The sequence below is a fragment of the Amblyraja radiata genome, chromosome 8, assembly GCF_010909765.2.
Source record: "Amblyraja radiata isolate CabotCenter1 chromosome 8, sAmbRad1.1.pri, whole genome shotgun sequence".
Taxonomy (NCBI): Eukaryota; Metazoa; Chordata; class Chondrichthyes; order Rajiformes; family Rajidae; genus Amblyraja; species Amblyraja radiata.
In genome coordinates this window covers 59,948,573-60,020,661 of record NC_045963.1, presented here as the reverse complement: position 1 = coordinate 60,020,661, position 72,089 = coordinate 59,948,573, and the positions used below count along the sequence as shown (strand labels likewise).

Genomic DNA, 72,089 nt, shown 5'->3' with positions numbered 1-72,089 from the left:
CCATCCCTCAACTGAGAGATGGGCAGTAGCACATTGCCGTTTGTGGGAGCTTGTTGTGCAGAAATCACCTTCTGAGTTTTCTGCATTCCAGCATTGACTACCCTTGCAAAGTTATTTCTCAGAAGGCTCAGAGAATTTGGCATATTTCCTCTGACTCTTATCAATCTGTTCAGATCCACCATAGAAAACATTCAATCTGGATGCATTACAGCTTGGTATGGCAACTGTTCTGCTCAAGAGCGAAGGAAATTGCGGAAAATTGTGAACAGACTCGTCTATCACATAATTCAGCTTTCACGTCACGCTGGCACAGGAAAGCAACCAAAATAATCCAGGACCACTTACACTCTGGTCATTCTTTCTTCTTCTCATTTGAAAGCACCTGCCACCAAATTCGAGAACAGCATCTGCCCCATGGGTTATCAGAATCTTGAATTCTCCACTGATATGCTAAGGATGAATTTCACTATCTTCCCATCTGCTCAGGACTGGACAAGCTATATGCAGGAAAAATGTTCCCAATGATGGGCGAGTCCAGAACCAGGGGCCACAGTCTTAGAATAAAGGGGAGGTCATTTAAGACTGAGGTGAGAACAAACTTTTTCACCCAGAGAGTTGTGAATTTATGGAATTCCCTGCCACAGAGGGCAGTGGAGGCCAAGTCACTGGATGGATTTCAGAGAGAGTTAGATAGAGTTCTACGGGCTAGTGGAGTCAAGGGATATGGGGAGAAGGCAGGCACAGGTTATTGATAGGGGACGATCAGCCATGATCACAATGAATGGCGGTGCTGGCTCGAAAGGCCGAATGGCCTCCTCCTGCACCTATTTTCTATGTTTCTATTTTTCTATCTACCCCATTGCAATCTTTGCACTTTTTTATATACACATTCCCTGCAGCTGGAACATTATATTCTGCACTCTGTTTGTTCCCGCTTAATGTACTCATGTATAACATAATTTGCCTGGATGATATGCAAAACGACATTTTTCACTGTATCTCAGCACACGTACGCAAACCGATACCAATACTTCACCGGCTGTGAATCTGTTTTGGATGTCTAGAGGTCATGAAAGGCGCTACAGAAGCACAAATCATACCTCCCTGCTCTTAGTCTGTCAAGTGAGGACTAATGGTATGCCTGGCTTGGGAATCCTGGCATAGGAATCTAGAGTATAAACTCTTAAACCACTTATTTTGATTTCAGTAAATGTGTTAACGACTATTCTGACAACAGTTCTTGATAACATAATCTTCTCTTAATTACCCCACAGTGTGGGAAACTGTGTTGACAAAGGTAACCACTGGACTTCCAAAATGAAAAGAATAACATTTTAAAACCACAGACAGTTTATGCAGAGCAAGCTTGCGGACTGCAACTGTCATTTTATGCACTGGTCCAATATTGCAAATGTTGCATGGCCTCACCCCCAATTGAATGGTATTCCTCCTGTGAGTTTTTGGCTTGTTACCAGTTTACCTGCAAGTATCATGCATCCCTTGGCCAGATTGAGACCTCAAAGAGAGCTAAATGATCAGAAGATGTGGAAGACCTCATTACCCACCTGAAAAGATCCATCCAACATTAAACTGAAATCCCATAATCCATCATCCAATTATTCCTTGGCCAAGATAAAATTCAGGCAGATTCTGAGGTAGTCTCTCAGGATTGATATTAGTTTGCTTAGTTCCAGCCTCTGTGTGTCCTGAGGAGAATGTGGGACCCACAGGCTCAATGTCACATGCAGCAGAAGATTAGCGGAACTAGTTTATGAAGGGTTTTTTAACATTAACAGTGGGCTGCCAATGCAAGGACTTGAGGTTTTCTGTGTCACTTCAAATTCTCCCTATTTTAGGTACTCCAGTTTGGTGCTGAAGGAACACTGCACTGTTAGAGAAGCCTTAAATATTAAATTAAGGCCCCACTTAACTTGCTCAGTTCCAGATAAGAACCCCCCCAATATTGTTCTTACATCTACAATTTGAGAGGGGGAAGGGTAAATCTGAGGTGTCAGTATTATAGTTCCACAAAGGGGACTAAGGAGGAGCTGGTCAAAGTTGACTGGAAAGTCATCCCGAGCAGGGATGACAGTGGGGCAACAATGGCAGGTATTTCTGGGAATAATGCAGAAGGTGCAGGATCAGTTCATTCCAAAGAGGAAAAAAGATTCCAAGGGGAGTAAGGGGCGACCGTGGCTGACAAGGGAAGTCAGGGACAGTATAAAAATAAAAGAGAAGAAGTACAACATAGCAAAGATGAATGGGAAGCCAGAGGAATGGGTAACGTTTATGGAGTAACAGAAGGTAACTAAAAAGGCAATATGGGAAGAAAAGATTTGGTACGAAGGTAAGCTAGCCAAGAATATAAAGGAGGATAGTAAAAGCTTCTTTCGGTAAGTGAAGAGGAAAAAATTAGTTAAGACCAAAGTTGGACCCTTGAAGACTGAAAAGGGTGAATTTATTATGGGGAACAAGGAAACGGAAGATGAGTTGAACAGGTACTTTGGATCCGTCTTCACTAAGGAGGAAACAAACAATCTTCCTGATGTACTAGTGGCCATAAGATCTGGGTTGACTGAGGAACTGAAGGAAATCCAAATTAGGCAGGAAATGGTGTGGGGTAGACTGATGGGATTGAAGGCTGATAAATCCTCAGGGCCTGATGGTCTGCATCCTAGGGTACTTAAGGAAGTGGCTCTAGATATTGTGGACGCATTGGTGATCATTTTACAATGTTCTATAAATTCAGGATCAGTTCCTGTGGATTGGAGGGTAGCTAATGTTATCCCACTTTTTAAGAAAGGCGGGAGAGAGAAAACAGGGAATTATACACCAGTTAGCCTGACATCAGTGGTGGGGAAGCTGCTGGAGTCAATCATAAAATATAAAATAGCGGCACATTTGGATAGCAATAACAGGATCGGTCCGAGTCAGCATGGATTTATTAATGGGAAATCATGCTTGATTAATCTTCTGGAATTTTTTGAGGATGTAACTAGGAAAATGGACAAGGGAGAGCCAGTGGATGTAGTGTACGTGGACTTTCAGAAAGCATTTGATGAGGTCCCACATAAGAGATTAGTGGGCAAAATTAGGGCACATGGTCTTGGTGGTAGAGTACTGCCATGGATAGAAAATTGGTTGGCAGACAGGAAACAAAGAGTAGGGGTAAACGGGTCCCTTTCAGAATGGCAGGCAGTGACTAGTGGGGTATCGCAAGGCTCGGTGCTGGGGCCGCCATTCTTCTTTGCCACAAGAAATATGTAATATGGGAAGTATTTGAAACCTACTGACTCTGAGGTAAGGCAAGAGTATTTCACCACATTCTTGACATGTTTTAGATATGGTGGAAAAGGGATTTGGAGAATCATGAGATGTGTCGCATACCACATGATACCAGCCCTCAGACCTGCTCTTGTGGGTTTGCTGCATGTTGGTTTTGGGAACTCCGGGATGGACAGACAAATGTGTGCGGTGCGGAGGCAGTAGGTGGTATGGTGGTGCGGTGGTAGAGCTGCCGCATTACAGCACCAGAAAACCAGGTTCAATTCTAATTATGGTTGTTTGTCTGTATGGAGTTTGCACGTTCTCCCCGTGATGTGTGTGGGTTTTCTCTTGGATCTCCGGTTTCCTCCCACACTCCAAAGATGTACAGGTTTATAGGTTAATAGGCTTGCTATAATTGTAAATTGTCCCTAGTGTGTGTAAGATAGTGTCAGTGTGCGGGGATCGCTGGTGTGTGTGGACTCGGGCCGAAGGGGATGTTTCTGCGCTGTATCTCTGAACTAAACTAAACTAAACTAAACTAAATGAAATTAAGAAATATAGAAATACTTGGCATTCAAACCGTGGCAGTGTTACTTGGCAGAGATACAAATTAATGTCACCAGATGAAAATTGGGTTGCCAAGAAGAAGAGGTAAAAAGAGAATGCTGGAATCACTTGGTGGGTCTGATATTTATCTGTACAGAAACAGAGCTAATGGTTTGTGACAATGTCCATCCTCACATAATAGAGATAAATGCAGAAGAATAGATTTAATGCATATCGGCGTTGTGGGAAATTTAGAATGTCACTTTAGACTGAAGTCATCAACAGAAGAATTGATAGGCTGAATGGGTGAGCACATGTTTGGAGGAGGTGGGCTGATTCATAGAAGGAATGCAGTAGTAGAGGATCTTGAATGGAAAAATATGCTGTTCTTAACTTCAACACATGGTGTGGATTATCAAAATAATTAGAGTGCGTCTGGAATTTGTCCATGGTGTTCATTTTAGTATAGGTTGTAATGTTAGATTAAGGTCCTGCAGTTTTACGAGATTAAAGTGGGTCTGACAGAAATTTGTTGATTATCTTCTTGGACCTCTATTGATGCTTTAAAAGAAACTGGGCAGAATATATTTGTATAATTTAAATGACCTTATCTCATTTAATGATCTTATCGGGTTCTCATTTTATAAATGGCTGATCAAGATAATGTATGGGATGCACACTTCCTGTAAACAGCGTGGGGGTGTTTTGTCATGTTTCAGAAGGTGTCATGGTGTATCCCCCAAGCTACCACGGTATTTTAGTGACTTGTTTACATTGGCAATTCTCTTTGGAAATATGGACAGAGGAATTTCTAGTGGTAAAAATGTTGCCATAAAAGGCATTAGAAAACCTGGAAGGAGGAAGTAAGGTTTGTCAGCAAGTAATAGGTGACAGATTTAATATATGGTAGGTAATTAAACTATTCATAATTAAGTTTGTAACTTGTAATGTTTTGCCAAGATCTGAGAAACAGTAAAACTTTTTTTATTAACAGTTGCAAAATTAAGACTATTCTTCAGCATATAAGTCTGTACTGATTTTTGAAATGCAGCGAAGTGACTTAAAATATAATAAGTACCTTTGGAAAGCTATATGTTCAAGCTATAAACATGTATCTCTGGATTATTAATCCAGCCCAAAGATCACTGTTTTGGCAATATACCAGCTACTATGCGACGGTATCTGTCAAGTAGAGGGCCATTATTACTATCACTATTTGGCAGATTCACTGGGTGAGGAACTTGGGTTTTGACCACATTAGAATGAGGTTCACGGTCTGAAAATATGAGAGGGAAGACACTAGAAGCATTGTCTCAGAATTTGATTCACTGCATAGTTTAGTTTAGTTTAGTTTAGTTTAAAGATTTAGTTTAAAGATACAGCATGGAAACAGGCCATTCGGCACATCGAGTCTACGCCAACCAGCGAACCCCGCACACCAGCACTATCCTACAAACACTAGGGAAAATCATTATTTTACCAAGCCAATTAACCTACAAACCTGTACGTCTTTGGAGCATGGGGGAAACCGGAGTACCCGGAGAAAACCCACACAGGTCATGGGGAGAACGTAAAACTCTATACAGGCAGTACCTGTAGTCAGGATCGAACCCAGATCTCTGGCGCTGTAAGGCAGCAACTCTCCCGCTGCACCACCATGGGAAATCTTAAGGAACAGCTACCAGGTTCAGAGATCAGCATGCAAAGGGGGCCTTGGAGGGTGGCAGGTTGTGTGATTGGTTTAAGGTTCTGATGCTGTTCTTTGATGGCAAAGCAATCGAAACGCAGTCAACGTATTAGTGAGCAGATCCTGTGATTTGAATATGAGGGGAAACAGAGGCTTGAGGTGTGATACAAGAGGCTTTTTCAATACTGTGGGACAGACAACCTGATGCTGCAATGCTTTGGCCGTGTAATAGGGAGCGGTTTGGGGGAGATGCTGAGAGTGAGTCACAAGATCGGATAATCAAATGCCAAAAGCATGAAAACCACCTCCGGTCCAACTAATCCATGGTGACCCAGATGCCCATCTATGGCTCATTCTATTTGCCTACATTTAACCCATATCCAACTAAATCTTCCTATTCATGTACTCATCCAAATGTCTTTTAAATATTGTTATTGTACCTACTTCAACCATTTTGTCTGGCAGCTTGTTCCATATACATATAACCCTCTGTGTAAAAGGTTTGTTCCTTAGGTTCTTATTAAATTTTCCCCTCTCCCTCCTAAACCTATGTCCTCCAATTTATTCCTGACCCTGGGGAAAAAACCTTAGTATATTCAATCTCATGGCGCCCCTCATGATTATATATACTTCCATAAAATCACCCATCAGTCCCCTATGCACCAAGGAATTAAATGTAAACTTACCAAATTTCTCCCTGTATCTCAGTACCTCAAGCCTTGAACACATCCTTGTACATCTATTTTGCCCTCACTTCTAGATTGGATAGCAAGCAGGATCTATTATTATGGCATCTTCAACATTCCCTCTTTCTTTCACTGGAACGTTACCATGAATTATATGGTTGAACTCCTGCCGTGGGGGTCAAAGCTACAATCCTTTCTACTTAGAGAGTTCCAACTGCACTCGTCAGAAGGAAGGGGAAGAAATATAACTCAAATTGGGGCTGTAAAGGAAGGAACTGCATTGCTGGTTAGACCAAAGATAGACACAAAATGCTGGAGTAACTCAGTGGGACAGGCAGCATCTCTGGCGAGAAGGAATGGGTGATGTTCTTCAGACCACAGTCTACAGAAGGGTCTCGACCCGATATGTCACCCATCCCTTCTCTCCAGAGGACTGCTTGTCCAGCTGAGTTACTCTAGCATGTTGTGTTAAATTGCAGCGGACTCTCTTTGAATGATTAAAACCCCACCCTTATATAGTTACAATTCTCTCCTTATATAAATTAAAGCCCTCAGCACTGCCTTTTCCCTTCCTCATCCCACTACATTCACTACCCCAGATCCATTGCATCTTTAAAATCTTGATATTTGTGAGTCTTGAACAGTGTCAAGAGCAGTAGCATGCACACCATCCAAATTATGCTTCTGGCATCAAATAAGTAGCAGAGAATTGGAAAATGTACCCGTTATTGCAGTTTCAGTTGGTTTGCCAATTTATATAGTCTTTGATAAACACAAGTTTCCATAAACAAAATCCCTCATAAAATCTCAAAAATGTTTTATTGGTGCAATTTCCAAGTTTTAATATATTTAAAAAAAACCTCATGCCACAAAAATATCCCAATGGGGTTGGGAATAAATGACAACAAAATAATATGCTCTCAATATACATTGAGAGCTTTTCTTGTAGCCAAGGGATCCCAGCTGTACGAGTCCCAGGTGTTAGCTATCAGGACGGTAATCTTTGGCAGAAAATGTATATATGTGACAAAATTGGCCTAAAGGCAAATATTTGACCTTACCTTGAAGTGATAGAAATTTATGGAAAAATGATAGAAGTAGGCCAAATATAGACACAAAACGCTGGAGTAACTCAGCGGGCCAGGCAGCATCACCGGAGAGAAGGAATGGGTGAAATTTCAGGTCAAGTCCCTTCTTCAGACTAGATTCAGGGGAAAAGGAAATGAGCGATATAGAGGGTGAAGTAGAGAGATATAGAACATATGAATGAAAGATATGCAAAAAAATAACGGTGATAAAGGAAACGGGCCATTGGTGGCTGTTTGCTAGGTGAGAACGAGAACCTGGTGCAACATGGGTGTGGGAAGGATGGAGAGAGAGGGAATGCAGAGGTCACTGGAAGTTAGAGAAATCAATTTTCATACTACTGCCGGTGTATAGGAGTCCACATTTTGAACAACAGATGTAGAAGATGAGGTTGGAAGAGGTGCAAGTGAACCTATGCCTAACCTGAAAGAACTGTCGGCGTCCCTGGACAGAAAGACATCAATGTTCAGGAAGGCAAATACAAATTCTTAAAGCTTTGGCTTGAAGCTGGGTTTGTTAGAAAAACAGTCTATTTATTGAAAATAGATGTCTTTATAATTATTTATTCTTTGCTGATCACGCTATTTTAGCAGTAAGAGGATTTTTTTTAATACATTCAAACTTGGAAACTGCACCAACTAAACATTTATGAGTATTTTACGAAGAATTCTATATTTAGATTTATTTTTAACAACTTTATATAAAATAGCAATCAAGATAATAAAGATATATATTCCAGAAGAGTGACTTTGAGGTCTTTATGCTTTGTCCAAAGTTAAATGGATCCAGAATAAGTTATGATCTAGAATATCAGAAGAGAGGAGAAATAAATAAAGTGTATGAAATTGCACCAATGGCAGGGAGAATAATGCATAGGTAAAATAATTGACATAGGATTAGAGAGGAGTTGAGGAAATGTTGTTTCACTCAAAGATTCACTCAAGGCATCTGGAACTCAATGTCAGAAAGGCAGATGGAGGCAGAAACCCTCCAGAAATCAATTCACACAGCTATCACCCACAGAGACACAGACCAAGAGCTGGGAAGGACCTTTATATCTATGTATAATGGGCTAAATGTTCTCCTTCGGTGCCTATGTTTCCATGATCTTATGATTCTAAGCTTGTGAATATGTTAGTATGGCTCAGGATTGTTGGTTCAGTCTCTGGACTGCTTGTCGATTAATTTAACCACTGTGCCACCAATGTAATTTGAATTAGCTTTAATATACCACTGAACCGCCAATGTAATTGAATAGCCTTTTAACCTTTCTCCTTGCCCCAGGACACATTTCTGGCTTGAATTCAATGTGAGTTTATCCTGTGCTTCCAACTTCACTTGGAAGCATATACAGCATTTCTCATTTCTTAGTGTTACCTCCATTTCATGATATTGTTGAATCTCATGACATCACATAATTTTCTATTCTAACCAGTTAAAGAGTCAATATAATTGGCTGGAGCATTTATGGAGACCTAATGGAAGTATAAAATTATGAGAGGCATAAACAGTCAAACTTTATTTCCCAGGGTGGAAATGTCAAAGACAAGAAGGCATCGTTTTGAGGTCAGAGGGGGAATGTTTGAAGGAGATATACAGCGCAAGTTTTTTTTAGACATAGAACAGTACAGCACAAGAATAATCCCTTTAGCCTGTGCTGAACATGGTGCCATGTTAAACTAACCTCTTCCGCCTGTATGTGATTCATATCCCTCCATTGCCTGCTTATCCGTGTACCTATCTAAATGCCTCTTAAACACCACTATTGTATCTCCTTCCACCAGCATTGCTGTCAATGCACTGCAGGCACCCACCATTCTATATGTAATAGAGCCACAACTTTAAATCACAGAGAGACAGCAATGGAATTTGGATTTAGTTAATAAAGTGTATTTTTTTAAATGCTTGTCTTGAATATAAAACCATTTAATTGTTTTGAATAGGAAAGGTTTAGGACTTGAGTCAAAAGTGGGCAAATGGAAATGCCATAGATGGACATCTTGGTCAACATAGACATGATGTACCAAAGGGTATGTTCTCATGCTGTGTGACTCTATGTTGTAAAAGTTGACCCACCTCACTATTGTCTTTCAGGACAACAAATCTGCCATCCTTAAACTTTCTGGCCTGATTCCAGACCTGGATACTTGTTCAGAACAATTAGGGATACACAACAAATCTCAATGATGCCCACAGCCTCCAGAAAATGAAGAGAAAGATAAAGTGTATGAGAACAGGGCAAGCGCAGAAATGAAGAGTGGGCTCCACAGATAGTCAATAATTGAGAGGGGAGATAAATAATGGCCTTGCAAAATTAAAAATAATTGAATGGCCATGTAAGATTGATTGTTTCATGGGATGCATGTGTTGGTGGCTAGACTGACATTTATTGGTCATCTGGTTCTTATTGAGCCAGAGGGCTTGCAGGGTCGTTCCAGGGCCAATTAAAAGTCAACCACATTGCTGTGGGCCTGAAATCACACAGAAACTGCATTGAGGTAGTAGATTTCCTTCCTTGAAGGACTTTAGTGAATCAGACAGGTTTTGTTGGGAATATAGTACTTTCATGGTCACTATAATTTACAGATTTTGTTTTATTCTAGATTTATTAAATTTAATTTATTAACTAATTTTAACTTCCATTTCTCGTGATCATTAGACTAGCCTATTGTCTAGTAATAAAATCTCTGAAACACTTCATTGAGTCAGATAGAAGAAAGGAAGAAGCACATCAGGACAAGGGACTGAGAACAGGTAGTGCATAAAAAGGCAAGATAGGTAGTTAACACTCACTGAATGTGCAACCTTTTAAAGCCAGAAGCTAAGGTGTTGAAACCATGCTCATGTTACATGGACTAGTTTGGTTTAGTTCAGAGATACAGCATGAAAACAGGATTTTTTTATTTTCACTGTCTTGCAGAATTTATGGTGTTGTGTTTTGTCTGAATCTATGTACCTGTGATGTAACTGCAGGCAAGCATTTCATTGCACCTGTTCCTCACGGTATTTATGCATGTGAAAATAAACATGCCTTGACTTGATTTAAAAAGGACTAAGTATGGCCTCTGAATTGAATGCCTTATACTATCTGTAATATATCTCTGTTGTAGGAGACAGTCAAAGCAGCAAAGGTGATGGCTATGAACTCAGGCTTTTGGCTTTTCAGCATAGCTCCACCATTTTATATTGTTACAATGCATTGGATTACTAGATTTTTCAAGGACCAGGGTTATTTGCAGTTGTAATTTGAGGTACAGAGAATCACAACCAGATTATTATGGTTGTATCGGGTGAACGGGTGCTATCTCAGTGTATGCAAGCTAGCGATCCATGTAACCTCAGAGGAATGTCTCCACATCATGGATTGTTTTCAAATCCTGAGAGCCCCCACAAAACGCTCCAACATGCTGTAAGAATGCCACTGAGGTGACAACTTGATCTAAAATAGAAGCTGGAGGAATTGCTGGCAGGATAAGGCAGCATCCATAGAGCAAGAGCAACTGTGGTTAAAGATGATGCCTTTGATGGTATTTGTCAAACTGAAGGATGGGAATTGAGTACAGAAGTTGGGATGTTGTGGTACTGTTGTACAAGATGTTAATGAGGCCACATTTGATGTACTGTGTTTAGTTTTTGACACCCTGCTATAAGAATGATGCCATTAAGGTGGAAAGAGTGCAGTAAAGATTTATGGGGATGCGGGCCTGAGCTATAGGGACAGATTGGCAGGTTTGGACTTTATTCCTTAGAGTGCAGGAGACTGAGGGATGACCTAATAATTATGAGGGGAATAGCACATAGTCTTTTTCCCAAGGTAGGCTAATCAAGAATTAGTACATAAGTACGCATAATGGTACAATATTGGCCACCGTTCAATCTTCTGGAACTTTACCTTTGGCAAAAGATGATGCAAATATCTCTGCAAGGGCCTGTACAATTTCCTACCTTCCTTTTCCACAAGGTATGAGATGCACTTGGTCAGGTCTTATGGATATATCCACCTTAGTACACTAGCTTAAATGAGTACTTGGTCAACATGGATGGGTTGAGCTGAAAGGCTGTTTCCGTGCTCCATGACTCCACGAGGAGTAAAATACCAACATATCTGCTGCTGGAAACTTGCTGTATTCAAATATTCACAGATCACACTGCTTTCCCATGTCACTGTCAAATACCTTCAAATCCACCCTTTATTTACTGTACCATGGAGAGACATAGTGCTGGTCAGGCAGCATCTCTGGAGAACATGGATGGGTAATGTTTTGGGTCGAGACCTTGCTTTTCACCATGCTCTGCCTTATTTATTCACCAATAGTTCTCCACATGAAGCATCTTGGCGGGATGTCCTGTAGTAAGCAAATTCAGGTGGTTTTGTTCAATGAGGGAGAATTCTCCTCAAAATGCCTCAAGATGGCTGTGCATTAAGGTGGATGTTTGGTGGACTGTGTGGGGTGGGAGGACCAGTTGCTCCTCCTGTGCAGCAGGTGGCACGGCACAGGACAAAGGTAGATGTTTTGTATATAGTTTATCCTGTTCGTAGACAGTGTGTGTGTGCAACCATTTTGACTTGTCTTGCTGCCAGCATTGAGTAAAGCATTAAAGACTTCTGTTATAAATTGAAGACTCTCAAGTTTTGTGCAGACCTAGGTAAAGAACACAAAAGAAGTATTGTGGGGAATCAGAAGAACTCTCCCTCACAATACTCTCAGTACTGCCAAGAGCCATACCTGCAGCCATGAATTAAACGTTGCAGAATTGAACTGCTTCTGTGACCTGCCTTTGGCCCATCTGATCATGTTTAGCATAAACTCCAAGATACCAAGTCTGTGGTTCTGGTCATTGACCAGGTCTGGTCTGGGCAGGGTCAGTCCATGGTTCACTGAGCTCCCCAAAGAATGCAGAAGTAAAAACAAGGAAGAATATTGGTCTGAGAGATGATGGATACTCCAGCAGAACGTGGGATAAATCAGCAACGCAGATCATTGATTCAGCAAGCCATGTTCCAATGAATGATGTGACCTGTCAGAGTCTGATAAATCAGTTCAGATGAGTTTTCTATATTTAGCTCAATTGCATTAACATCTGCTTCTTTCAGGGACTCACACTCTCTCTTTGCTCATTCCATTTCCAAATCCCTCTCTACATGTTGCAGTCATAAGAACATTCCCAGCATGGGTGCACCCACAGCCATCAAATGCAATGTGTGAGAATGATGCGGTGCATCAATGTAAGAGAGAAAGGAAGTGCACACATCTCTGAAGCTCCAACTGATCACAGACATATGTTAACATGATCCATAAAAGATGCAAGGATAGGCTCAGTTTAAGGGGTGTATATTGAAAAGAAGCAAAGCTGTGTCGAGCACAGTGAACCTTCATGAGAGTAGTATTGGGTTATTTCTCAGTAGAATCATGTTGAATAATATAAATTCTTGGCACAGGCCATTTAACACATTGATTCTGCAATAGCTGACAAAGAGCTATCCAGCCCAATCGCTCATCCCAGCTCCCAGTCCCTAGCTCTGTATGTATGTTCAGAGTACTTTTTAAAGAAGATGTCTATTTCGAGCTCCACACTATTTTCAGACCACTTTTCCCAGCCCAACAACAAACTGTAAAAGTGCTTTTACAATTGAGATCCTCAACTGGTCAGAAAATGTCGGTGGAGAGAGAAAAACAAAGCTAATGGTTCAGATTGATGGCTTTTCATCAGAACTTGAAGATGGGAAAACAAATGGTACAATGAGAGAGAATTAGAGGAGCAAAAGAGGGGGGAAGCTGGTTTGCATGATGGACATGGTTGTGTTTACAAAGCTCTTCAATTTCTTATAGTCTTGGGCAGAGCAGTTGCCGTACCAGTCTGTGATCGGTAAGATTCATTGGGGCCGTGTGCTTCCTCAGCCTTCTGAAGAAGCAGAGGCATTGGTGTGCTGGCTTGGCTAGTGTGTCAATGTAATTGCACCAGGACAAATAGTTGATGGTAATTACACTAAGGAACTTGGTGTATTCTACCCTGCTTCCTGAAGTCAATGACCAGTATTTTTGTTGTGCTGACACTGAGGTATGTTATAGGTTGCAACCGAATCTATACTACTGCCTTTTCAGATATTTCATCAATATATATTTTTTGTTTATACTAAGCAAAATAAAAATGCATGTATGCTTCAAAACTGTGCTCTGATCAAAAGGATGATGAGCAGAAATGTTGTAATGTGATAGTGTAGAAATGGGTTAAGAGCTGAAACATTGTAGTGTGGAAATCTATTGATTATAGGTGAAGAAATCCCAGAAAATCCATTATCATCATTTCCTGTGTGGAAATGTTCTGGCTTGACCATTTTTGATAGTTCCAGTCATTATACATACAATGAAAAAATATTGGGTGATAATGAATCATTGCTGGATAAGTGTTTTTTTCATGTCTCAGACATGGTTGACTGTGTGCTTAGAATATCCTGCTTTTAATTCCAAAGGCTGAATTCCAGACTGTTTTCTCCAATGCTGCAAATGCCGCCTTTCAGATGGGTCATTAAAATGTGCACCATCTGTACTCTCGACAGGATGGAAAAGAGTTCAATGGAATTAAGGGATACTGCAGCCAAATTGTTAAGTTACCAGATGAGCAGCCAGGCTCTGGACCATTGATCCAAAGTCCGTTCAAATCCCACCATTCAAATCATTAAATTAAGCTGGAATTTGTAACAAAGCTGGCATCAATAGCTGTGCCCATGAAACTAACTCGGGAAAAATTAGAAGTGGGTAGAGCTGGAGGCAATGACTGGTGCATCAGTCGGCAACACTATGCCAGTAGTAGCATTTGCTTACTGACATCTCCTTCCACCGGGTGGCGATCAGGTTTAGGGCAAATCAAAGGGCATCTTTCATGGAGTTGATGATCTTCCAGCAGCAGTTGATATTTGTTTCAGTGTAAGAATGGCCCATAGATAGCAGAGAACTCTGTTATGCTGCTGCCCGGGATAAACCTTGATAAAGACCTTTCTCAGACCTTCTTTACAAAAGCAAGTTAACAAAAAGTTGAACGATCATCTCTTGTGCATGGTAGTCATCTTGAGGGTAGTTGTGCAATGGGGGTTAGTATCCTGTTAGGATCTGATGGGGAGGGCCTCCTTCTCACTGCCAACCAGGTATGGTCTTGGTGGTTCCTTGTGAGTTCCGGAGGCGTTCAGTTTTGAACAGCTGATAGATAGGAAAGGTTTGTGGGGATATGGGTCAAATGCAGGCAAATAGGACTAGTATACATGGGCATCCTAGTGGGCATGGATGAGTTGGGCCACAATGCCTGTTTCCATGCAATATGACTTTATGAATCTACAAATCTATCAATGTGTCAAAATCAGGCCAAGTATTATATTGTATTGTATTCAAATTTATTGTCATTGTCTCAGTTAGAGACAACGAAATGAATTTCCCTTACAGACAGTATCATAAAAATAAATAAATAAATAATAATAAATAATAAAATATATTAAAAATAAAATAGAATTGAAAAAAAAGCACAAACACTGAAAGTCCACGACACAACATAACACAGTGGCACCAAGGTGAGGAAGGCACCATAGTCCAGCCAGCCTCCCCTCCGTTCTTCCCAGATGTTCACTCGTGGTCGAGGCCTTCCTAGCACCCGCAGTCGCCGCCCCGGGCGGCCCGATGTTCAGGCCCTCAGGCTGGTGGAACGCCGACGCCGATCCCCGACGGTGAACATCCTCCTCCTCAGCGGCCCGGACCTCCCGATCAGCCACCTCCCGCAGCCGGAGTCCGCAGCTCCCGATTCCGCAGGCCGAGCCGGGCGGAGTCGCAGGACCCCGCGTTGTCTATCAGCACCGCCCGCTTTGGGAGCCCGCAAACCGCAGCTCCATGATGTTGGTGCAGCAGGTCCAGCACTCCGGGCTCCAGATGGCGATCCCCGGTAAGGCATCGCCAGCCCCGCGATGTTACAGCGCTGTCCCGCCGCTGCTGGAGCTCTGGTCGATCCCGGCAGGAAAGGCCGCGCCAATCCAGTAGGTAGGCCGCTGGGGGGGGGGGGGGGGGGGAGGAAGAGGACGCGACTCGAATAATAGTCGCGTCCTCACCAGGAAGCGGCTGAAGGACGGTATTCCCCCTTACCGTGCCCTCTTCCCCCACATAAAGACACCAAAAAAACACACTTTTACATAACTAAATAAACAAAAAAAACAAAAAGATACCGGGCTGTAGGTGGAGGCTGCTGACACCAGCGCCACCGGAAGTACAACAAAGCAATGGAAATACATTCCACACGTACCAGTTAGCCATCTTAAAACTGAAATCAAACCCCTTCCGCTTGTTAATCAAAAGCATGGGGGGCCCTTGTTGATTCCTGTGGACACCCACGTTTGAGGCCATGGTGGAGGTGGCAGTGGGTTGAGTGGGAACCGAGTAGCATAGCTGAGGGAGAGATCAGTGGATAAGCAATGACCTCCTTCTGACCTTCACATAACAGCCAAGTGTTACCCGACCCATGATCTGCACACTCCATTCCCCATCCATCCCCAAATGATCCCTCACTATTACTGTGAAAAGCCCTGATGCGGGTCACATCAAAATGAGGCAAGAAATTTAATTTTAGATGAGTCTTGCACCTGTTCCTCACTGTACTTGTGCATATGACAATACACTTGATTGACCTGATATAGACTAAGTTAGGGTCTAAAACAATTCCTTCTTGTTTAACCTTCTTGTAGCTGTACACTGTGGATGGCTCGGTTGTAATCATGTATTGTCTCTCCGATGACTGTTTAGCATGCAACAAAAGCTTTTCAATGTACCTCGGTACACGTGATAATAAACTAAACTCAAACTCAGACCTTTTGTTAATTGCAGCAGATCAGGGAAGTGGAAAGATATGACACATGTAAGTACTGGGAGATGAGGGAGCAATGCCTATATGTGCCTGACTGCACAGCGACTTCCATTTACATGGTGCTTCGAGCATTGTAAAGAACAGAAAACTCTTCAAAAGAACAATTCATGTTTAGCACAAAAGGAAAAAGACATTCTTTACTGAATGAAGAATGAAGGATGAAGAAAGATTATTCACCAAAGGTTTTGTCAAAATGAAAGTATGTCTTTAAGCAGGAGAGATGTGATGGAGGCAAAGCAAAATAGAGAGAGAATGAAGGATCTGAAGGCACATCGCCCATTGCTGGAGAGGAAGAAATGCCAGATGTCCAAGAACACAGACCTGGATTGAAGACGTCATGAAAGAGCAGGTCAGACAGCTGAGATGTGATGGGTGAACAAGCAGCAGAGTTTTTGATGAACTGGGTAAATCAGAAAGGGATGCAGTAATAATCGAGTCCACCGGACAGATGCCTAACTCCCATCATCTTTTGTATAAACTGGCAACAAGTTAATGTCAACCCGTTATTTTCAGTATTGTACTTGCAGCTCCATTCACATCTCTCAGATCTTTGCTCCGCTTGTGAAGCAGCATCTTAAATTGCTTCTGTTTTAAAAGCTTTTCACGGCATAAATCATTCATTAGCAGAGTCTGTTCCTCATCTCAACTATCCTGTGGAAAAAACAAAAAATTCCTTTTAAATTTTACAAGCCTGGCAATTTTCCTCTTACACTTATCTTATCCATGCCTCTCGCCAGTACATCCTGCAATGATTTATTGAATCTCAGAACATAAATAAATTGTGAGTATTGGTTCATCGGGATTCTCCCTTCCAAGGAATTCAATGATTCAGATAAGCATCAACTGTAGAAAGGACTGCAAACAGAGAACGATGGAATTGGTCAGCTGTTCTGGCAGCATCTTTGGAGCGAGAACTTCATCAGATAGGATAGAGAGAAGCTGCTGTTCATAGTTAGCAGTTCAAGACCCAGACACAACTTCAGAAGACCATAAAACATAAGGGGACTAGATTTTTATTAAGCGGAAGATGATTATATTCTGGCATTTACTGTTCAGGACTTGGGGGGGGGGGGGGGGGGGGGGGGGGGGGAATATAATGATTTGGTGCTTTCAGGAAGAATTCGAATGGCACCTCAGAGCTTAAGAAATATTAGCAGAGGTAAGTGTGAGCCCCCTTCTAAACAGTGAGATCATTGTTGATCTGAAATAATCCTTTGAATAATATTCTGAGAAGTTGCACGGCCATGGGAAAGAACAGAAAGATATAGGGATGGAATAGATTGCTATAAAGTGAATCAATATGCATTCAAATGGCCAAGTCGCCTCTTGATATTCTGTGATTTTGGCCTGTCTTAAATGTGACATGGAGTGTTCCATTCATGCACTTTGGCCAAATGTTGATGGAACTGGAAAGACGCTTTAAAGCTGGATGCCTGAAGATCAAAAGCTCAAAACGTTGAATATCAAGTGTGAGCTACCTAATCTTGATCCAGGCAGACATATTCAGACTTTACATCCATTCTTGATACATAAAAGTGTTGTCGTAGTATCATGAAATCATATGTCATGGGGACATGCAGCATGGGACAAGCCTTTCACCCCACAGATTCCATGCAAACCATCAACCACCAATTTACACTAACCTAAGGAATCCCTGCTGATTATTCTCCCCACATCAACTACCCTGGATGCTACCACACACTTACATACATGAGAAATCTATAGTGGCCAATCCTACATGTCTTTGGGATGTAGGAAGAATCTGGAGCCACCAGGGCAAACTCCTGTGGAAAAGATGGAAATTCCACAAAAAAGCAGGATTGAGCCTAGATTGCTGGCTCTGTGAGGCAGTGGCTCTATTAGCTGTGTTACCCAATGAGCTCCTGGATTCAAGGGGAGTTCAGGGGTGTATGATATGGTGTGGCAGATCTTACTGTTTGCAGATGGGAATTAGAGAGTGGTTTTGTTACCAGGAACTATTATACTGGATATTTAATGGAAACCAGCCAAGGAGATGTGGACATTCAGAATTTGAATACCACTATCATCTAATTTTGTAGTTTGCAGTTTGCTCATGGTTTGTGAAGGAGATAGGATTCAGAGCCATTTCCCTGTCACATTGTTTCAGACTATTGCACTGAAAATATTAGCAGGGGAGGGTATTTTGAAGCAAGATGTTAGTCTCTGGCGAAGAAAGAGACCCAAAGAGCTCAAACCGGCATCTAGAATTGGGGTGCATGTGCCCAAATTTTTGTCAGCCAAATATAGGAATTGAGGTCAAGCAACATTAGGTCAAGAGACAGAACTCAGACACAGATATCCCACTACTCAGATTTCCAATTGGTTAAATTAATTGGTGGTCAACAACAAGAGGAAAGACAACGCATGAGAAACTACCAAGACATTCTCAGCGGCTTGATAAGAAGTCAGGAAAATAATACTGACTGTGTGTTACCTCCCATTGATGATGCGTTAATCTGTCCCGTATCTCATCAGGGATTCAAATGTTTGAACGGTTTGCTTATCCTGGTGCAGTAATTGTTGCTGAGATCTGCACCGTATCCTCTGGAAAGTGCCTTGGGTGATGTCAGCATATCCCAAAACACCTTCAGGCCAATGAAGTCCTTTTGGAATTTCGTCACTGTTGTAATGCAGGAAACACATGGCATTATTGAGTGAAAACAGAGGAAACATGGGAATATAATGAATTTGCCAATTAACAATGCGGCAGTGTGGGCTGCATGATGCCTTGATGACATCTCATGAGAAGAGTAAGAAGGCAGCGCCAAATTCTGCACACTGCGCTGCAGCAATCGAGAGCCCTCTTTACTAAAAGTCACAACTGTGGATAAAGTGGTTCATCTCCACTACCTTGTGCCTCTGGTTGTATTTGCACTATCACGGGACTGAAGAAGTAATTTATTTCTAATGGGTCTCTACCCGAAACATCACCCATTCCTTCCCTCCAGAGATGCTGCCTGTCCTGCTGAGTTACTCCAGCATTTTGTGTCTACCGTTAATTTATTTCTAACCTCAAAGGTAAGAAGTTTACTCATTCAAGTTGAAATGCGACGGAGTTACTTTCACAGATATGTTGGAGTACAGCGCGTGAGTTATTTCATTCTTGTTGTGTGGGGCATGTCATGGCTTGAGGGTAATGAGAACTGTCGACCTCTGGTTCCCAATACTTCCCCCACTGGGGTTTCATTACTGGGGCTTAGATCTAGCTGTAGACTCAGTGAAATTGATTGATTTTTGGGATTGGCCGCAACTCAATTATCATTGTGATCTTGAGGATCTTTGAATGCAAATTAGATGAACCTTGATATAGTTTTGTCAAGTGATTCCTACCTTCCGACATAAGAACTAACATAATGGTAGCTAATGTTATTTTCATCATTATTTGTGTCTTTACATGTTTGTGGAATATCTCTCCTTACTGAAATGAGGGTTCTGATTAATTTAATCCAAATTCCAATTTAATGAATTTCTAATGGATATCATAAGGCAGTGGTCTGAATCAAGAAGATACGTTGGTGGAAATACTTCTTAACTCTGAGGGAATCGTAAGTTGAACTCACTGGCTACAGGGGAAATGGAACACAAATCAGTCTGTGGCTTCAAAAGGAAATTAGATAGGCAATTGAGAGGGAATAATTAACAGCGCACTGAGGAAAAGCAGGGTGGAATGGGCTAGAGGGATCATTGCACAGACTTGATGAGCCGAATGATCCCTTCTTAGGCTATAACAATTCTATAATTCTGTGGCTCTATAACTGGGATTCCATTCTTCCATTAACTTTATCTTCAGTCGGCTTAGTGTCAAGCTATTTTTTGATATATATCGGCTTTTAATCATCAAGGCACAAACTTGAAAAGCATTTATTCTCTGAATATTTTCCAGGAAAGCAGCCATCAGGCCTGCTTTTTTGATTAAAGGATTAGAAAAACTTGAGTTCCCATGAAGGAAACTGTGAAATGTGCCATGGGGGAAATACAGACAATTAAACAATGCAAAATAAATGAGGAATTCAATTCAAACTGTGGTGCTAAGGCAGGAAGCAAATGCAACTTTAGAGAAAGCCAATTTCGGAAGCTTTCCTTCACACAGTGGGTAGCTCTCTGTGTGATAGAGGGAATCTCTTACTCATCCTGCACAACCTCACAAACAGGAATTTCTTCAAAGACTTATCAATACTTGCAATGGACGACACAGGTGAAATATCGAGCTGAGTATTAAAGAGCTGATGAATTTGTTATTTCCCTATGGACCATGTCCCTCTGGTGGGCAAGCTAATAATCAGGAAAGCATCATCTGAAAATTAAAACTGATCCATTCAACTTTTTTTCCACATGAAGGGCAGTAGAAATCTGGAGCAAAGAGCACCAAGGAGGAGGGAATAATCTATTGGAAATTTCAAAATTAGGTTTAATATGGGTTTGTAATTAAAGGGGGCAATTTACAGAGCAGAGAGAACAGATGGAATTGAAACAACAACCAGAGATGAATGGAGGAACAAGATGGAACAGCTAAATGGCACCATGTCCTCATATCTGGACTATGGTTTGGTGTTCTACCGAATCCTGCTCGATTCTGATATAAAATCTGGATATTTTATTTTTCTCAGTGCCTGAGCTGAGGAGAACATACATTCTTTCACATACATGGCAATTATGGAGCCTTAGGATAGTATGAAATCTGATCATGATATGTGGCTACTGGACCTGTGGTTTAATGGCCAGAACTATTGATCAAAGGAACAATTGCTCAAATCGCATTAGAAACTCATGAAACTTGACTGATTAGCTGGCATTGGACCAGAGAGTAAATTTGGGCACAGCAAAGTTGTTCTCAACACGTTGATCCTGCAAAATCCTGTTCCCAGACAGCTGGTAACTAAATTGGTAGGGCTGTTGCACCAACGATTTGTGCAATAGCATGACATTATGGTTCTCTCAGAATCCTACCTTAGAGTGTCCAGGACTCCTCAATCCAATCCCTTTTTAGGTTCTTTCCCATCGACAGGACAGACCGCGAGAAGACCAACACTGAGGTAGAGCCAGGATAGTGCCCCTTTGAGTCGACATTGACTCTGGATCCAATGAAATCTCATGGCCTCAGACCAAAAGTAGGCAAGGAAATCTCCTAATTATGACCTACTGTTCCCCTTTGAGCTGATGAATCCATGCTCCTCCATGTTGAACACATTTTTTAAAGAAGCATTGGAAGTAGCAAAGACTCAGATGGTGTGAGAGACCAAGAGTAGCACCTCCAGTCCCGTCCCGACCCCCTGGGAAACTGAAGGGAGCGACAATCAACTGCCACGGATACAAATAATGTCATACACAATAAAGGGCAGATGCTGGTTGACAAAAAGTGAACACACAGTGCTGGAGTAACACAAAGACGCAGCAGAATTTTGGAAACGTCATCCCGTCACCCATTCCTTCTCTCCAGAGATGCTGCCTGTCCCGCTGAGTTAAAGAGTGCCCATGGTAGACTCACAAGCTGCTACAGTAAACTCACGGGCTACTACGTTCTTACAATGAGTTTCAAAGTTTAAAATTTTTACTTCAAGAGTAAATTTGACTCGTGGAAATCTTTCATCATGTTGAAGGATTTTCATGAGTTAACAAGTTTCCCGTGCACCTGCCGTTAGCGTTACGAGTTCCGACGCTCCCGCTACGTTAATTCTACGTGATTACCACGAGTTTGATTTGTTTTAAACTCGGGATCACTCGTGGGTGAACTCGCACCGTAAGACAGGGGTTTGAGCTGGCCAACTCCTGAAGGAGACAGAGGTCAGATGGGAAGTAAACCAGATTTTGTGAACTAATATAAGGAATAGTAGTTCACATAATATGACGTTATCATTACTAGTCTGTCCATGGCCGATTCATTTGTCTATCACTGCCTTAATAGAAGCAACCACTACACATTCCTTGTGCAGACAGCCCTATTATAACACAAGGACACCTTCCATTGTATTGTGTGGAACATGGCACATAATGGTATAAATTAGGTTTCTAATATGCTAATAGGATGGAATCAAAAGAGATTTGGCTACTCAAAAATCAATGTCCATGAGGTGTTCTAAACCATTAGCAGTAGTACAAATGTACTTCACCTGTAAATTGACAGCCTGCCATATCCCTTACCATAGTATTGTTATCGGGTCTGGTTCAATGTGGAGGGTAGAAGAGTATGTTGGAGTCATGACCATGCGCGTCCACAATAATATGCCAACCTAGAGAAGCCACAATACAGGTTTACATATGGGCTAAATCGCTGAAGTGTCCAACACATGGAATCTCACAACCAATGGATCTAATCCTGCAGTCTTGCCACAATTAAACTGCCAGCAGGAAGAAGTAAACATATTGCCATCCTTAATGATGACTGGTGTGAGAGCTAACAACAAGGCTGAAAGAGTTGCAATCATGTTCAGTCAGAAATGCAGATAAAATTATCCACGGTACACAAAATTGCTGGGGAAACTCAGCGGGTGCAGCAGCATCTATGGAGCGAAGGAAATAGGCGACGTTTCAGGCCGAAACCCTTCTTCAGACTGATGGGGGGTGTGGGGGGAAGAAAAAAGCATCACTCACTTGACAAAAATTATCCACTTCAGCTTCCCAGGTAACAGCTTCAGGCGATCTGATTCACTCCACTTTCAGAAATAGCAGCTGTCAGGATACAGCAACCAACATCGCAGCAGTAATTCTGTAGACCTGTACTTCAGAAATGACTGTGCCTCTAGCCAGGTTGTTTGAGTACACGTACAATGACGGCATCTACCTGACAATGTGGAACATTGCCCAAGAATATCCTATTTGCAAAGAGCAGAACAAATCCAATGCAACTAATTACTGGCTTTCTAATCTACTCTCAATTAGCATTAAACTCATTGAACCTGCTGGCAACAATGTTATCAAGTGGCACAGAAGATAGCCACAAAATGCTGGAGTGACTCAGCGGGACAGGCAGCATCTCGGGAGAGAAGGAATTAGTGAAGTTTTGGGGTAAAACTCTTCTTCAGACTGGCACTTACTTTTCAATAACTTGTATAATTAAGTCCAGTTTGAGATTCAGCAGGACCTCTCAGCTCCAGGCCTTAACCCAGCCTTGGTCCAAACATGGACTAAACAGCAAAATTCCAGGGGTAAGATGTGAACATTTGTCTTTTATATCAAAGCAGTATTTGACTAAGAGTGGCATCAGAGAACTGTGGTAAAACTGGTCAATAGACTTCAAAAGGAAAATACTTCAAAGCTGAGTTGTATACTGAATAAAGGAAGAAGGTTGTGAATTTCAAATGTCACTTGCTAAGCCCAAGACACCATTGTTGGAATTCTTTAGAAAAATGTCCTAAACCTTCATCAACAGTGTTCTTTCCATCATAAGATTAGATGTGGGAGAATCAATATTCAATTACACTCAAAGCTCTTCAGCAACTGAGATAGCCCATGCTCATAAGCAGCAGGACCTACGCCACTTACAGGATGGGCTCATAAATGGCAAGTAGCATTCACCCCATAAAGGTACCAATCAATGACTGTCTTCCACAGGTGTCTTACATTTCAAGAGTAGGTGTCATAAACACCTAGTTATTAGGAATTTGTTTATTGTCATGTGTACGAGTTACAGTGAAATGCTTTTGTTGTGTGCTAACCAGTCAGCAGAAAGACAATACATGATTACAATCGAGTCATACACAGTGTACAGACACATGATATAGAGAATAATGTGAATAACCTTTAGTGCAAGATAAAGCCAGTAAAGTACACTCAAAGATAGCCCGAGGGTCTCTAATGAGGGATAGTTCAGGACTGCTCTCTAGCTGATGAGAGGACGGTTCAGTTGCCTGATAACAGCTGGGAAGAAACTGTCACTGAATCTGGACCTGTGCGTTTTCATACTTGTATACCTTTTGCTCGATGGGAGAGGGGAGAAAAGGTACTGGCTGGGCTGCGACTCTTCCTTGATTATGCTGGTGGCCTTGCCGAGGCAGCATGAGTTATGAATGGACACACTTGTATACCTTTTGCTCGATGGGAGAGGGGAGAAAAGGTACTGGCTGGGCTGCGACTCTTCCTTGATTATGCTGGTGGCCTTGCCGAGGCACCATGAGTTATGAATGGACTCAATGGAAGGGAGGTTGGTTTGTGTGATGGCCTGGGCTGTGTCCACAATTCTCTTTGATATTTCTACTATCCTACAATTCTACTCTTGACATTCAATGGCATTCCTTTATTGAAACCCCCACCCATCAACATCCTGGATGTGAACTGACCAGAAACTCAATTCAATCAGCTACATAAATATCATGGCTTCAATTTCAAATCAGAGACTGGAAATCATGCAGCAAGTGACTTACCTCCCAACACACCAAATCCTTTTCATCACTAAAATACATCAGGAGTGTGGTACAACACTCTCCAGTTGCCTGGATGAAGCCAAGCTCTCAAGAACCTCAATACCATAGTTTGCTTGATTGCTTCTATATCCATCATCACAACCATTCATTCCCTGTACCACTGGTGCATCATAGTCGAGCGTGTGCAATCTACAAAATGCAAATGGCTAACAGCATTTCACAAACTCACAAACACTACCGCCTGCAAGGACAGGGACAGTGAATGTATGGGATCACCATCACTTGTAGACTCGTTTCCAATCTTTCTGCCTTGGAAATATAATCATTCATTTTATATATATAGTGAAATATAATCATCAATGGAACTAAATCCTTGACCTCCAATCCAACTGTGCTGTGGGAGTACCTTCCCCCAAAAAGACTGCAGTGCTTAAGGCTGTTCACCACCCACTCCTCAAGGGCAATTAAGGGTGGGCTATAAATACTAGCTTTGCATCCAAAGTTCATGTCATGAAATGAAAAGTTACAAATAAAATATTTATAAATTATTTTAAAAATAAAAACTGATAATGCTGGTCAGATAGCAGATAGCTAGTCAGATAGAGAAAGAGAAAGAGACAAAGTGAACATTTCAGAACAACCCTTCTTCGTGATTAAATAAATCTAGCATTCAAATTATACTTTCATTAATGGTAACCATGAAACTAAAAGTCTTAATCTGGTCGATCTAGCCCCATAGAACATTCCTATTAATTGAGGAGTGTTAAATGAGGCTACAGCCCCATAGAACATTCCTGTTTGTGAGCATTTAGAGTGGTTGTTGATGCTGGATCTTCCAACAATGTCAATATCCAAGGAATATGTAACACAAACGTTAATTGTGGGTTAAGGTCTCTGCAAAAGACTCTGTGGCATGACATGTTCAGACTAGTATAAATCTCCTTTCTCTTCATATTGTCTTGTTTTATTCAGGGAGCTCTTGACACATGTGCGTTTAGTTGGGCCTATTTTGGCCCAAAGGGCTGAGGCCCCATACCTGAGAAAACAGGTGTCAAGATTTACTCTGCTGACAGCAACAAAACAAAAAAACCTTGAAAATAACAGAAATACTTTCTAATTGCCTCCCTGGACAAACTGTGCTGAGGAAATAGTACTTATTTTTGTTTCCCTTGCCAGAAATCAAAAATTGCCAGATACACCATCCTGCTGTTAGAAACATAGAAACATAGAAATTAGGTGCAGGAGTAGGCCATTCGGCCCTTCGAGCCTGCACCGCCATTCAATATGATCATGGCTGATCATCCAACTCAGTATCCCGTACCTGCCTTCTCTCCATACCCTCTGATCCCCTTAGCCACAAGGGCCACATCTAACTCACTCTTAAATATAGCGACAAGCCCGCTGCCAAGGTTAGCAGCAGGATCAGAACAGCAACAGCTTATTGCAATATAGCACCTTCCATTGTGCTAGAACATCCAGGGATCGTCACAAAGAAATCCTGATTATCTACAAAAAATGTTCATGTTCCCTCTGGATCCCCTGAAGTGCATTATTACATAATTATCGCTACAAAGAATGCAACCCAAAATTGTTTATAAGAAACTCCTGGAAAGAGAAATGCCTCAATGCCTGGGAAATCCTGCTTTTTTTTTGCCAATTATGTTGTTCAAGGATAAATATTGACCAAGACACTGAGAATAAATCCCTTGCTCTTCTTTCAAATCATGTTATTGGCTCTTTTACATCCACGAGAGAGTGGAGCATCGTATGAGTTCAAGAGATGTATTCAAGAGGGAGTTAGATATAGCTCTTAAGGCTAATGGAATCAAGGAATATGGGGGGAAAGCAAGAATGGGTACTGATTTTGGATGATTAGCCATGATCATATTGAATGGCGGTGTTGCTCGAAGGGCCAGATGGCTTACTCCTGCACCTATTTTCTATGTTTCTATGAAGTCCCATCTGAGGGTGAACACACACAACAATATAAAATCTCTTCACCGCTCTACTGGATTGCGAGGTCTCTGGAGTTGGACTTGGACCTACAATACTCAATCAAAGAAAGAAGGCTGCTATTCATTGGGCCACAACTGAAATACACAGAGATATTGACAAAAAACACCCAAAGACTTGGTCAATGAGACTGATTTTAAGATGCGATATTAAGAGGAATGGAGAGATGAAACAGATTTAGGTTAAAAATCCTCGAACTGCCAAGCTAACAACATTGTGGGTATACCCACACGTCAAGGACTGCAGTGATTCAAGAAGGCAGCTGACTATCACCTTCTCAAGGGCATTTTCGATATGGGCAATTAAATGATGGCTCAGCCTGTGAAGTCCACATCCCTTGAATGAGTAATGGAAAGAAAAACTTAGAAAACAGGCATTTGGAGACATAGCAAGGTTATTCGACTGGAAAATATTGTAGAGATATGAAGGAGTAAGACTGCAGGGGATTTTAAAATTGAAGCATTCCTTAACTGGAAGTAATTTTAGGCCAGTGCAAGGTTGCGATACAGAGACGGATGACCGCAGTGATGACTTGGAAGTTTGACAGCACGAGGTAACTGAGACAACTGGAATTACAAGCAGTTGAAGCTTTCACCTCGCAAATCATTTCATCTTGCATAACTGACACAGTGCTCCACGGAGTAAGTTCACCAAGATGTCTTTGGCCGATAGGGTTGCCGCTCAGTAAAGGTAAAAAATCTCCTCAGTAATTGTTTTAGATCTACTTATGCAATTAGTGCCAGATCTGATGATACTTTGAAGAGAAAGGAGGTGATTATTTTAGGAATGGCAGACACAGGCCACCCAAGGCCTTCTTAATCCCACCCAAAATTCACCTGATTGAAAGATAATCCCTTATCAGCAGTCTGTGGTTATGCTTAATAGGTGTGCATATTCATTTGTGTTATAAACCAACAACAGATCTCTGGTTTCAGGCTGAGTGGTTAAACATAAAAAGGATGATGGTAAAATGCTTCATCCAAATGACAGGACTTTCAGCAAGCAGTACACCCTCAGAGCTGTAACCTGGATTCAACAACTGCATGCACTCAGTTCTAGTTGTGTAAGTACACGTGTGTGCATGTGCATGTGTGTACCATTATATGTCTCCGTTTCATTTGCAGCTCTGGGTGTGAGTGCATTTCTACATCTGTGTGTCTACATGTACAGATCTGCGTGTGCATGCTTGCGTATCTGCACTTGTCTGTATGTGTTTGCAGCTCTTGGTGTGAGTGTGAGGGGGGGGGGGGGTGAGAGGGGGGAGAGAGGAAGAAAATTGTGAGGGAGAGGGGGGGAGAGAGGAAGAAAATTATGAGTTGAGTGTTCAACTGTCATATGTACTGGGACTGAGACAGTTCAATGAACGATAAAATGAATCCCTATAACCAGGCTTACACCTCATATGTCTATAGTTCTGAAGTATTACTGTGGTAGTTAGAGAATGGTCTGTATCATCTATCAAGCCCCATGAAAGATGCTAATGTTTGACAAGCTGATTAATGGGCAAGTGGGTTTTGGAGTTTTATGGTATCAAGCTAATGTGTTATTGAGATAAAAGCAGTTCAACTTTCACAAGAGATTATACATGGTGCATTGTGATCTGAAATCCAAGCTACAGCGAGTGTTCAATTGAAGGAGGTGGTTGATCGGTGAAGTAACAGGAAAATACTGAACAAAAAAAGTCAGTAATTGCACTGCCACCAAACTGTCTGTGCTGGAATGTTTGTCTCTGAAACAAAGGTCAATAAAAATGAAATCAGCTGAAAAACAGTGGAAAACAAAATCCCAAACAATATTTTCAACAGCTATGACACGACTGTTTGATGTGCCAGATTCTTAACTACTTGCACTTGGCAGGGAAGCTGTGCATAATTAAATCCCTGTCCCACTGTACGAGTTCATTCAAGAGTTCTCCCTAGTTTGCCCTGATTCGAACTCGGAGTTTAATGGTAATGGCCGCTCGTAGGTACTCGGGGCTCTCGTGGACATTTTTCAACATGTTGAAAAATCTTCACGAGTCTTCCCGAGCTTACCATGTGTCCCGAATACCTGCCGTTAGTGTTACGAGCCGCAAAGAGACGTCCCCGAGCTCCGACGTACCCGCTACGTGCATTCTACGTCCTTCCACGAGTTTGATTTTTTTTTTAAACTCGGGAGAGCTCTTGATTGAACTCGTACAGTGGGACAGGGCTTTTAGGCACCAAAGGGAAAAAGAAGAGAGACCATGTAAGAGTTTTGTTTACTTTTTCTTTCCACACCTTATTCCAGTTTGCTTTGCAGGATGCAAATACCTACACAGCTTAATTATGGAAGCCATGTAGTCAGGAAGTATTCATTTTCCTATTATATTACATCTTCAGTTTGATCCCTTACTCCAAACTAAAACTCAAGGGCTAATTAATTTAATATGGTCACCAAATCCACAAACATTACCATTAGGAAGGTACATGGGAGCACCACTTGTAGGTTTCCCCCTATGTCACACATTGTCTGACCTAAAAGTACATCTCTGTTCCTTCATCATCATTGTATCTGAATCCTGGAACTCCCTCAGCATCAGCACTGTAGGTGCACCTTCTACTGAAGGACTTCAAGCTGGTAGATCACGATCGTCTTCACATGGTTAGTCGTGGACAGGCAATAAATGCTGGTCTCTGCCAGTAATTTCCAAATGTGAACAAAACAGTGTAAGATTCAGGATTATGGGAAGAGTGTGGAAATGTGAGGCTACTTTGGATTATGAGATTTGATTCAGAAATGCACTGATAGAATGCTGGAGGAACTCAACTGGCCAGGCAGCACTTGTTGAGGGGAATGGACAGACGCCACTTTGGGTAGAGACCCTTCTGCTGACAACCATCAAGCCTCTTTACCTGTATCCTACCATCAATTGCCATCTCTTGCTCTATCCCTTCCCCTCACTCTGTCTACCAGCTATCTCACCTCTACTCCAACACTCAGAAGAAGGATGGTAATCTAAATCATCATCAGTTCCTTTTCCCACCACTAAGTACTGACCCGTTGAGAGTCTTCAGCGGTTTAGATTTTTCTCTAGATTCTAGTATCTGCAGTCTCTTGTGTCTTAAATGGCAGAATGGCTTCTTTCCATACTTTTAACATTGAAGTCTTAGATATATCTCTGCTTGTTGATAAATCTTTTTTTTTAATTGTACGCCGTCTCCCTCACAACTATTCATTAGAATGCCCTGAGTTCAAGCTTCACTTCCAAGGCAAACATCAAATGCAAGGTGACAGCACTGGGGGATTGGAGAGTTTTATTGATGAATGAGATGATAACTCCAGAGGCTTTCAATGTATCTGGTGAATATAGCCTTAAAGTTATTGTCAAGTTAAGTCAAATCAAAAGTATTGCCATATGAATAAGTGCGATGAGGTACAGGCACAATGAAATTACCTGGATGGTGGGGCCCCTTGATGATAGATGCCACCTTCTTGAGGTAGCATCTCATCTAGATACTTTCAATAGTGGGGAGTGCTATGCCTGAGATGCACTGCTCTGAGTCCACCATGCTCTGCAGCCTTTTGCATTAGCCCCTCAATTATAATCTTGCTTTCACAGCATTCACAAGTTCCAGCAAGCGTACTTGCTTGCTTATTTTTAGTTCAAGTTCACATTTATTGTCACATGCACCAATTGGTACAGTGAAATTTGAGTTACCATACAGCCTTACGAATAAAAAGAACACAATACACAATTGAATTTAACATGAACATCCACCACAGCAGAATCAACGTTTCTCGCTGTGATGGAAGGCAATAAAGTTCCGTCATCTTCCTCTTTGTTCATCCGTGGTCGGGCACATGAGCCCTCCACAGTCGCCACTACGGACGGGCCGATGTACAGGCCCGCTCGCCGGGATGATTTAAACTCCGGTATCGAAACGGATTGGAATACACTCTGCGGCTTGGAGTTTCCGAATCGGCCGCTTCTTACCGGAGACCGCGGCTTCCGAAGTCCACAGGCCCCGCTGGACGGAGCTCCAACACTGGCGATCCTCGACAGGATCCCAGGCTCCGCGATGGTAATTCAGCGCTGCGCCTGCTGCTGAAGCTCTGGGCTGATCTCCGGTAGGAAAGGCCGCGCCAATCCAGTTGGTAGGCCACGAGGGTGGCGAACATGCAACAAGGAGAAAGGGCTCATCTCCGTCCAGGTATGTGACAGAAAAACGGTTTCACTCTATTCCCGCCCCCCCCCCCCACATAAGACATACTGAGAAACATTAAAACATACATTTAGATGCACTAAAAATAACAAAAAAGGGGAAAGGAGAGACGAGCTGCTGGCGAGGCAGCCACTGCGGTGGTGCCACCCGACGGATATCATTGTTGGCATTGTTTACATTGTTGGCAGTGGTTTATTATTATTATCATACTATGTACCGAGACATGGCTGCACTTCAAAATACTTCAATTAGTATAAATTACTTTGGTACTTTGAGGTTGTGAAAGATGAAATATGATTCAAGTCTTTCTTGAATCCTGATTTGGATTTTTGAATTCTCTCTTCCTTAACTTATATCATGTATTTCCAAGCCAAGCAAATGTTTTGCCAGGTGCAGCACCCATGATCTTGGCAGGCTAACTCAGAGTTGGCTTCTGGATCATTTGGAGTTCTAGGCATTCAATCACACTTCAATTATATGTGTCCTTTCCACAACTGTGCCAGTATTAGCAAATAAGGTCCACTCGGCACAAAGAGTCAAAGGATGGTCTTCTCATTTAATGCTCGCTTCATTTCAAATTGGTTTAAGGGAAATAAATGCTAGAGACCGCAGGTCAAAAGTTTCCTTTCAAAAATATTATATACGCTCAACGTTTGCTCTGTTTTAGAGTTGGCAAACATTGTAATCAGGTCATAGTAATCTAAAATTCCTGAGGTCTGAAGTCTAAATCTAACTTCCTTTAGATTGGAATGTAATTCTATGTTTTTATATAGCCATGTTTCAGGCCCTCTCACTGAATATTCAACACTAGCATTATTCTCACTGGATTAGTGGACTCTTAAGAAAATAAATAACTGTTCTCTCAAACAAGCTGTTTGTTTATTATTGCATAATTTTATCTTCAGTACCTGCCCTTTTGCAGGTACTCAGTAAATATCCCATGGCGAAATGCAAGATGTTCCCTTTGAAATTCTGGTCAATATTTATTCTTCACAGCCATGATCTCATCACAATTTGAGGGCTCTTTCTGTGCACAAATTAGCAGATGTAGTCCTTTCTTACACCAGTGCCCCCAAAGTCATGTCATAGCATCAAACCATCTATTAATTTTTTTTATCCATGTTTTCCAGACACAAATATCTGATTCATTCCCAGCAGTGTTGAAAGTAGCTCATAAACTGTTGGTTTTCCTGACCAGTTGACAAAGTACACACAATGGCCAGTCCTCTTAATCGGATCATTTATTATACCAAACATTTTCTCTGGCTGGTGAAAACAGCCCATACGTTCTGCGATGTAGCAACCTCCATATGGTCGTCAGCCTTCTTGTTTAATGGGCCTCTCCTTTCCTGACACTGACTATTTGTAGTGATTGTTTCCTTTTCCATGAAGGACATTCCTCAACGAGAAACCCATTCATGGGGGAGTGCAGAATTAGGGGCCACAGTTTAAGAATAAGGGGTAGGCCATTTAGAACGGTGATGAGGAAAATCGTTTTCACCCAGAGAGTTGTGAATCTGTGGAATTCTCTGCCTCAGAAGGCAGTAGAGGCTGATTCTCTGGATGCTTTCAAGAGAGAGTTAGATAGTGCTCTTAAAGATAGTAGTTTCAAGGGATTTGGGGAGAAGGCAGGTACAGGGTACTGATTGTGGATGATCAGCCATGATCACAGTGAATGGCGGTGCTGGCTCAAAGGGCTGAATGGCCTACGCCTGCACCTATTGTCTATTGTCTAATGATTCCAAGCAGAACAAAACCCCAGCAAGCATGCACTCTAACCTAATTTTTCAACATAACCACATCAAATGTTTGTAATCAAGTCAGTAACATTTGCCAAGTTCTTGGAGTTTCAGTATTTTAATCAAACCCCTGGATCTATTTAACAAGGGCTTTGCCATTGTAACATCCAAAGCCCTTGTTAAATATAGGTGTTTCCTTGAAATATTCACGGGCACATGAAATCAAGCAGGAATCACACAGCAATCGATCAAAACGGCAAAGATTCTTGCCAGATCCAGTTTATTGTCGGTCAAATAAACGGCAATAAATCAACTCACCCAGGTAACCTCCACAGTGCCCATCAAACACCAGTCTCTAATACCTAGAAGGATAACGGTCAAGGAGCTAGAGCACATGCATACAGGAATATCGTTAGCTACAAAGCCACACAATAACTAACCTGAAAATGATTATTTGCAGAGTGGACAACGCTGGTGAACGCAGCATTCATTGCCCATTCCCTTGATCTGGATGGTGTACATAGCCATCAATAGTCATTAAGAATCAACAGGATTGCAATGGGATTCACATTTAGAGAAAACCAGATTAAAGCAAACAGCAAAGCACGTAAATTTTGATTCCAGATTTATTTAACTACTTGACTTATAATTTCTGAGCTGTCATAAGGAGATTCTGAATAGTTCACCAGCCAAGATTCTGAGCCTCTTGCTACAATTGCAATAAATTAACCTCCATGTGTCTATACTTCTTGGAATCAGTGCAAGGTTAAGATAGAGTCACGGAGAAATACAGCATGGAAACAGGCACTTTCACACAACAGGGCTTTCAAGATGACCATTTAAAGCCATTTTCCTATTCTCCAGCATTTGGCCCATGTCCCTTGAAACCATGTGTAGGAAAGAATTGCAGATGCTGGCTTAAATCGAGGATAAACACAGTAACTCAGTGGGATAGGCAGCATCTCTGGAGAGAAGGAATGGTCTCCCTTGAAACCATTCCTATTCATGCACCAGCCCAAATATACCTTAAATGTTGTTATTGTACCTGCCTCGGCTACCTACTCTATATACCATAAGCCACTGTGTGAAAAAGTAGCCCCTCGGGTTCTATAAAATTTTTCTTCTTTCACTTTAAACCTAAGCACTCCAGTTCTTGATTTCCTTATCTGGGAAAACAAATGATTCACCTGTCTATTCCCTCCACGATTTTATAGACCACTACAAGATCACCCCTCAACCTCCTGCATTCTAGCTCTGAGCTAAGAAACCAAAGTTCACAGCATGAGATTGTTTGGATAGTGAGGTGATATTGGATATTGATATACTTCATTTAGTTTTAATAAAGGAAACTTTGAGAAACCTTGCTTGAGCTAGAGCAAAATCGATGGGTGTTAGGGACTCATCCATGAAAGAATATTGAATCAAGGATGAAACATTAAAAACAAATACTGCTGCACCAATAAGTGTGGAGGCGATGGTTGAAAAGTATCCGTGTGCACATGAGAGCAAATGCAGTATAGTAACAGCTTAACGGATGGTAGATCAAAGGAGGACACTTGGGAGTGTATGGAATAGTCCAGAGGTAACAAAAGCGCAGAGGGAGATTTGGCACCTGATGAACTGAGGCAGTGGTGAAGTGGTGTGTTTACAAAGGTGGAAATATACTAAAACATGAACTGATTAATGGTCAGAAACATAGTTTAGGCTTATTTATGACACCAAGGCTGGGAATGATCTCAATCACTAGCACCCGTGGCACTCGTGGTTAGAGAACAGAAATTGTGAAAGGGAACAAAGACTACAGCTTTAATCTTCCCATTATTTAGGTTTGGTTAATTTCAGCTCACCATTTACTGGATATTAAACATGCAAATGGAAAAATTGGACAGTGAATGAGTCAATAAAAATACTGTTGAGGCACAGCAAGCTGTGGTCATAACACTTACGGAAATATTATGTTTTTGGATGCCTTGAATGGATGCCTTTGGTGCTATGGATAAATCAATTGGAGACACAGAGCGGGGAAGGAAAAGGGTGGGAACAGGATCTATTGTTAGTGATTATCTGGCTACATTTAGATCGATGAGAAGGGTGAATGGCAAAGAATGGATGATGTAGAGCAAAATAATAGTTGTCATAATCCAAAAGCAAAAATACTGAAGTAACCTGAAATAAAAGCAGAAAATGCTGGAAATGCTCAGCAGATCAGGCAACATCTGTGGAAAGAGAAATGGAGTTAACATTTCAGATCAGAGACATTTAAACATTTGTAATGCAGAGTTCATCGGTAGACTGGCTTGTAACCTTTCACTATCACTTAGAATTAGGATATATATTCGTGTAGTGCAGTATTATTTCTGATGAAAGATCATTGACCTGGACTAATTCATTTTCTCTGCAGTTGCTATCCGACTTCTTGAGTGTTTCTATACTTTTTAAAATTTTATGATCGTGTGCCATGGTGGTATTCCCAATCAATTGATGGTTTACATCAAAAACAGACAAAGAAAAGTCCATGTTACTGTTTGACAAGGAACACTTATTCCTTGCACTAATTGAACAAAATGTGATTTTACCTGGAGCAGATTGTTTCTGAGTGAAAGCAGCAGAATTGGAACATGCACCTTGACATGAACTACTATCTACCTCTTTGATGTCCCTTGGATTATCCTTGACCACACTTTGCTGGCTTTACCTTGCACTACACATTATTCCCTCATCATGTATCTATACACTGTGAATGGATTGATTGTAATTATGTATTGTCGTTCTGCTGACTGGTTAGCATGCAACAAAAGGCTTTTCACTGTACCTCGCTACACATGACAATAAACTAAACTGAACTGAACCGAAATTAGGTCCTGAAATTCCTTTCAATATCGTTCCTGTTCATGAGGATTTTCACTCCTGCAGGATTCCTCCCCAGCCTCCTGCCAGCTGCTTTAATAATGGCCCCAGCAGTTCACTGCCCCCACACTCCTGCCTCAGTTCCAAAGGATCATCCATCCTCCTGCCATGGATGTTGTCCTTTTGTGAGAGGGCCTGGGGGCTTTCTAGCTCTGTCCTGCAGGAACAGTGCGAGTGTCAACTGTAGTCTCTTTATGGTGGCTAGCAGCTTCTCTCATCACCACAACAAAGTGCAGGCTGGTTCAATGAATGTATCATTGTCCCAATGACAACAATTTCAGCATTTCTTTCATGGCATTGTCATTTGTCATATTTGGTCAGTGATATTTGAATCAGTGAAATTCATTGTCTTGATAGTCACCTCATTATCATGTCCTTTACCATCCTATCCTCATGCCTGCATCTTCTTTAATGTTAGGTAGTGCAGGAGAAACTCAGCGAGTGAGGCAGCATCTATGGAGCGAAGGAAATAGGCAACGTTTCAGGCCGAAACCCTTCTTCAGACTTCTTCTTTAATGTTGCCAGGTATCCGTTTCTCCCCTGAATCTGCTGAAGGACTGAATCAACATTAGCTCCATACATTTTCTCCTGTATCGCGGAGATCAAGCGCAGACTCAGTGACTGTTTTGCTGAACAATTGCGTTCAATCCGCCGAAGCTTACTAGTTCTCCCAGTTGCTAACCACGTTATCTCCCCATTGACCCTGCTGCCCTGAGCCTCCTCCATTGCCAGAGTGAGGCCGCACATGAATTGGAGGAACAGCACCTCATATTTTGCTTGTTTAAGAAAGAACTGCAGATGCTGGAAAAATCGAAGGTAGACAAAAACCCTAGAGAAACTCAGCGGGTGAGGCAGCATCTATGGAGCAAAGGAATAGGCGACATTTCAGGTTGAGAAACCCATTGACTCCCATGGCTATCTGGACTACACTTCTTCCCACCCTGCTTCCTGTAAGGACTCTATCCCCTGCTCCCAATTCCTCTGTCTACGCCGCATCTACACCCAGGGTGAGGTGTTCCAAACCAGGACATCGGATATGTCCTAATTCTTTAGGGGACGGGGGTTTCCCTCTTCGACTATAGATGAGGCTCTTACCAGGGTCTCCTCTATATCCCGTAGCTCCAATCTCGCTCCCCATCCCCACAAGGACAGAATCCCCCTTGTCCTCACCTTCCACCCTACCAGCCGTCACATACAACAGATAATCCTCTGACATTTTTGCCACCTCCAACGGGATCCCACCACTGGCCACATCTTCCCATCTCCTCGCCTTCCGGCTTTCAGCAGAGACCATTCCATCTGTAACTCCCTGAACAATTTGTCCCGTCCCACCCAAACCACAGCCTCCCCTGGTACTTTCCCTTGCAACCGCAGGAAATGCTACACTTTTCGCTTTACCTCCGCACTCGACTCCATCCAAGGATCCAAGCAGTCTTTCCAGGTGAGGCAGAGGTTCACCTGCACCTCCTCCAACCTCATCTATTGCATCCACTGTTCCAGGTGTCAACTGCTCTACATCGGTGAGACCAAGCGCAGGCTTCGTGATCACTTTGCCCAACACCTCCGCTCGATTCGCAATAACCAACCTGATTATTGGCTCCCGGTGGCTCAGCACTTCAACTCCCCCTCCCATTCCAAATCCGACCATTCTGTCCTGGGCCTCCTCCATGGCCAGAGTGAGTCCCATTGCAAATTGGAGGAGCAGCACCTCATATTTCGCTTAGGCCGTTTACACCCCAGCGGTATGAACATTGACTTCTTCAATTTCAGGTAGTCGTTGCTTTCTCCCTCCTACCCCTCCCTTTCCCAGCTCTCCCACAGCCTACTATCTCCGCCTCTTCCTTTCTTTTTCCCGCCCCCTCCCCCTCAGTTTGAAGAAGGGTCTCGACCTGAAACATCACCTATTTCCTTCACTCCATAGATGCTGCCTCACCCGCTGAGTTTCTCCAGCATTTTTGTCTACCTTTAATATTTTGCTGGGGTAGCTTACAACTCAATGGTATGAACGCTGAATTCTCCAATTTTAGGCTTATACAAACACTTCCCTTCCCTCCCTTCCCCTCCCATCACCGCTCCCCACTCCCCACACACACACACACACACAATAAAGCTGGTTAACTACTTCCCCAGTTCACAACTATATCTCCCTCATGGGCTCACACCTGTTTCTAGCCAACAGTCAGTCTTTCAGGGAACCACCTGGCCTGAGGTCATCTGTTGCCAGGCCCAATTTGTCCTATTTTTTCTTTGAATCCAGTTTTTCCCCTTAATCTCCCTACTACAATCAGTCTGAAGAAGGGTGCCGACCTGAAACGTCACCAATCTGTTTTCTCTAGAGCTGCTGCCTGACCTGCTGAGTTACTCTAGTGCTTTGTGTTCATGTTTGTCTCCATACAACGTTGGGCCACCACTTTAGTTGGCCTGATAAATTCATTGAAAGTTGCATGACACTATGTGGATTATAGAGCACAACCCAACTGCTCCATGCACGAAGATAGACACAGAATCTGTAGTGACTCAGCGGGTCAGGCAGCATCTCGGTAGGAATGGAATAGGTGACTTTCCTGGTCAATACATCAGTTCTTCAGACTGAGAGTCAGGGGAGGGGGAAACTAGAGATATGAAAAGGTATGAAGAACAAATGAATTAAAGGTATGAAAAGAATAAATCAAAGCTAGCCAGATGATCAAGAAAAGGTGGAGCCCACAGTGGTCCATTGTTGGCTGTGGAGAAGGTGATATGAAGTGCTGATCCTCCAATTTCCTCACTCTGGCAGTGGAGGAGGCCCAGTATGGAAATGAGAAGGGGAATTAAGGTGTTTGGCAACTGGGAGTTCACGTAGGCCATGTCTCACCACATGAACCACCGTCTAACGCTGTCATGTATTTTCCTACCTTTTCTCTTTCCTGGCCTTATGCCAGCCCCCTTTATATCCTGCTGTGTTGTCGAAAGACCTGTTGTAAAATGCGTCTGTTCTGGAACATTCCGACATCTGGCACACATGCAGTGGCTGAGTGCAAGCGAGCAGAAAATCTGCCAACCTTGTGCAAAAAAAAGTCTTCGTTTTTTTCTCAACCCAGCAAGCTTGGAGAGAACAGTTATTGTTTATGAAATATTTACACATGCTTCATTAATTCCATGCCACTGTTCCAACAACAAAGGACAAAACCGAGAAGAGTTCAAAAAGGATTATCTTTCCACAACGTGTGGAGGGAGTTGCCAGGGAAATAGATTGATCAAATCTGGAGAATGTGGCAGCTGGTGAGAGGATGGTGAGAGGATGGTGAGAGGATGGAATTATGATCTTATACCCCAGTGCTATGAATATTGACTTCTCTAACTTCAAATAACCTTTGCATTCCCTCTCTCTCCATCCCTCGCCCCCTTCCCAGTTCTTCGACCAGTCTGACTGTCCCCCTGATTACACAGTGTCTCTGTTTGTTTTGTTGTCACCTCATAGATACAGAGCTTGGAAGCACATGAAGTATCAGTGATGTGCGTCTCTTGTAGAAAGAAGACATCAGCATTAAAGTCCTTAGCAGATCTTGACATGTATTCATTCTTTGCCCTGGACATTCTTTCCACATCTAGCTGGTAGATGCGTAGAGATTTCCCGATGCTGCAGGAGTTTTGACCCTGGGCAGGGCCGTTTGGGTTACGAGTCACTAGTGGCATGGTCAAAGGTGACATCAAAACACTACATCAATTTGTTTGTAAACGTCGGGTTGATTGCATTAGTCGAAACAGGGTGGACCACGTGAAGGTTGCAATCTCCCACCTTTATGTGAGTGACATGCCAACTACCTCATCTAGGAAGTTTGCATATGCAGATGACCTTGCCCTTGCCTACCAGAGAGCTGCCTTTGAGGATATCAACAGAGTGCTAATCCAAGACTTGAAGGAGATGGAGTACTTCACCTTCTGGCGATTTCGCCCCAACCCATCTAAGACAACTGCCACTGCCTTTCACCTCAGCAATCGGCTTGCCAATGCAAAGCTCCGAGTGTCCCTTTGTGGTAAGCCGGTGAAGAATGAAGAATTCCCCAAGTACATCAGAGTCACCCTGGATCGCACCCTCACCTATCGTGAAAACCTGAAGAGGGTGGCTGATAAACTTAAAGCAAGGGTCAACATCATCAGGAAACTTGCAGGCAACAGCTGGGGATCCAACTTGCAGGCAACTGCACCCTCCGTACCGCAAGGTACCGAAGCTGCACCCTCCGTACCGCAAGCTTAGCCCTAGTCTACTCAAGAGCCGAGTTTTGCTCAAAAGCTTGGGCTAATAGCTACCACACCAAATGAGTTGACAGTGTCCTTAACTCTGCAATGTGGGTCATCACAGGGACGCTTAAATGGCCTGTCCCACTTGGGCGTCATTTGCGCGTCATTTACGCGACATCATTTACACGTCACGGCGGATGATGCGCGCATCATGACGTGCACGTGATGTGTACATGGTGCACATTACGCACGCATGGTGTGCAATACGTGCGAATGGTATGCATTACGCGCGCATGGTGCGTGGTGATGGAGGCAGTGACGCGTTGTCGCGCGTGGCTCCCTAGGATTTTGGGATGTACAAAATGTTTGCGTGCCATCTGCGTAACGTGCAAATGATGCCCAAGTGGGACAGGCCCTATAGTCAACACCTTTGCAATGGCTTCCTGTCCTCTCTCATATCGCCCCTCCCAGTATATGCAGAGGGGAGAGGATGCTGAAAGATTGGTGCACCCTGACCTTCCCATCCATGCTGACTTGAACAATTTGCGCAACATGGGCCTGAAGTCCCGCAAACCCTTCTGGTCTTCCGTTAAATCCCTGAAAGACTTTGACTCCAAGACTGAGTGCCGCAGAACCTGGAAAGATGCCAACATCAACAACGGAGAGGCCATCACAGTGAAACCACTGGGTTTTGACCTCCATCGCAAACAATGGCTAATCCTGAACAGAATCCGCACCCTCCATGCAAGAACAGCCCATCACCTGCATAAGTGGGGGATGACAGACAGCCCTGCTTGTGACTGCGTACATCCAGACCAGACCATCCCACACATCGTGAATGACTGCTCACTGAGGTTTTTACCTGGTAGCATCAAAGCCATCCACCCAGTAACTGATGATGTCCTAGCCTAGATGTCTACTCTTGATCTACAACTTTAGGCTATGCACAATACACGCAAGAAGAATAAGGCCTTCTCATAGAGTCATAGACTAACAGAGTATGGAAACAGGCCCTTCGGCCCAACTCGTCCACACCGGCCAACAATGTCCCAGCTACCCCACTTGCCTGCACATGATCCATAAACCTGCAAACCTGTCCTATCCATGTACCTGTCCAATTGTTTCTTAAACAATGGGATAGTGCCAGCCTCAACTACCTCCACTGGCAGGTTGTTCCATATACCCACCACCCACTGTGTGAAAAAGGTACCCCTCAGATTCCTATTAAATCTTTTCCCCTTCACCTTGAACATGTGTTCTCTGGTCTTCGATTCCCCTGCTCTGGGTACAAGACTGTGCATTTACCCGATTTATTCCTCTCATGATTTTGTATACATCTATAAGATCTCCCCTCATCCTCCTACGCTCCATGGAATGGTACCCGGATGTGGCGCCGACAGACAAGAAGCCGAAGCAAAGAAGTCGAAGCCAAAGAACGGAATGGAAATGAGGCCGAAACTTCAATAAACTGAAGACGAAACGCCTACTAACCAACAGGATGGGATGCCTAAATGCAAACTAACCAAAAGGGCGGGACTCCTAAATCCTCCCCACCTCTCTGAACTCAAGCACCAAGTTGAAAGTGGCTGAAGGTGTGCATCGCTCGGGACAGTCCCCACTCTCCTACAACCACCCTCCGCGGGCTGGGGGTCGGGTGGAGCGGAGGTTTGGGACAATGTTCATGCCTTCACAGTTATGTGATGGACACAGGGGTCTGGACCAATCGCTGACAAGTCCCGCCCCCGGCAACGTCATGCCCATTATTTGACTTTTCTGTTGAGCGGCAGTCGGTCCTTTGGTCTGTAGGCGACGCCGCCTTTCGGGTAGGTGGCGTTTCGACAGAGCGGCCATTCAGTAAGTTTGCTTTTAGGCGACGCAGCCTTTCGGTTCCTCGGGTATTAGGCATCCCGCCCTTTCGGTTAGTTTGCATTTAGTCGTCCCATCCTTTCGGTTAGTAGGCGTTAGTAGTCTTCGGACCCTTTTGGGTTATTGTCGTTTCGACCTCGTTTCCATTCCGTTCTTTGGCTTCGACTTTTTTGCTTCGGCCTCTCGCCCGTCGGCACCAGGTCCGCACACACCATGGAATAGAGACCCAGCCTACCCTGTAGCTCACACCCTCTAGTCCTGGCAATATCCTCATAAATCTTTTCTGAACCCTTTCAAGCTTGACAATATATTTCCTATAACATGGTGCCCAGAACTGAACACAATATTCTAAATGCTGTCTCACCAACGTCTCATACAACTGCAACATGACTTCCCAACTTCAATACTCAAAACTCTGACTGATGAAGGCCAAAGTGCCAAAAGCCTTTTTGACCACCTTGTCTACCTCCGACTCGACCTTCGTGGAACCATGCACTTGTACTCCTAGTTCAGTCTGCTCTACAACACTACCCAGAGGCCTACCATTTACTGTGTAGGTCTTGCCCTTGTTCAACTTCCCAAAATGCAACACCTCACACTTCTCTGTATGAAATTCCATCAACCATTCCTCCGCCCACCTGGTCTATTCTACATTTTCCTTGATCTTCATCTCTGATGATCTCTTATGCGCCTATCCCACTAAGACGATTTTTTAGGCAGCTACAGGCGACCACATGTTCGCCAATGGTCGCCGGGAGTAGTCTCCCGGTCATGCTAAATGTCGTAGCTTCTTTCTGGTCACTGCTAAATTTTTAACATGTTGAAACATTTTTGGCGTCAGTGGTTTGACGCCAATGAGCGTAGCTTGACTTCTCCTGACGTAGGTGCTGTCGTAGATTGTCGCCAGGATGACGTAGGTTGTCGCAAGTTTTTCGGTGACCTGCTACGACTATGACAGTCGTTTGCAGTTGCCTAAAAAATCAGCAAGTGGGACAGTCCCATTACACTTCCATATCTCTGTAACTCCCTCTCCCCAGACGCTCAATCTAAAGAAGGGCCTCGACCCGAAACATCAACAATTCCTTCTATCCAGAGATGCTGCCTGTGCTGCTGAGTTACTCCAGCATTTTGGGTCTATCTGGAATTATGATCAGTCTGTTAACCAGATTTATGTTACATCCCCTGAGGTTTCCTGTGTTCCTGGAAGTTTTTTTTGTGATGATGCTTTGCATTCCTCTGCTGCAGCTCATGGAACTCTTTGCAGCAACTGTCTTAAAAATAAGATTAATTACTCTTGAACCCTTCAGTCTTTGAGACATGTTTACTGGGTATGTGAATAATTTGCGTAATTTTGCAATTAGGTCAGTTATTGAAAGTGCGTCAAAAGTGGGCTGTCTGTGTATTAGTGGCTGACATAGTTCTCTTTTTTAGTACCTGTTCCCTTTTCTCATTCCTGTTCCCCTTTGTTCATAATTTAATAAGTCATGGGAACAGAAGTAGGCCATTAAGCCCATCGAGTCTATCCCACCATTCAATCATGTCTGAACTAACTTTCCCTCTCAACCCCATTCTCCAGTCATTTCCCTTTGGCACTAAAGGCTGCTCCCATTCTCCTCCCCTTCTTCCCCTTTGTTCATGTTCATAAATTTCATACAGGCATAGGTCATAAGTGCAGAAGTAGGTCATTCGGGCCATCGAGTCTACTCCGCCATTCAATTATGGCTGATCTACCTTTCGCACTCAGCCCCATGCTCCAGTCTTTTCCCTTTCTCCCCTTTGGCACTAGACTTTCTTAGACAGGCAGTGGTTCATTAAGACCTTAGTGACTTTCCCTGCATAGTTTAACTGGACATTCTTTAGTTAAATATGTCAATATCCCAGGCAGGGCTGACAGTACGTCAGCGACCACAGCATAGTTCGGAATTAAAAGCAGAAGCAGCTTCTTCCCCACTGTTACCAGAACCAGAGAGGTTGTTCAGCCCATCTACTTCATGCTGGTGCTTCATCAACCTCTCTGGAGCACACATCAATGCCTCTGCCTGTAGGTGAACTGGAGGTTGCAAACTCCATCTGACACTAAAACATGAGTGTAACAGTTTGAAGAAGGGTCCCAACCTGAAATGTCACCTATTTTCAGTCTTACGAAAGGTCCTGACCCAAAACGTCACCTATCCTTTTTCTCCAGAGATGCTGCCTGACCTGTTGACTTACTCCAGCACATTGTGTCAATGTATCAGAACCCAGTCTGACTAATACAATATTCTTACCCTTGCTTTCAAATTCTTCCATCGTTTAGCCCCTTCATATTCCTCGGGAAAGAAGCCCAAATAAATTGAAAACTACTCTTGCCATGGGAAAGCAGCCATCATTATCAAGGAACACTCACTCCCTGGCTTTTCCTACCTGTGGCGAGTCACAGTGAAGTTCTTTGTTTTGCATACACAAGGAATGCAAAGAGTTGCCACATAAATGGTTTCTTTCCAGCATCTAAATGGTTGAAAATAGAGGCCTAAATGTGCCTCCACCTCTCTCTACACAGGTAACAGGAGGCGAGTATCAGTTTTCTGAGGGGAGAAAGAACTAGGAAAGTAATGTCACAAAATCTTTATTCCAATATATCTAAGTCCAAGCAGGTCAATGAAGAGCAATCATAAAAATCCCATGGGCAGGGACAAGAATTAACAAAAAGACTAATAGAAATCTGGCCTCGTACCTAGAGAGAACATCCTTAGCAACTAAATGATGGAATATTGGGTCAGAATTGCATAGATTTACCAGAATCATCAAACATCTTACACAAAAAAAATGATCGCAGTGGTTAGAGGGGCAATATTGGTCCTTTACAAACAATGAAAGTGTGAACGAAATTATGGAAGAAGAGTTCTGACCCAAACGTTGCCTGTCCTTTTCCTAACCAGATCCATTGAGTTCCTCCTGCACATTATTTTTTGCTCAAGATTCTAGCATCTCCAGTCTCTTGTGTTTCGAAAAGGAAATGGGAATTTGCTAATTTCCCAACCTAATCTGTACGTCTATATAAGAAAGAGAGAGGCATGACAAACTTCGAAGAAAATTAATAGCTGTTCAGACGCAAAGACTCAGCAAGATTAATGTAAGCAAAACAAATGCAAAGAATAGGACAGGTGATAAATTCCTTAGGATAGCACATAAATCACATAGAGGACAGTTTTATTTCTTGGAATTAGGAGGTCATTTATATTTACTCATTGTTTTCAGCGACGAGAGAAAAAGTTTAAACTTTTCCTTGGTAGCGGAATCCAAGAACTAAGAGCATATTTCAACATTGTGGCAATGCTTCCAAAGCAGTAGGTGTAAGAATATTAGGAGCTCGTTTCTGTAAACTGCAAATGATGGTCGGGGGATTATTTATTTTGAGAACATGGAAAAATACAGCACAGAAATAGGCCCTTCAGCCCACTATGTCCTTGCTGACCATGATGCCAAATTAACTAATTCCATCTTGCAACACTTGATCTATATTCCCTGTCTGTTCATGTGTCTGGATAAATCACTCTTAGACGTTGCTATTGTATCTGCATCCACCATCTCCCCTGGCAGTCCAGGCACCGACCACTCTCTGTTTAAAAACTGTGCTTAACATATCATATTTAAAATTTCCACCTCTCACCTTAAATCTATGTCCTCTAATATTTGACTATTCCTCCCTAGGGAAAAAATGTTCTGACTGACTACCCTATCTATGCCTCTCACAATTTTATATATTTCTATCAGATTGCTTCTTAGCCTCTGTCACACCAGAGAAAGCAGTCCAAGTTTGTCCAATCTCTCCTTATAGCTAATACACTCCAATCCGGGCAAAATCATGGTGAATATCTTCTACACCTTCTCTGAACCTTCCACATCCTATCGATAGCATGGTGACCAGAACTGTACACAATTCTCCAAATGTGGCCTCACCACAGTTTTATGCTGCAGTGCAAGCTTTTACCAGTTTCTTTGTACTCATTATTCCTCACTCTCTCTTACGCCCATTTAATCTCCAAGTCTTGTCAATCATTTGACTTTCATGAATATTTTATTTTGTGAACAATTGCAAATTCTTTCTGGAATGTCATATAGCTACAATCTGTAGACAATCCACTGTTCGCTGCGTCTTTTTCTTCAGCTCTTACTATGAAGAAGACTGTGATCAGATGATCAAGTTCATCAATAATAGTGTGACCTTTGCATTTTGTGTGAAGCATGTGCGAAACCTGAGAAGTATTTTCACTGCAGGGAACAAGGATCATTCCTGATATTGGGTGAAAGCAATAAGATTATTTTGACAGTTTTATACTCCATGACTCATTCAAGTTAATGGGAAAAGATGTGAAGTATTACTTTTATATACGAACGCCCAATGTAAAATGAGCCTCCATGTGTTTTAGAATTAACTGATAATGGTGACCTGCTTCAGGATAACTAAAGAGTGTAAACTGGAAACCCTTCAAGGGCTGTCAGCACTGGGAAATATCCAAAACAATTGTAGTCACAGATAAAAAAGTAAGTGGATGTTGGCAATTGACCAAGTGCAGAAGTCACAATTGCTCAAATGCAAACCAGGGAATGACACAGCGGAGCCAACATGGTAATGCAGAGTTGCTGCCTGCCAGCGATCCGGGTTCGATCCTGACTAAGGGTACTGTCTGTATGGAGTTTGTACGTTCTCCCCGTGACCTGCGTGGGTTTTCTCCGGGAGCTCCGGTTTCCTCCCACACACCAATGACGTACAGGTTTGTAGGCTTGTTGGCTTGGTAAAATTGTAAATTGTCCCTAGTGTGTGAAGGATAGTATTAGTCTGTGGGGATCGTTGGACGGCATGGGCTCAGTAGGCCGAAGGGCCTGTTTCTGCACTGTATTTCTAAACTAAACTAAACTAAACTTGGGCATCACTGGAACATTGCCTGTCCTGAACTGCCCCCGGGGAAGGAAGTGGCAGGCACACAAACTGAGCCACTATGGCCTTGTGGGAAAGGGAGTCTCAGAGATTTGGTGGATTTAAATGTTCATGAATTTAAGTCAGGAATGGAAATTTATTTCCTCATCAGAATGGCATAACCTTGTGGGAGCCTTCTTTCCCCTGGGATGGTGTATACAGGTCGGGGACGTGCAATCAATGACCTTCTTTCCACTGCATTCTTGCTCCTATCGCTGCCAGTAAGTGTGTTATTTAGTGAGAAATGGATTAAACCAGGAACCTGGTAAAGGCACTAACAACCCTCTTCAGCATTGTTTTTTTTCATCTATTCATTATTCATGTGTCTCTGACATGCTGGAATCATGTAAGCAATGATTATTGTGTGGGGGAATCACATAAAAATAGGAAGAAACTGCCAGAACCTAGATTGCTTAAGCAGCAATGCAAGAATATGTCATGAATGGAAAAACAGAAATATGATAAGGCCCTGAAAGTGATTAATTTACTTTGAATTTTTTAACTATTTATTGTCCAACTTCACTCTGATAAATTCATCTTTCGATGACCAAGGGATGCTATGCTTGGATGAACACAGCTCGTTGGATCAAAATGCAGATCGCAAATATCTTTCAGCCCACTTCACAGAGCTAATATCTTTCCTTTTAGTTCCGCCAATCAAAGCAGTTGGGGAAACACATTAGTGGAAAAGGTCCATTTAACATGTGGAACCCATTGGATTTATCCAAAGTGCTGCTATTTCAAGACGGGACTTCCTTGAGGATTGAATAAAATCCATTGGGAACTTTGTTAAAAAGAGAAGATGAATGGCTCATTAGGAAAATACCCTGTAAAAGAGTTTGAATACTACACTCGAATACTACACCCTTATAGCAGAAGAAGGTGACAGACCCATTGGTTTTCCAGATGTGCGTCCAGTGTGAAACTGTTGTTTATCACAGAGTAGAACATTTCAAGGTAAACTGTCCACTGCATTCAGATAAACACACTGAGCTGATGAGGTTCTTGCTATCGGGCCATGTCTACCACAAGTGTTGGTTGATTATTGATCTCTCCTCCATGGGACAGACAGCTGAGACAGACAGACCGAATGAGTGACAGAGAGAGAAAGGCCAACATCTGCATAGATCTTCGATTCTGTGTTGTGTGGACTCACTGCGATTTGGTTACAGAAAAATCAAATAGATGAATTATGAGACGATTTCCAAGACAGAGGTTGGTGGTTGAGAGGTTTAGGGAGAAAGCTTAAGGCAGAGGTCATTGGAAGGCAATTGAAAAAGGGTGAAACTGGAAATTACGATATTACCCAGGAGTGAGAATGCAGATGGGATTTTACTTTAATGTCCCATTTAAAAGATGACAATGCAGCATTACCTCAGAACCGTGGTGAGAATGCTCGCCAGGATAATGAAGCCCGTGGGAGGAGAAAGTCCTGCCAACAAAAACAGAGAGGAAGAGTGCAAACAAGCCAAATTGGAAGACCGAAGGCTGGGGATTTGTGATGATGGGACAGGAGCAGAATTGGAGAAACCGCACCTGGTGCTACCCTAGATCTGCAACGGTGCTTCCGCAGCAGTGGATGTGAGCCGAAGAACAGGTGGACATCAGAAGTGTCCCAGATATGGACAGGAAGGAATTCTCAGGAAAAAATTCCATATCAAGCATTTCACAAAGACTAATTTCTATTCAGTTCCCAAGCATTTCCACATGACCAGATAGATCTCGTCCACCACAAGGTGAGATCAGTCCCGCATTGATAATTGAGAGATTGAACAGATATCTTGGGTTTAGCGAATGTGTGGTCAGCCGGCGGAGCAGCCTGCTTAAGAAGGAAACAGACGGAGGGCTTCAGTCCGAAAGTGATGGGTACTTGGCAAAAGGCGGTCAGTCATTGGAGTGTATTAAACTACAGTAGTTTGCAACGTCTTTCAGATTTTGAGACAAACCAGATGTACAACAATTGTGTCTCTGGACCGTTTCAATCCTTTTACTCTGATCTTCATGTCATCTTTCCTTACTCATCAGAGCAGATAATCTGTCCAGACTCCTATCAACAGATAACTTACAAGCAATAACACTTCAGTTGAAACTTGTCATAAAGTCATACAGCATGGAAACAGGCCCTTAAGACCAGCTTGTCATTGCTGCCCATCCATGCCCATCCTATTTGCTGAGTTTGACCGGTATCCATTTAATCCTTTCCTATTTATGTATCTATCCAAAAGTTCCTTAAATGTTGTTATTGCATCTACCTTAACCACTTCCTTTGCCCACTCGTTCCATATACTTCCCACCCTCTGTGTGAAAAATGTCCCCCTCGGGTTCCTATTAAATCTTTCCCATCTCACCAATGGTGTCTACTTCTTGATTCTGAAACCTCGTGAAGGAGACTGCATATTCACTTGGTCTATGTCCCTATGCTCCAAATTTTCAAGTAAACTACCCTGCGCAAACTCTCTCAATAACTCAGTCCCTCAAGTCCTGGCAACATCTTCATAAGTCTTAACTGCACTCTTTCCAGCTTAATTTCTCAGGTGGATATAAATGAACCCACAATGTGATTTGAAGATGAGCTAGGATATTCTTCCCAGGTCCCAGTTAAGACATTTTATTTAAAGATACAATGCTTGGAAATTGGCCCTTTGGCCCACTGAGTCCACGACGACCAACAATCATCTGTACATTAATGCTATCCTACACATGAGGGACAATTTACAGAAGCCAATTGACCTACAAATCTGCACTTCTTTGGAGTGTGGGAGGAAACTGGAGCACCCGGAGGAAACTCACGCGGTCACACAGAGAAAGTACAAACTCCATACAGGCAGCATTCATAGTCGTGATCGAACCCGGGTCTCTGGCACTTTAAGGCAGCAACTCTACTGCTGCGACACTTGCTGCCCTTATCTCAAATCAAACGTTGCGACACTGTTCATTAGCTGTTTGAGAGAACTCACTGAGTAGCAGGGTTTCCCATATTGCCACAATGACTGCACTTCAAAAGTATTTAATTGACTGGAAACTGCATTAAGATACTGTATGCTAAAAGTCTGTCTTTCTTTTAACAGAGAAACACATGTGTGCCGTGGAGCATGTTTGGAATGTCACTTTACTCCGGATGCTGGAACTAACAGAATGTATTCTGGAACTCGCAAAGGCTGTATGGAAAGGTAATGAGGCAGCAGAGGAAGAAAATTCCAAACTATTCACTGGAAAGGTTGAGGAAAATCCATTTCCTCTTCCATTAGGTCCCTTGGCAGTTAAGATTTATAAGTAGGTGATGAGGGGAAACACACAAACTATCCTTATTGTTGTAATACTCTCCTATGGGCTTGAGAGAGAAGTTCAAGTAATAAGGGCAGAGATTACATTTGGCTCCATGTTCTTGCAGAGGTAGCAGGTCATGTGATTATTGGCACTCCAACTGCAACAGCAGGGTTATAACGTTAGCAGTATTGGAGTATCGTACATAATTCTGGTTGTCCCATTACAAGAAGGATTTGGAGGCCATGGAGAGGGTGCAGAAGTAGTTTACCAGAATGCTGCTGTTTCTTTCAGTGGGGTGGGAGCTTGGAATACAGTATCAGGAGTGATGGTGAATGTAGATACAATAGGGGAGTTTATAAGGCTTTTAGATAGGCGTGTGTATATGCAAGGAATTAAGGTCTTGTTCCTGTGCTGTAATGTTCTATGCTCTATATTCAGTCCTGCAGTGAGGGCAGAGGTCCTGTATCCTTGATATAAATTTGATGAAATGTTTGATGAAGGTTTAAGGGACTGTCCCACTTACTCGATTTTTTTCAGCGACTTGCCGGCACCCATCATAGTCGCAGCAGGTTGCCGAAAATGTCGCGGGGAACGCCTGTTTGGTGGTGAGTAATCACCCTTTTTCTGGTTGCAGCTGGAATTTCAACATGTTTAAAATTTTCGGCAACCTGTTGTGACTATGACGGGTGTCGGCAAGTTGCGAAAAAATCCGGTAAGTGGGACAGGCCCTTTACTAATCTGAAACATTAATTCTGTTTTGACAGAAGCTGCCTGATTTGCTGAAGGTGTCCAGTATCCACTGAGGTTGTACTGAGTACATCCCAAGGCATGAGTGATTAAAATATGCTTTTAACATATTAAGGCACATAATCAAAAGGTTGGGAGAAGAGATTTGTATCCAAAAACATGAAAAAGAACAGGCAGAAAAATGCAGATAAATCAGAGCATTGAGTATAGAAGTTGGGATGTAATGTTAAAATTGAACAAGGCATTGGAGAGGCCAATTCTGGAGTATGGTGTACAATTTTGGTCGCCTAATTATAGGAAGGATGTTAACAAAATAGAGATATTATAGAGGAGATTTACTAGAATGTTGCCTGGGCTTCAGCAACTAAGTTACAGAGAAAGGTTGAACAAGTTAGGTCTTTATTCTTTGGAGCGCAGAAGGTTAAGGGGGGACTTGATAGAGGTCTTTAAAATGATGAGAGGGATAGACAGAGTTGACGTGGATAAGATTTTCCCATTGAGAGTAGGGAAGATTCAAACAAGAGGACATGACTTGAGAATTAAGGGACAGAGGTTTAGGGATGACATGAGGGGGAACTTCTTTACTCAGAGAGTGGTAGCTGTGTGGAATGAGCTTCCAGTGGAAGTGGTGGAGGCAGGTTCGATTTTATCATTTAAAAATAAATTGGATAGGTATATGGACGGGAAAGGAATGGAGGGTTATGGTCTGAGTACAGGTAGATGGGACTAGGTAAGTGCTCGGCACGGACTTGAAGGGCCGTAATTGTTCCGTGCTGTGATTGTTATATGGTTATATGCTTATAAAATGCAGGAAACACTTCGCAGGTCAGGCAGCATCTGTAGACAGAAACAGAGAAACATTTCAGACCAAAGATCATTCACCAAAGATAGACACAAAAAGCTGGAATAACTCAGCGGGACAGGCAGTATCTCTGGAGAGAAGGAATGGGTGACATTTTGGGTCGAGACCCTTCTTCAGACTGATTAGGGATAAGTGAAACGAGAGATATAGACGATGACGCAGAGAGATAAAGAACAATGAATGAAAGATATGCAAAAAAGTAATGATAAAGGAAACAGGGCATTGTTAGCTGTTTGTAGGGTGAAAATGTGAGCTAGTGCAACTTGGGTGGGGGAGGGATAGAGAGAAAGAGGGGGAATGCCGTGGCTACCTAGAGAAAACTATTTTTCACCAAAATTGTTTTTTTCAAGAAGTAGAACCGATGCCATTGATGGTGAACAAAGTAAAAGTCTTGGAAATTCCTGGTTAAGAACACCGGATTTAAAACCCATTAAAAAAAAGGATACCTGAAACAAAATCAGGGAATTACCGGAGATTAGGCAACACCTCTGAGGAAGGAGCCAGAGCTAATGGTTCATATGGAAAATCTAATAAAACTGCAGATGCTGGAACCTGAAACAAAAACAGAGATGGAGCCAAAAGGAACTGCAGATGCTGGTTTACAAAAAAAAGAACACAACTGAGCGGGTTGGTTGGCATCTCTGGAGAACATGCTTACCTTAAATGTCCCTCCTGGGTCCTACTGCTCCCCCATTTGCTTCTCAACACTAACACTGCTGGGTCCTGCTGCCCTTCCCAACTATACCAACCGCAATATTTCTCCTACCACCTCACCCCCCAATTCTACACCACTCCATAATCCCCCTCCCCTCTGAGCCTCCATCCTCCATCCATGCTACCTCTCCCCCATCCCATCCCCCACCTCTGTCCTCCTCAGAGCCTAGTCTGACCACAGCTTCAATCCCGGTCAAGTTTTCACCATCCCCACCCCCCTGAACTCTCCAATGCAGAGCAGTCTGTCTTCAGCAGAGGCTTTATCATTGTACTCCTGTGCCCACACCTCATCAGGTTGTGCTCTTCCTCTTTCACCTTCGCCTCTGGACCAATTTCTCTGAAAGGGATGCCTCCACCTCTCATCTCCAACATTGCTCCTCCTCATAGACTCATACTGCCAGCTTTCCACCCTCTCTGGATCTTTTATTTCCAGCTACTCAGGCGTCATGCATCTTAAGAAGGGTCCTAACCTGAAACGTCGCCTGTGAATGTTGATTGCTTGAAAATTAATTGAAAAACACAGTATGGAAACAGGCCCTTTGGCCCACCATGACCATCGATCACCCGTTCACACTAATCCTATGTTATTACACTTTCGCATCCACTCCCTACAGACTGGCGACACGCTACAGAGCCCAATTAACCTACAAACCCACATTTCTTTGGGATGTGGGAGGAAACCGTAACACCCGGAGGAAATCAATGCGATTACAGTGAGAATGTGCAAACTCTACACAGATAGCACCCATAGTCAGCATCAAATACGGGTCTCTGATGCTGTGAGGCAGCAGTTCTACCAGCTGTGCTACTGTGTCACCCATGTCCTCCAGGGATGCTGCCTGTACTACTGAGTTACTCCAGCACTTTGTGTTTCTTTTACAAAATCAGAGATGCTGGAAGAACTCAGCCGGTCAAGAGGAAAGAGAAAATAAAGTCGGCGTTTCAGTTCTGCATCTCTCCCTCAGAAGGAGCCTCAGCAAACGGACTTAATTGGAACCACAGCACGCTCACAATGTCAGCCCAGATCATGCTGAAAGAGCTGTATTCAAACCCACCAGCGTCTGACTCAGTGCTCCTCAACAAGCCACAGCAGACACTCAAGGTGAGCTCCGACATTCAAATTAAGTACACTTAGTTCTGCTATAACACTTCAATAAAGCAAATTAGATATAAATGGAGAGGTGAAGGATGGAACTCTATTTGTATTATGTGGGCCGAATTGGTTGTAATGCAATTTTAGTCATGAACTAGAAAAATATTTTAGATTCCTTTGGAAATGGAAAAGCAGAACATATACAGTCTTGGAAAAAACACGGTAATCAGATATCATTGTCTGTTAAAAACATTGAGCACCGGTTTCACCGCGGGAGGCCATTGAAGGGATCGTCATATGTAACTTCCGTTATCTTCAACATAACACTGCTGCCAGATTCCTGTTCAGTTCTCCTTTCAGTGGCCTGAAGAGAACATTTCCTCTGTGAACTCCCTGGCTCACACTTCCATCTCCACCAACACCCGCTCTGTGTTTAATGGCATCTTCCCATGCAACTGCAGGAGGTGCAACACTGCTCTTTTATCTTCTCCCAGACATGCCTTTCAGATTATGCAATGATTCTTCCAATTCAATGTGATGTCTCCTCATAAAGATACTTCTGTGTCCAAGAGTGAGACTGAATTATATTATCTCACTGGTGCCAGGCCGGGATGTCTCGGATCGGGTACAAAAGGTTACGTAGGGGGAGAGAAATTAGACAGAGGTAATACTACATATAGGTAGAGAGGGAAGAGCTCTTACAAAGTCAATTTAGGGAGTTAGGCCGAAGATTAAAAAGCAGGACCTCGAGGGTTATGTATCAGGATAATCCCCAATATCACATGTGCCACAAGGTCAAACCTTTCCGATATAACAGATGAAAAAGTGACTAAAGAGCTTTTGCAGGATGGAAGGCTTTAGGTACTTGAATCATTGGGATGGATTCTGAGATAGATGGGTCATGTAGAATAAGGACAGGCTGTACCTAAGCTGGAATGGCATGAATATCCTTGCAGTGAGATTTAGTCAGGCTTCCAGGATGGTTCAAAATGAGTTTGGCAAGAGGGGTGGAGAGCATTGTAGCAGTGCAGCAGATGGAGAGAACAATGCGGAGGATAATTCAAGCAAGTCCAGGAGGTAGAGGTAAGTTAGAAAGAATAGAAGGACAGGGAGGGGGTCATCTGTATTTACTGTTCTGCGAGGAGCCTCACAGGTAAGTCAGGTAAAGTCAGAAGAGGGATCTGCAATTAGAGTCATAGCGTCATTGAGCCAGCATGGAAACAAACCCTTCTGCTCAACTAATCCATGTTCACCAAGATGCTCTATCTAAGCTAGTCCCATTTGCTTGTAATAAAAATAAACTTCAGATACTGGTTTATACCAAAGATAGGCACAAAATGCTGAAGTACCTCAGCAAATCTCTGGAGAAATTGGATAGGTCGGATAGATTTTTGATTGGAGAAAGGTTAACTTTGAGGAGATGCGAAAGGATTTAAAAGGAGTGAATTGGTTTATGGGAAAGATGTAGAAGAGAAATGGAGGACATTTAAAGGTGAAATTTTAAGAGTACAGAATGTTTATGTCCCTGTTCGGTTGAAAGGAAAGAGTAATAATTGGAAAGAGCCATGGTTTTCAAGTGAAATTGGACGATTCGGAAAAAGAAAGATCTTCAATAATTATAGGCAGCATGGAGTAAATGAGGTGCTTGAGGAGTATAAAGAATGTAAAAATTATCTTAAGAAATAAATTAGAAAAGCTAAAAGAAGATATGAGTTTGCTTTGGCAAGTAAGGTGAAAGTAAATCCAAAGGGTTTCTACAGCTATATTAATAGCAAAAGGATAACGAGGGATAAAATTGGTCCATTAGAGAGTCAGAGTGGACAGCTATCTGCAGAACCAAAAGAGATGGGGGAGATATTGAACAATCTCTTTACATCGGTATTCACCAAGGAGAAGTATATTGAATTATGTGAGATAATGGAAACAAGTAGAGTAGCTATGGAAACTTTGAGGATCAAAGAAGAGGAAGTACTGACTTTTGAAAAATATAAAAGTGGATAAGTCTCCAGGTCAAGACAGGATATTCCCTAGGACATTGAGAGAAGTTAGTATAGAAATAGCAGGGGCTATGACAGAAATATTTCAAATGTCATTAGAAACGGGAATGATGCCGGAGGATTGGCGTACTGCGCATGTTGTTCCATTGTTTAAAAAGGGTTCTAAGAGTAAACCTAGCAATTATAGACCTGTTAGTTTGATGTCAGTGGTGGAAAAATTAATGGAAAGGATACTTAGAGATAATATATATGCATCTGGATAAACAGGGTCTGATTAGGACCAGTCAACATGGATTTGTGCCTGGAAGGTCAAGTTTGACTAATCTTCTTGAATTTTTTGAAGAGGTTACTAGGGAAATTGATGAGGGTGAAGCGGTGGATGTTGTCTATATGGACTTCAGTAAGGCCTTTGACAAGGTTCCACATGGTAGGTTGGTTAAGAAGGTTCAATTGTTTGGTATTAATAGTGGAGTAGCAAGATGGATTCAACAGTGGCTGAATGGGAGATACCAGATAGTAATGGTGGATAACTGTTTGTCAAGTTGGAGGCCGGTGACTAGTAGGGTGCCTCGGGGATCTGTGTTGGGTCCACTGTTGTTTGTCATATACATCAATGATCTGGATGACGGTGTGGTAAATTGGATTAGTAAGTATACAGATGATACTAAGATAGGTGGTGTTGTGGATAATGAAATAGATTTTCAAAGTCTACAAATAGATTTAGGCCATTTGGAAGAGTGGGCTGAAAGATGGCAGATGGAGTTTAATGCTGATAAGTGTGAGGTGCTATATCTTTGCAGGACAAATCAAAATAGGACGTACATGGTAAATGGTAGCGAATTGAGGAATGCAGTTGAACAGAGTGATCTAGGAATAGCTGTGCATAGTTCCCTGAAGGTGGAATCTCATGTAGGTAGGGTGGTAAAGAAAGCTTTTGGTGTGCTGGCCTTTATAAATCAGAGCATTGAGTATAGAAGTTGGGATGTAATGTTAAAATTGTACAAAGCATTGGTAAGTCCAATTCTGGAGTATGGTGTACAATTTTGGTCGCCAAATTATAGGAAAGATGTCAACAAAATAGAGAGAGTACAGAGGAGATTTACTAGAATGTTGCCTGGGTTTCAGCACCTAAGTTACAGAGAAAGGTTGAACAAGTTAGGTCTTTATTCTTTGGAGCGCAGAAGGTTAAGGGGGGACTTGATAGAGGTCTTTAAAATTATGAGAGGGATAGACAGAGTTGACGTGGATAAGCTTTATCCATTGAGAGTAGGGAAGTTTCAAACAAGAGGACATGATTGAGAATTAAGGGACAAAAGTTTAGGGGTAACATGAGGGGGAACTTCTTTACTCAGAGAGTGGTAGCTGTGTAGAATGAGCTTCCAGTGGAAGTGGTGGAGGCAGGTTTGATTTTATCATTTAAAAATTAATTGGATAGGTATATGGACGGGAAAGGAATGGAGGGTTATGGTCTGAGTGCAGGTAGATGGGACTAGGTAAGTGTTCTGCACGGACTAGAAGGGCCGAGATGGACTGTTTCTTTGCTGTAATTGTTATATGGTTATATGGTTATATTGTGACATTTCGGGTTGGGACCCTCTCTCAGACTGATTGTAGGGAGCGGTGCTTGGCCCATACCCCTCCAAACCTTTCCTATTCTTGTACCTGTCCAAATGTCTTTTTAATGTTGTTATTGTGTATGCCTTGATTACTTCCTCTGGTACCTCATTCCATATACCCTCTACTTTCTATGTGAAAATGCTGTTCCTTAAGGGCCTGTCCCACTTAGCCGTCATTTACGCGACAGGCCAGTAGTGACTGATGCGCGACCGTCGCATGCGTCATCATGCGTCCGCACAGCCGTCTGGAGCGCGTGATGTCATTTGAACATAGACACAAAATGCAGGAGTAATTCAGCGGGACTGGCAGCATCTCTGGAGAGAAGGAATGGGTGATGTTTTGAGTCAAGACCCTTCTTCAGACTAAAGAAGAGTCTCAACCCGAAACATCTGGCGCTTAACAGTGACACCCCCACTGTCTCACGGAATGCGGAGATTTTAATAGGTTTTTTTTCATGGAATTTCGAAATCCGGATTACAAAACATGGGGGGGATTGTCCTCAACCTCTCATAACATGGGAGGAATGTGCCCCCCATCCCCCCCAGGATTTCCGCCCATGAGCTCCACAGTCAAAAAGGCCCAACAGCGGATGTACTTCCTGCAGCAGCTGAGAAAACACAATCTGCCAAAGGCAATGATGGTTCAGTTTTATACTGTCATCATCGAGTCTGTCCTCACCTTCTCCATCATGGTATGGTTTGGCTCAGCCACCAAGCATGACATCCGGAGGCTGCAGCGCATCGTTCGATCAGCCAAGAAGGTTGTTGGCTGCAACCTTCCCCCCATCGACCATCTGTACACTGCAAGGGCCAGGAAGCGAACGGGTAAGATAATCTCTGACTCCTCTCATCCTGGCCACAAATCCTTTGAAGCACTTCCCTCTGGAAAGCGACTCCGGACTGTCAAAGCCACCACAGCCAGACATAAAAACCGCTTTTTTCCACGAGCAGTAGCTCTATTCAATAACCAAAAGTCTATAGCCCCCTTTTGCTCTGGTATTTTATTTTATTCTTCACATGTTTAAATTATAATGTTTTACTCTTAATTGTTTACTGTATATCGTATTGTTAAAGCACCAAGGCAAATTCCTTGTATGTATACATACTTGGCAAATAAAATGTATTCAATTCAAGTTTAACAAGCTATCACAGCATTAGATCATCAATGGCAGAATGGCAAAAGATTTGCACAGATTATAAAGGCTGAAAGAAAACACGGTGCTCAGGATGGGATTTGCAGGCCCATGCTAATCCAGGGCATCTTCATGTTATCGTTTCATGGTATGCAGACATTACGGGACTCAAACGTTTATTACTCATTACTAAATGCCATTTCAGAGGATAATTAATGTCAACTACATTGTTTTAGGTCCCGAGTCATATCCAGACTAGACTGGATAAAGACGGGTGATTGCCCTCCCTAAAGGATAAGATTTTGCCAATCGTAGTCTGAAGAAGGGTTTCGACCCGAAACGTTGCCTATTTCTTTCACTCCATAGATGCTGCCTCACCTGCTGAGTTTCTCCAGCATTTTTGTCTACCTTCAATTTTCCAGCATCTGCAGTTCCTTCTTAAACAATGTAGTTTCATGATTGTCAGTTATGATTCTATTTTGTTTATTATAGATTTACTTAAATTACTGTCTTTAATTTACTCAGCTTCTGTGTAAGGAATTTGAGCTCCTCCTGAGGCATTGTTTATCCATGTCCATGGATTACAGATCCAATAAAACCAGAACATAAGGTTTCTGAAACTTTAAGGGATCTTAGTCTGAACACACTGGGAACACCAAGTGGCATTCTGGTTCCAAAAATGATAGGAAACACCTGAAAAAATACAAAGACAATTTAAAACTAAAACTCTTCCGATAAATATTACGCCGGGGGCTCATTTCTTTGGGGGAAGAGGGATGTGCACATAAATATAAGAGATGTTTCAAGGAGGGGCAATACATTAGGGAGAGAAAATTCAATTAGGAATCAGGAGACATTTCTTCACTCAAAGTATGAAACTTACTCCCACAGTAAATAGAGTCATAGAGTAATACAGGAAACAGGCCTTTCGGCCTAACTCGCCCACACCGGCCAACAATGTCCCAGCTACACTAGTCCCACTTGCCTGCACTTGGTCCATATCCCTCCAAACCTGTCCTATCCATGTACCTGTCTAACTGATTTTTAAACGATGTCCCAGCCTCAACTACCTCCTCTGGCAACTTGTTCCATATACCTAGCACCCTTTGTGTGAAAAGGTTACCCCTCAGATTCCTATTAAATCTTTTCCCCTTCACCTTGAACCTATGTCCTCTGGTCCTCGATTCCCCTACTCTGGGTAAAAGACTCTGCATCTATTCCTCTATGATTTTGTATACCTCTATAAGATCTCCCCTCATCCTCCTACGCTCAATGGAATAGAGACCCAGCCTACTCAACCTCGCCCTATAGCTCACAGCCTAGCAACATCCTCGTAAATCTTTTCTGAACCCTTTCAAGCTTGACAATATATTTCCTATAACAGGGTGCCCAGAACTGAACACAATATTCTAAATGCGTTCTCACCAACGTCTGATACAACTACAACATGACTTCCCAAATTCTATACTCAGTACTCTGACTGATGAAGGCCAAAGTGCCAAAAGCCTTATTGACCACCATATCTACCTGCGACTCGACCTTCAAGGAAACATGCACCAGTACTCCGATATCCCTTTGCTCTACAACACTACCCAGAGTCCTACCATATATTGTGTTGGTCCTGCCCTTGTTCCATGTCCCAAAGTGCAACATCTCTCACTTCTCTGTATTAAATTCCATTCAACCATTCCTCCACCCACCCAGCCAATCGATCCAGATCCTGCTGCAATCTTTCACAACCTTCTTCACTACCTGCAAAACCACTAACTTATGTATCATAGCAAACTTGTTAATCTTGCCCTGTATGTTCTCATCCAAATCATTGAAGTAGATGACAAACAGTAACGGGCCCAGCACCGATCCTTTGGCACACCACTAGTCACAGGCACCCAGTCTGAGAAACACCCTTCCACCATTACCCTCTGCTTCCTTCCATGGCACCAATTTGCAATTGAGACAAAAGACAAAAAAAAGGTATTGGTAGTGGTTTATTATTGTCAAACGGCAACTCATTAAACACAAGATGGACCTTTTGTTCAATCTGAGTAGAATTTGCACATTCTCCCTGTGACCCCATGGGCTCCCATTAGATCAGGGGTCGGCAACCTACTGCCCACGGGCCGGATCCGGCTTGTAACCCAAAATCATCCGGGCTGCAGGCGTATTTTTTTCCCCGTCATCTACACTTCTTTAGACTGTTTAATATTAACTGCAACATAAAGACTTGCTTTAATGCTCCTAGCAATCCTGTTTGCTGATACAAAAAATCGGAACTGATATAATCCCACGAACTGGGCAAAAGGTTAGTTGGATTGGTGGACGCGTTCCACTGATGTAAAAGTGCAGTTGCAGTTGCAGCGGATGCAGTGCCTAGTACTCAGCGCACCCCAGAACCATCCGTACCCGCACTTCACCCGGGGGAGGATCAGGGTCAGGGCCAAGGCCACCCTCCTCAAAGATGGTGGCGCTGTTGGTCGTCGGAATCCAGCGGTAAATGGATGGAACTAGACCTTGGAGAGGAGGGGAGGGAGGGGATGGGGGAAAGGGAGAGAGGGAGAGGTGGAGAGGGAATGGGGAAAGGGAAGGAGAGAGGAGGGGGAAGGACAGAGGGAGGAAGGAGAGGTGGGTAGGTGGGGTTAAGTGGGGGAGAAAAGGGAGGAGGAGAGGAGTGGTATTGGGCGGGTTTGTGTGCTGTGTGGATGTGTCGGGGTCTGTCTTTCCGCGCGGGTGTGTCGCTCGTGCTTCCGCTGTGTTCTGCGTTGCCCTTTGCGCATTTGGTGCTTCGGTTCGCTGTTTTTGCTGCCCTTTTCGCTCTGGGTCTTCCTGCGGGGGTGTCTGTCCTGGCCTGTCGCTCCTTGTTCGCTTCCTTCTCTTTCTGCTCTCTTGGTCTTCTCCCGTCTTCTTTCTTTCTTTCGCTTTTCTCCTCTTTTTTTTGCCTCTCTTTTCTGGCTTTTGCTCCTTGGTTTCTGTCTTTTTTTGTCTCTCCTTCTCTCCCCCTCTTGTCTTCGTTTCTTTTTTTCTTCTGGTCTGTTGTGCTGCTCTCTGCGTCCTGCTTTGCCTTGTAAGTGGGTAACAAAGGATCTGCATGAAGTTTAGGACCGAGAGGGGTGAGGGTAGTTTCAATACCAGTGTCTCAAATTAACTGCTATGTTCAGTAGACATACTATTGTTTAAATATATAAACATGTCAAAATATAGTTAGTATGTATTATTACTACCATTTATTAACTATAGCATTAGATGTGACCCGCCATCCACTCACAGACATGGGTCCTGGCCCCTGTGCAGAACAAGGTTGCGACCCCTACATTAGATGCTCCAGGTTCTCCCATGAGCCAAAAAAGGTGATAATGGGTTAACTGTCCTCAATTAGTTACTTAGCGTGGATAAGTATCAAAGGAATCAAAACAAGAACTGATGGTTATGGAAACTGGAGGAGAGGGAGTAGGGCTGTTGGGATTGCTCTGCCGGGAGCCAGCATGAGTCCGATGGACCGACTGATCTGCTTCCGTGTCATATGTTATAATTGTTAGGAAGATTTTCTTTTGTAGTTAATGATGTCCCCATCATTCTCACTCCCACTGGAGCCTATGCAGTAAAACGTCATCGACGGACAGGTTTTCCCCTCCAGATTTGATTATTTTCTAGTCATATTCCAAGCGTGACATTTATCTGCTCTTTAGTTTTATTAACAGCTTGGAAATTATTTATTTGAAATAAAACAGATTTGCTCCATTGCCAGGGAATTGCAACACTCACCAAGACTAATCCTCGGAACATTCTTGAGCATGATTTTCTCAAGCACTTATGATTAACAGTATGAACACAAAGCAACAAGAAAAAAATGTTTCCGATTAAGGATGAAATAAGACTGCTTGGCCGATGATGGCAGGATTAATTAGGCAGTCAATCCCAGCTCATCTCAGCCTCTAAGATGAGAGTTAATTGCTTTAAAGTTTTGAATCCATGCTTTAATAGCTTTGTTCCTTCAGGTCTGTCATTAAACCAGCACCAAGTTTCCAGATGTGAATAAACCTGTCAGGAAAGAGACTGATAACTGTTATCAGAACATCAGTTCACACTTTCCATCATCGCTGAGCCAAACATAAAGTGGCCAACTTTTTTTTTAAAGCTCAAATATTGGGATAACATTTTCACACAGTGTCAATGATGGTTGTGTGGGTGGTATTCCCCTTTTCTTGAGTTACAATGATCTTATTCACCCAGGGAATGAAGAATCTTCGGACCCCTCCGCCCAAGAGTGCAGCAGAGGTTCAGTAACTGAGCATATTCGAGACAGATTGCTGATTTATGACACACAGGATGTAGGATGAGAGCAGGGATAAGTGCCCCTAATGCAAAAGATGTTATGAGTTTAAATCCCATTCCAAAGGAATACAAGGGGGTGCAGAGAGTGGTGGACTTAGACTGGCCCAACACAGGCATAACACTCTCGACCATTGAGAGCATCTACATGAGGTGCTGACTGGTGTCAGGGGTTATGGGGAGAAGACAGGAGAATGGGGTTAAGAGGGAAAGGTAGATCAACCATGATTGAATTGGGTAGTAGGCTAGATGGGCCGAATGGCATTATTTTGTTCCTATCACATGAACACGAAGAAGGCTGTGTCTGTCATCAAGGAAGCCCATTATCCAGGCGATGTCCTCTTTTCGCTGCCACCGTCAGGAAGGAGGTACAGAAGCCTGAAGACCCATTCCACCTTGTTCAGAATCAGCTACTTTTCAACATCCTTCATGTTCTTGAGCCAATCTGTATGATCCTAATCACAATGAGAACACAATGGACCACCTCTTGCAAACATTAACTTATTTTCTAATTGTGTCTTGCACTAATGTCTTTTTGTTTCCACAGTCCCTTTCTTTTCACTATCTCACAAAATTAATGTGAAAATTACATTTCATTTATGTTTTGTATGCTGTCTGTCCATGTGCCTGTGCAAGCAACATTTTCATTGTGTTAGTATCTTGCTGCACTTATGCATATGACTATAAATTCGACTAGATTTTTGATTTCTATTGACATAGCTAGAAAAATATGACAATCACAGTGAATGTCTATTAGTACAGAAGAAAAAGTATTGATTCACTCAATGGGTCAGGCAGCACTTCTGCAGGACATGGATAGGCAACGTTTGGGCTGAGGCCTTTCTTTAGATTCCTGCTTGACCCACTGAGTTACTCCAGTACTTTGTGTTCTATGTAAGATTCCAGCATCTGCAGTTCATGTGTCTCTTCTGGACATCTATTAACACGGGTATGACTATAAACAACTTCAATATCAATAAAACCAAAGTGGGGTAATACTTGGTAATTATCCTACAAAATAAATTTCCCCTAAGTCAAGGGATTGAATTGAAGAATCACCTCACTGAACATTTGCCTCTATACCTCTCATCTTTAAGACGTTCTCTAATCCTCCAACTTTGGCGGCCAACATATATTACTAGTTTAGTTTATTGTAACGTGTGCTGAGGCACAGTGAAAAGCTTTTTTGTTGCCTGCCACCCAGTCAGCAGAAAGACTATACATGATTACAATCAAGCCATCCACAGTGTATAGATGTAGGATAAAGGGAATAATGTTTAGTGCAAGATAAAGTCCAGTATAGTCCAAATAAAGATAGTCCGCGGGTCTGCAATGAGGTAGATGGTAAGTCAGGACTGCTCTCTAGTTAGTGATAGGTCATTCCTTCTTCTCCCTGCTCCCATCAGGCAGAAGATACAGAAGCATACTATTTGACTCAGGAACAGCTTCTTCCCCTCAGACTTATCAAAGTTATCAGACTTCTTAATGGTCCTTTCACAAGCTAGGGTACACTCACCATTCTCCAACCTACCTGTTACAGACATTGGACTTTTTCTCTGAAACTGCTATGCTGCAATGCTGAGAAACTATGTTCTGTACTCTGGTTCCTTTCTCTTTACTCTACCTTTTATACTTGTGTTTGGCTCAATTGTATTCATTAATAGTATTATCTGATTTTTTGGGATGGCTTGCAACAAAAAAATTTCCACTGTACCTCAGTATAAGTGACAATAATAAACCTAACCTATGCCTAAATGCTGGAACTATGAAAGGAAAAATACAGAAATGGCTGGAAATGCTCAGCAGGTCAGGCAGAAGCATTAACCGTGTCTCTTTCTCCACAGATGCTGTCTGACCTGCCGACTTTTTCCAGCATATTCAGTTCGATACAAATACTAATTGTTTGAGATCCGGAGTGAACCATTCTTCAGATACCGCTTCTGGAGACCATATCCAGCTATTCGTCACCCACGGCGGTAAGGTCGAGGGGGAGATCTCTGACAAAGAGTAATCCAACCAAGACCTCAATGGTGGGCTAGGCGGAGGATGATGGCACAGTTTACTGGAGCGTCACAACAGCTGGGTAAGCGGATGAAGGCTGCAGCAGAAAAGGGTCTCCATTCGTTTTGGACTCCATGCCACTGGATCCTGACCAGATCTGTCAAGGACCGTGTGGTGGCTGTTTGTGCACCAGTCTCCTCACGTTAAACAAAGTCACGCACAGGCGTCCTCCATATAGGGAATCCACCCTAACACCCTGGATGGTCCTATGGTGATCAGCAAGTGGTGACGGAGGCAGGATTGTGAGATCTGAAAGCCCCTAGTCATGAGCTGGCATATCAGGTGGTGGGTGCTAGATTCAGTTGCTGGACTCTTGGAACGAGGCAGAAGAGCCCTTTGGCAGCTGTACCCACGACTGAGCAGTCTTCTTTAGGATTCACACTGCTCACCCCACTTGGGGAAAGGGTTAGAAAAGGTGCCCTAAAAATAGCCTGCCAAAAAATTTACCAAATGGATTACTGCGTCCAGAGGTATCACCACACGGTCAGAAACACAGAAATATGAATATGAACTTCGGCGCATGGAATGTGCTCACATTGATGGATAGTGCAACCAGTAACAGATCAGAGGGGAGAACCGCGACCATCGCATTTAATTCTGCAGCCCCCCAAGCAGACTGATGTCATCAGGGGAGGAGCCATCTTGGTGAACGGCTGCTAGCCAGCAGCTGTCCGTTTTAAATTCGTTTTTTTATAGTTTTTAGTGAGTCCTGTTTTTTGTTTGTAGGGGATATGGTCTTTTTAATGTGGGGGGTAGGTGTAAACTTTATTTCTAGCTCCCTACCTGGTCGGTGTGGCAGCCTTTTCTCCGGGCTGCCCGTCGACCAGTCCTCGTGGCCAAAGATCTTATAAGATCTTTGCTCGTGGCCTACCAGCGGGCTTGGAGTGCCGTTTCCTGGCGGAGACCGCCCAGCACCTCGGCCTCGGCGGCGGCACAGCGTTGGAGCGGAGTGGAGCGGAGTGGAGCGGAGTGGAGCGGGCGATGCCTTGCCTGGGTCGCCGCGCTGGAGCGACGCGCTGGAGCTCTGGCGAGCTGGACCGCCGAGAGCAACATCTCCGGGCTGCGGGTCTGCGGAGCGGAGAGGCGGCGGTGTGGAGAGGCGGCGGTGCGGAGAGGCGGCGGTGCGGAGAGGCGGCGGTGCGGAGAGGCGGCAGTGCGGAGAGGCGGCGCCGACTTTTTCATCGGGAGCCTGGGAGCTCCAAACCGGCGCGGCCTTGTCGGCTTCGGCAGCCGCGGGCTCCAACCAGGAAGCGGCCGTTCCAGGTGGCCCAGCCGCCGAGAGGACTCCCCCAACGCCGGGGCAAGACCACCCGGTGAGAACGGCCAGGGACATCGGGCCTCCGTAGAGGCAATTGCGGTGGCCTCAATAGGCCTGACTTTGGGGTGAACATGGGGTGGGGACTGGACATTGTGCCTTCCTCCACAGTGCTACCCACTGTGGGGGGATGATTTTATTTTCTAATTGTAGTCCTGTAGGTCTGTGTCCAAGATGGCTGCCGTGAAGAGAGAGTGGACGCTGGCGCGCTTTGGCTGCCGCTGCTCTCTCTTCACACTGTGTTTTTGATTTTCTGTTTATGGATTGAATTCTGTTTTTAATTTGTGTCTCTGTGATGTCTTTATTACTTGTTATATTCCGATTACTATGTAAGGTGTCCTTGAGATGTCTGAAAGGCGCCCATTAAATAAAATGTATTATTATTATTATTATCTATGGAGAGGAAAGGACAGTCATACTCGTTTCGAGTGACTGCCGATGATGATAATGCTGTTTCAGCATGACCATGTACCCTGCAAGGATCAGCTGGAAATGTCACTCCTTACTTTCCCACCAACATCTCGCAAGTCTGAAGAAGCATCTTGACCCAAAGCATTGTCTATCCGTTCTTTCCACAAATGCTGCCTAACCCACTGAGTTCCCCAGAACCTGTTTTTTTGTTCAAGATTTCAGCATCAGCAATTTCAAGTCCAAACATCTTGGAAGTGTTCCTTCCAAAGGAATGACACATGAATCCGACCTAGCCTCTGTCCACATTATTTTCCTGTGCATAATTTGCAGAACTGATTTTCCAATCTATTTGACAGTCATTTTATCCTGCAGGCAGAGCATTTCCTTTTTCTGCTGTCATCTGTAATACTTGTTACATCTAATCAACATCATTACCACTTTTCATCTTCATGTCTTCAGTTCTACCTTTCTCTGCATTGGTGTCCCAGCAACATTTCCAGTTCCTCACTTAGAAGAGGTCCACCTAACTTTACCCACTTTTCTAAAGGCAGCTCTCCCTCCCACATGGCAACCATTCCTTCAGCAAGTGCTGGAGAAAGTGCTCGGTAGGTCATGCATCATCTGTGGAAGGAATGGGGAAATTATATTTTGGGTCAGGCCCCTTCTGCAAATTAATGGAGTAGGGGGCAGAAAACTGGAAGTGAGGTGGGGATGGGGCAAAGCTTGACAATTGATAAGTGAGGGGGTGGGGGGGAGATTGGCAAATGGGTGGAGATAGCGACAAAGGTTCAAGGTAAAAAGAAGACAGAAGGTTATCAAACAAAAAGGACGAGGAGGAAGGCGATGTACAGCCACTACTGCAGCCCATGTTCTGATCAGACTCACTACTACCGCCACGTGTCTTTCCTCATCATATTCTAATTGTTCCCTTAGACTGCACTCTGGTCCTATATTTGCCAATGTTGGTCTTAGAGCCAGGCCTTTCACGCTAAATATTGACATGCAGAGGGTGAAAAGAATTTGAAGTTTTCACCTGCAACAAATGTAAACTTTCTTTGCAGCTGCATAACTTGGACTGATAAACTAATGCTAAATAAAATAAATAAGGGATATGGGAAAAAAAGTGGGGAAAGTTACAAATCATGCATTATATTGGATGGTAGGAAAGAGTCTTGGGCCTATAAAGTCTTCTTCATTTGCTTTGAGTTTTAATTTTGTTGACTTTCCATGAGGTAAAGCCTCCTATGTCTTTCAGGCACACATTTTCAGAGAGACATGAGCTGCTTTAAAGATGCATCCCTCAGGCTTCCAGAGGCAGAATCTCTCATCCTGTCCTCAGAATAACTGTTGAAACAGCTGGGAAAGGATCATGGGGAATCAAAATTCCCTGAAGTTTCCATAGACAAGCACAGCACACACAGAGAGAACATGTTAAACTTTGAACCTTCACACAAGCCACTGGAACTATTAAAGCCGACAGTTGATGCAGAACTCAGATTAATATCTAAAACTCAAACATGTCATCACATTAGAAATCTGTTCTTGAGACGCACCAAAGATAACAACCTTACAGACTACAAACAGACGCTGAGAGTAACATAACACAATGATGAAGATTAAGTTACTTGACTAACAGCCAGTGTTCTGGACTTTGCATTGGAGGCTAAGGGGAGTCTTGAGAGAAGTTTATAAAATTGTGAGACGTACAGGGTAAACATTCCGAGCCTTTTTCCCCAAAGAGTGGAAATGTCAAATACTAAATGTCATAGGTTTAAGGTAAGGTTGGGAAGTTAAAAGGTGAAGTATGAGACAAGTCCGTGCCTAGAACACCAGGGGTTGTGATACAATAGTGATGTTTAAGAAGCATTGGGAGGATATGGATCATGAGCAGGCAGATGGAATTAGTTTAATTTGGCTTCAAGGTTGGCATGAATACGGTAGGCCAAAGGGCCTGTTTCTGCACTGTACTGTTCTAAAAGCTATATAATATGCTCTATTGATTCAGAGATGTGAGTTCAAATTCCACCAGAGCAGCTGGAGAAATCAATGTCAAGTTATTTAAAATTAAAAATAATTAACTTCCAAAATATCCAATATCCTTGCAGGTCTGTTTGCTAGTACCACATGGGTGGGTTTAAACTAGATTGGTGGGGGTGACGGGTGGAGGTCAAGATCCAATGCGGCAAATGAGAAGCTGAAAGTCGGTATGGAAGGTTTAGTTTAGTTTAGCTTAGTCTAGAGATACAGCGTGGAAACAGGCCCTTCAGCCCACCGGGTCCGCACAGACCAGCAATCCCCACACATTAACGCTATCCTACACCCACGAGGGACAATTTTTACATTTACAAAGTCAATTAACCTACAAACCTGTACGTCTTTGGAGTGTGGGAGGAAACTGAAGATCTTGGAGAAAACCCACGCAGATCACGGGGAGAACGTTCAAACTCCATACAGACAGCACCCGCAGTCAGGATCGAACCCGGGTCTCCAGTGCTGCATTCGCTGTAAGGCAGCAGCTCTACCGTTGCACCACCGTGACCGTCCAAGGTGATTGAAGAAAGCTCAGTGGACAGAATAGGCAGGAGCACGGCAGAAAATGAGGAAGGACTGTAAGATTGAATTGCATTTATTTTAATGTGCGAGGCCTAATGGGTAAGACGGAGTAGGTATGTGCGGCTGGGATGTTGTAGCCATTACAGAAGCCTGAGAGAGGGACAGGACTGGCAGCTTAATGTTCCAGGATACAAGTGTTTCGGGAGAGATAGTGGTGAAGGTAAAAGAGGAGAGGCTGTTGCTTTATTAACTAAGGTGATTGTCATAGCAGTTGTCTGAGATGACATCACTGATGGTTCGTCCAGTGATGGAATATGGTTAGAGCTGAGAAATAAAAAGGGGATGATCACCTTGTTGGGAGTGTAGTATAGGCCTCCAAATAGTCAATGGTAATTAAAAGAACAAGTGTTCCAGGTTGTCATAGTAGAGACTTTAATATAGATCGGAACTGCCATAGTGTCAAGGGCTTAGATGAGGTGGAATTTGATTCAATTGCTTTGATTCAATTTTATTGTCATTGTCTTCAAGTAAGAGCCAATGAAATGCTATTTCCCATACAGTCATACGAATAAAAAAAAATAAAACACAGAACACGATAGTCCCCAACACAAGCATCCCCACAGCGGCACCAAAGTTCCCCACTGTGAGGGAAGGAACCAAAGTCCAGTCAACCTCCTCGCTGATGTTCCCTGATGTTCACCCATCGTCATGGCCTCCTGAGCCCCCCGCAGTTGTCGCTACGGGCGGCCCGATGTTCAGGCCCTCTTGCCGGGAACGATGGAACCCCGACGTTGGGAGGAAGAACATCCTCAGCGGCCTGGATCTCTGAATCGGCCACCTCCCACCGGAGTCCACGGCTCCCGAAGTCCACAGGCCGAGCTGGGTGGAGATTCAATGCTGGCAGACCCTGGCAAAGGGTCCCAGGTCAGTGCCACCAACGTTGGGAGCTCCGCGAACAACAGCTCCATGATGTTGATGCAGCAGGCCCAACACTCTGAAGTCTCAAACGGCGATCCCAGGTGACGCATCGCCAGCTCCGCGATGTATCCAGCGCTGCACCGCCGCTGCTGAAGCTCTGGTCCGGTCCTGGCAGGAAAGGCTGCGCCAATCCAGTTGGTAGGCCACGAGGAGGGGGGCGAGGGCTCGACTCGGATAATAGGCGCATCCTCGCCAGGAAGTGACTGAAGGACGGTTTCCCACTTACCCAACCGCCCTCCCACCACATAAAATACTACAAAAAAACATACTTTAAACATACTAAAAATTTTAAAAAAGATAAAAAGACAAACAGACTGCAGGCAGAGGCAGCCATCAACAGCGCCACGGGATGTGGTGAATTTGTCAAAAGTGTTCAGAAAATTTCCTCAGGCAGTATGTCGAGACCCCTAAAAGAAAAAGGGCAAAGCAGGAGATAGCTCTGGCATAATGAAAATCCAAAGTAATGTTATATGTACATTAAGGGAAAGAGGGCCCCTTTGAAATCAAAGCATTCATTTCCATCTGCATGTGGAGTGACAGGAGATGTACAAGATCAAGACAATGATCATATCTTCTCTATTTTAACGTGGAGAAAATGATGAAGACAGGAAGGAGACATTTAATGGCAGTCAAAGACAATCCCTACAATAAACCCTCGCAATAACGGACGTCTACATAATGACTTTTGGTTGTAGCTGAACAAGGCTCCCATTGTACAGCCTCCCACTTCTGCCAGTTACCCACTGAGCTTGGTTCACGTTACGTGCTTCTGTTTGCGGGAGTGGAGAGAACGAGCAGCATGAAGGTGGTGTGAGTACCACCCTGTCCCTGGCCCAGTAACTTTTTCCCGCTCCCCAGACTGTGAATTCCCACTTGTTTAACCCTCCCGACACTGTGTTTCTTCCCTCCTGGCCTTGGGTTAAACCTTATTCCCCCCCCCCCCCCCCATCACTTGGTTATAGCAAATAAACAACAATAACGGGCACCATCCACTCCCCCCAGCCCATGGTCCATTATAGCGAGGGTTTAGTGTCATACGCACAAGAAATTGCTGATAGTCCTAGCCATATGAAAGTACTGAAGACACTGTAAATCTCCCTGGCCTGAACAGATGTAGCCGAGGACATTGTTTGAAGCTGGAGAAGAAGTTACAGGCGTTCCTGGCTGAGTGATATGAATCATCATTAGACACGGGTGAGGTGCCGGAAGATGGGAAGGTGGCAAATGTTGTGCCTCTATTTAAGCAGGTCTGCCAGGAAAAACCAGGGATCTATAGACCAGTGAGTTGAAAACACGGAATGCTGGAGGAACTCAGCGGGCCAAGAAGCATCTGTGTGGGGAATGAACCAATGACATTTCAGGTTGGGACTCTTCTTCTGACTGATTGGAATAGAGGGAAGAAAGCGGGAAAAGAGAGGTGGGGGTGGGACAAAGCCTGCAGAGTGATAGGTGGATACATGATTTGATTGGCAGATGGCTGGAATAAGTAACATATATGAGGTAAAAAGGAGACAAAAGGGTGTCGGGTAAGAAAGGAAGAGGAGGAGTGAAATTTAAAGGTGGAGGAAAGGTCGACTGCCCAGTCCATCCATAGATGTTGCCTGTCCTGCTGAATTCCTCCAACACTTTGGTTCTTACTCAAGCTTTCTGGAGGAGAGAAGATATTTTACTCACTACCCTCTGTGTGAAGATATATTTTATGATACAATCTGTGGAAGCCTTTATTAATGTTAAGGTTGTTCCCCCTTGTTCTCAATGCTCCTACCTTAATAGGTATCAGTTGCCCAATAGTCATAATAAGTTCATAAGTTCATGTTTTTGGAGCAGAATGAGGATATTCGGTCCATCAAGTCTGCTTCGCCCTTCAATCATCGCTGATCTATCTTTCCCTCTCAACCCCATTCTCCTGCCTTCTCCCTATAACCCCCGACACCCTTACTAATCAAGAATCTGTCAATCTCCTCCTTAAAAATATCCATATCCACAGCTGTCTGTGGCAGTCCGAAAGTAGCCAGGAATCACAAAATATTATATTTGGATTACCACATGTTCTTTAAAATTCAAGATATAGTTGTTGAAGACTGAACTTCAGAATGATTTTGTATCCAACCAGGAGTGTAATACACTGTGTACTTACTGTAAGAACTAGGATCAACAAAGAATACACAGTGGAGGAATGACACTAATGGTACCAATAAAATGGAATACCAAAGCCGTTAGCCAACTGCATTTTAATTGATAAAATCAAGACTATGAGTCAGTTATTCCATCCTATTTACTTGCTTTGATGATTCATTCCATGTTTTTTGTTGAAATTGTAATTATTTCCAGAGTTGCCAACAGCTAGCGAATCTGCAAACCACTATAATCAACATCAGTATTGAGCAGAAGCCTGCGGTTTTTAGGAGTTACTGAGAGAATTGCTCAAACGCCCCATGGAAAAACAAACTGCTAAACAAAATTCTAAAAATGTTTGCAACTTGTAAACAAAACATGAGATGCCTGAAGTTCTCAGCTGGTCAGGCAGCATCTAAGGAGAGAAAAATAGAGCACTGTTTCAAGTTGATTGGCCCAGAGAAAA

General features: G+C 43.2%; 1 long non-coding RNA gene across 1 annotated transcript; it reads left to right on the top strand.

Annotated features, from left to right (window-relative positions):
• Window positions 1-18,936: 18,936 nt before the first annotated feature.
• Window positions 18,937-64,399, top strand: LOC116976280. The gene is made up of 4 exons (XR_004412914.1): window positions 18,937-19,209; window positions 49,504-49,605; window positions 52,914-53,127; window positions 64,035-64,399. It is a non-coding gene; the product is annotated as an uncharacterized LOC116976280 (long non-coding RNA).
• Window positions 64,400-72,089: the final 7,690 nt, after the last annotated feature.